Source organism: Dipodomys merriami, unplaced genomic scaffold, assembly GCF_024711535.1.
Source record: "Dipodomys merriami isolate MVZ:Mamm:240054 unplaced genomic scaffold, mDipMer1.0.p SCAF_32, whole genome shotgun sequence".
Classification (NCBI taxonomy): domain Eukaryota; kingdom Metazoa; phylum Chordata; class Mammalia; order Rodentia; family Heteromyidae; genus Dipodomys; species Dipodomys merriami.
Window position 1 is genome coordinate 2,238,693 of NW_027204715.1, and position 70,160 is coordinate 2,308,852.

The 70,160-nt window shown below is 52.3% G+C and overlaps 1 protein-coding gene and 2 long non-coding RNA genes across 4 annotated transcripts; 1 reads left to right on the forward strand and 2 right to left on the reverse strand.

Moving 5' to 3' along the window:
* Positions 1-12,914: 12,914 nt before the first annotated feature.
* Positions 12,915-16,266, reverse strand: LOC138841407 (uncharacterized). The gene is made up of 4 exons (XR_011376415.1): positions 16,218-16,266; positions 15,002-15,107; positions 14,182-14,244; positions 12,915-13,110 (listed from the first exon to the last, which is right to left on the reverse strand). It is a non-coding gene; the product is annotated as an uncharacterized lncRNA (long non-coding RNA).
* Positions 16,267-25,381: 9,115 nt separating this feature from the next.
* LOC138841465 (uncharacterized) lies at positions 25,382-37,056 on the reverse strand. Of its 2 annotated transcripts, none has more exons than XR_011376436.1 (3): positions 36,840-37,056; positions 36,498-36,594; positions 25,382-25,722 (listed from the first exon to the last, which is right to left on the reverse strand). It is a non-coding gene; the product is annotated as an uncharacterized lncRNA (long non-coding RNA). The 2 variants fall into 2 exon arrangements; XR_011376437.1 differs by lacking the exon at positions 25,382-25,722 and adding an exon at positions 36,247-36,331.
* A 955-nt stretch (positions 37,057-38,011) lies between these two features.
* Irx1 (iroquois homeobox 1) lies at positions 38,012-42,833 on the forward strand. The gene is made up of 4 exons (XM_070042149.1): positions 38,012-38,408; positions 41,164-42,205; positions 42,445-42,517; positions 42,720-42,833. Exons 1-4 carry the CDS (start codon positions 38,133-38,135, stop codon positions 42,775-42,777), a joined length of 1,449 nt encoding a protein of 482 aa, XP_069898250.1. The 5' UTR covers positions 38,012-38,132; the 3' UTR covers positions 42,778-42,833.
* Positions 42,834-70,160: the final 27,327 nt, after the last annotated feature.

Sequence of the window (70,160 nt, forward strand, 5' to 3'; positions counted from 1 at the left end):
CTGTCACCCCCCTCAGGAAGGGAGATGCGATTGGTGAGGACCCCTGAGGAGCTCCACGAGCTGGGGAAGGTTGGGGTCTCTGGGCCATCCCCTTCCCTGTGGCTCTTCAGCGGGGCTCTGGCTCCTCAGCCTGAGGAAAGGCCTGGAGGATGGGAAAACTGGCACTGCTGCCTTCTGAGAAATACACACCCAGCCTGAGTTGGATGTCTCCACACAGACTAATTCATTTGGCAGTGTAGTTCTTCCACAATGCTGAGGCGTAAGGTAGAGAAGATGTGACCACACGTCGTAAGCACATATCATTCACAGACCTCTTCTAGCCTCCATGCAAGATTTTAGTTGTCTGGGCTTCTGGAAAGAGCATCCCACATACCAGCTTCGGGCTTCCTGCTGATCCAGAGAGAGACACCAGCCCTTGGGGTCAGGCACCCAGCCGCGCCTGACTCTATCCTGCTCACCAATTCTCAGTGAGAAGCTCCTTGGTACTCTCTGCGAAGCCAGCTGTGAGGGCTGACTGGCAGCCTGGGCCCGGCTCCTGTGTCAGACTTGAGTCCTTGAGCTCTAGTGCTGGGCCGTGGAGTGAAGCAGGCCACTGCCGTCCACTCCATCCATGCCGCTTGCTGCATACAACAGCACACAGAGCTCCGAGCAGCGCCCCAAAGACAGGCTCCAGCAGTCCAGGATGGAGACGGTTGTAAAGCAGGTGGGAAGAAGGGTGAGGGCCCTGACCCTCTCAGGAGGAGGGGGGCAGGAGGCTCCCGTGTGTGCCGCCCTGCACGGGCGTCCGGCTCTAGCCCAGCATCGCCCCCAATGGCAGTGGGGCCAACACCCTCATCTCTGTTCCTGTCACTCTGTCTTCTCGCCAAGAACGCTCCCTGAAAGGTGACCATCTCCATGCGGTGGGTGTAGATGGAAAAGTATGACAAGTGCTTTGAAGATCTATACAGACATCTTCTGGAATGAAAGAACACTCCAACTCATCCTTTCCATGTGCTTGGCCTGATCTTTGGAAAAGAAATTCATCCCATGTGCAGAAAAGGAGAAAGAAACCCTGGTATGCATGAAATGAAACCTCTTACCTGTGCACACATCTGCACACATGCATACCATACAAACTCACGCAGCTGTGCAAACATATAGACACTCATATAGACATGGATATGCATAGACAGGCTCCCACACATTCCATGTATACTCACACACACTCACACACACACACACACACAATGCATAGACACACATTTGCTCCACTGACCTCTCTACACCACATTGGCTTCCGAATAGCATGAGAATGTTCTAGATAGGACAACTTATCCTAGCCTGCTTGTATGAGAATAACATGTTGTGCCCGTCAAAGTTTGTTACAGGAAGGGAAAAATGTCCAACACAGAAAAATTAATGAGACCTATTTCTTCATAGCTGGGAGGATAAAAACCCTATGAAATAGTGGCAAACCTACATATCCTTCAATTTGTAATTATTTTTACTAGGTGTTTTAATTGTGCATCATTATGGGGTGCAGTGTGAAGATTGCATGCACGTAGGCAGTGTGTAATTATCAAATCAGGGTAGCTAGAATTTACATCTCAAACTTTAAAAAGTGATTAACACAAAATAATTGTACATAATTATGAGTACGGTTTGAAAATGCAATACATTATATATGAGGTATGATGTTCTTACCAAATCAAAGTAATTAGCATTTCCATTTCCTTATCTCTACAATGGAACTTATTCCTCCTGTCCATCTGTGGGGTGTGTGCACACTAGCTCTTGGCTTGAATTCAGGTCCGTACACTCTCAACTTGGCTTTCTCACATAAGGCTGATGCTCTATCACTTCTACTTCTGGCTTTTTGTGATTATTGTGTGATATTCTGAGATCATTTCCAGCTTTTTGGTGATAAAAGTCTCAAGGACATTTTGCCTGAGCTGGCTCTGAACCAAGATCTTCAGATCTCAGCCTCCTGAGTAGCTAGAATAAAAAATATGAGCCACCAGCATCTGGCATCTAACTGATTTTACTTCTATTATCCAACCACCCCCAATCCCTTCCCTCCATCCTCTCAGCCCCTGGTAATCACTATTCTGTATCAAGTTGACATTTTCTAACATCCATGAAAACACATGACATATTTTTCTCACTGTAACTAGCATGTTCCATCCCTTTTGTGGAAATGACAGCGTTTCACTCTTCATGTTGGCTGAAGAATATTCCACTTTGCATACACACATTTTCTTTATCCTTTTACTTAATGACAGAAACCTATGTTGATTCTATATCTTAGTTACTGTGAACAGAATTTCAATAAATATGGGCAGACAGGTATCTCTCTAGTATGTTGATTTTATTTCTTTTCGACATAATCAGAAGGGAAAGAGCTAGTGGATCTATTTTTAGTTTTTAAATTACTTCAACTTTTATTTGCATGCATTAATTATAGCTATAAATGGAATTGATGTATTTCTAGGCATGTGTAAAGGAATGTACTACTCAAATCCAACCCCCATGTTCCAAAACCCCACATCCTTTCCAATCTCTAGTGATCACCAGTCTACTCCAGGATGGCATCTGTTAATTTTTCTGTGTGAGAGAAAGGGAAATACTTCTCTTTCTGTGTCTGGCTGATTTCACTTCAGCTCCATTCATCTTGCTGCAGGTGACCAGACTTAATTCTTCTTGATGCCTGAATAATACTCCATTGCATGCAGACACATATACATTTTTTATCATCTTTTATAGGCTGGTTTTGTCTTAGTTATTGTGAACAGCACCACAAAAAGCATGCATTCTTTGGCCAGTGTGCCTATGGTGTGCTAAGCTCACTTTCTTCAGATATATGGCCAGTAATGGATGGCTGGATCCTACAATATATCTGATTTTAGGCTTAGGCCCCTCCCTCCTGACCTCCATAGTGGAAGCCCTCCTTTGCATTCCCACCGGCAGTACCCAGCGCTCTCGGCATGGACAGCTGGCTGGCTCCCTTCCTCTACATTCTTCTGAGAACTATTATTTTCATTTTTTAAATAATTACCATTCCAACCGGAGTGAAATGATATGGAATTGCGGTTTTGATTTGCATTTCCCTTAGATCTCATGAAGCTCGGTGCATTTTCATAAATCTATTGGCCATTTGAACTTTTGCTTTTGAGAAACTTCTCTTCATACCGTTTCTCATTTTTAAATTGGATTGTAATTTTTTTTAATTTTTGTTTTTGAGCCTTTTGAATTTCTGATATGCTCTGGATGTTAGCTTTCTGTCAGAAGAGCAGTTGGCAAAAGTTGTCTCCCATTCTGCATGCGGCCTCTCCTCCTCTTGGATGCGTCCTCTGCTGGGCAGAGCTTGTTAGTCTGATGGAACCATTTGCCAGTTCTTGCCTTCCGATCCTGTGCTTCGGGAATCTCCCTGAGAAGATCCTTGCCTGCACCAGTGTCTGGAAGTGTTCCCCTGTGTTTTCTTTCAGAACTTTCATCCTCTGGAAGTGTTCCCTTGTGTTTTCTTCCAGAACTTTCATCCTCTGGAAGTGTTCCCCTGTGTTTTCTTTCACAACTTTCATCCTCTGAGGTCTCACAGATGACGCCTTGGTCTGATTTGGACTGACTTTTTGTGTAGAGTTAGGGACAGAGGTCAGGTGTCAGTCTGGCCTATGTTGGCATTCAGTTTTCCCAGCTCCACTGACTGAAGGAATGGTCTTTTCCCTGACACGCGGTTAAATAATCATGGCTCTTAGTGCTTTTGTTTAGCTGCATATTCTTGAGGGTTTTAAGATAAGGAATTTTGACGCTCTATGTCTACATACCCATGCCTGTGTCGATGTATGTACTTACATGTGTATATCATCACATGAAGGCACACAAACACACATGTGTGCATTGGTGCACAGTGTGGCAAGGTCACTCAGAGAGGCTGTCTGGTGACTGCTACAGAGGAGGGGATTGTAAAAGGGGCCCTAGCAAGGCTGGGCAGGTGTTCACCCTGCCGCCCACAGGACCTAGTGTCTGCAAAGGGATTTTCCTCAGCCCCATGCAGTTGGGTGTTTATGCATTTCTATGTGCAGTTGAATGCAGAATTGCAGGCGTGTGACACTTAGCTTTGACCTGCTTTCATGTCTTAAACAGTTATTTCCATCCTTGGACAAAAAGCAAATAAATGTGTATATATATATATATATTTTCAATGCACTAAAGAGGCTGGCATGGTGGCTCACATCTCCAATCTTAGCTAGTTGGGAATTAGAGATGGGAAAGATTATGGTTCAAGGCCAGCCTGGGCAAAAAGTGAGTTAGTTTCTTATCTCAACAAGGAAACTGGATCTAGTCATCCCAGCCACAAGGAAGAGTGAGTAGGAGGTTTATAGTTGGAGGCTGGCCTGGAAAAAATAAACCTCAAGACCCTCCTGGAAAAATAGCTAAAGCATAAAAGGTCTTTGCTTGTGATTCAGGTGGTAAAGCACCTCCCTAGCAAGCAGGAGGCTCTGTGCTCAAACCACATAAAATAAAAATTAACCAGTGCTTGCAGGGTGCTCCATGGAGTTTCCTGGAATACTTCTATCTGGTGGCTAAACCAAGGCCTCTGCAGGTGAGCACCACACCCCTTCTCGTGGCCAGGGGCCCGGAGGTCAGCCTCCCTCGGGCACTGGCTTGCCCGTGGTTGAAGAGGCGTGAGAAGGCTCAGGCTGTGGGCTGAACTACAGGACCTGGGTAGGTGGCTGGGAGAAGGCGCTCCATCCCTGGGATCATCTTTCAAGGAAGGAAGGGGAATTTGAAAAGACGAGGATCTCCTCTAGTTTGAGTCTGAGTCCGTAGGAGCTGTGTAAACCTCGCTCTGTGTGAACAGCCTGAAGGTACAGGCCGGCTGATCCCCAGGCCTCAGTTAGAGGCCTGTGTTCTCCTGTGGTTTTAGATGGCTTTCCTTTGGTTTGCAAACCACACTGAAAATTGGGGCTGGCTTCCCTGGATGCAGACTAACCTCCGATCAAACTTAATTAAAGAAAGACAAGTCATATTTATCTTCCGTGTTCTCCCGGGCAATGTTTTTCTTCTAATTGGGGCTTGAGGGCGTCCCACAGCCAGGTTGCCTTGGGCTACAGTGCAGTGGCCGCTGACGGCAGCCTGACAGGCAGCTGGGCTCTCGGGAGGCTCTGGCCCGGCCGTGCACTCAGAGGGACCCACCACCTCCAGCCCGGCCGTGGGCCCCGCCATGCACTCAGAGGGACCCACCAAACCACCTCCAGCCCGGCCGTGGGCCGGGAGGGTGGGTTCTCTATGGGAGGCTCTGACATTCCTGAACAGCACCAAAAGCCAGAGCTGGGGACTGTGTGCATGTGCATGTCTGCAAAGCCCAGCATCCCACCACCAGGGTCTGGCTTCTCCTGTCTCTAAGAAGCAGTGGTCATCTGCCCTTCCTCCCTCCCTCCCTCCCTTCTCCTGCCTCCCTTCCTCCCTCCCAGCAAACCCCACACCTGTGGGATAAGAAAGATGTGCATATGCCAATGAGAAGCCCCACCATTGCTCTCTGATCCTAGCAAGGAGAAGAGCCTGGCAATGAAAAATTCATTGCCCCAACAAAACCATTCAGATTATGAGTCCCCCTCGGCCAGCAGTTCCAGCCACCAGGGCCCCTGTGCTAGATATCTAGGGAGGTATCAAGGCCACAGGAGGTACTGATTGTGCAGCAGGTGGCATCCTGGCACTGGGGCCCCCATTTCTCTGGTTTGCAATGTCCAAGAATATTGGGTCTGAGACTGGTCCCTTAGCCGGCGCTGCACCCCGCTCCAGTGGCTCCATTGGAGTGGGAGAGAGACGTGACTTTCAGTGCTCTAGCAAGTTGCATGGGTCTGCAACCTGCCCAGATGCAGGCCAGTCAGTGTGGCCCAGAATTCCTGCTTGACTTTCTGAGATAAATGGCCTCCCACTGCCCACAGCAATTTCTGCATCCCCAGCTGTTTTCATTTTACTTTGTGTCTGGGATTTCACCAATGCCATGTAATGTTCACGTTTCCCTAAATTGAGCTGTTGTATTTCTTGCTGCTTCTCAACTGTAACATCAGAGTTACCAAGAAAGGGGCAGCACTTGGAAGGTTCGACAGACAGATTTTCTCAGAAAGGAGTTCTGTAACTCATTTTCAGGTGCTTGTGCATGTGGGATTTTCAGACACGCTCTTCATCATTAAAATGTAGCATTTTCCATGTGACTAGAGGATGAATGGGCTTCATAAATCCCATTATTCTCAAGAACAATAAAGTAACAGGCTGGTGACACCAGAGCAGTGATAAATAACATTTTTTATTTGGTCCTGTCGTTATTATCTCTTTTCTCTTCCTGGTTGCTGATAGACTGTCTCTCCTTCAGCCCAGCCTACAGCCCCAAGCACGCACAGAGCAAGACATGCGGTGAGTCTGCTTTCACGAACACGATCATGTAGAGCCTGAGTGTTGTCTAATCGCAGACTCCCCACAAAGTGCTCCCATCCAGGCAGCCTGAACACCTCAGTTTCAAAGCCATCTCTAGTCAGTCCTTTTCCTCCTTTGTGGGGTAAAGTGGACCTGGGAACTGCTATATTCTCTTTTCATTTACTTATTATTGGAGGCTTAAGCCTTAAAACAAGGAGTCGGTCAAACTTGGGTTAAAATGAAGGATGCAGGGGAAACCTTGTAGACTTGGAGACTCTCAAAGGAATCCCGAGGAGCACCTTCAATGGCAGCTTGTTAATCTTAGCCAACAGTAAATGAGTTGCATGACATAAAACCTACCTATAAAACTCCCTAGCTTGTATTTATCTGCTTGAGAGGAAAGAATTGTTTCTGAAGCAGAACAAAAGGACCCAGCTAAAGAGAGGAGTCAGGAAAATGCTGCCTGGGTGATCCTGTCGGCATCTATTCCCCTGTGAACTTGGAGCCAGAACTTGCTGAACAGAAATTCCCCCTGCGGTGGGCCTGGACGCTCACACCGGCCACGGGCAGTGTGTCTGCAGGGCTTCACACAGTGCACTTTCCTTCCTCTGAGAGCCTCCGTCTTCAAGCTGTGGCTGAATTGACGCTTGCTCTTGCCCTCCGTCTTTCAGAGTCACCCCCTCTGCCCCTGGCATGCCCGCTTTGGCAGGTCTTTCTTAGACGAGGTCTTTCCTTTGCTCTGGTGTCGGAATCACTTTCCGAGTTGCCTGCCAGACCTGCCAATGCTTGCATCTCCACTGCACATCCCTGCTGCCTGCTCCATCCTGGTGGCCCGATGGCATTGCTGGGGGTGTGCCCGTATACGCACCAGGGCCGTTGGTAGGCTCGTTTCACAGAGGAGAGCGTGGAGCCCTGCAGAGGAAACACAGCTGTGAGGGCAGCCAGGGCGCGCTGTGTCCGGAGGCCGCGTTTCCCCAACCTCAGGCAGAGCAGCCTCTGTACTGGCTGAGAGGAGGCGCAGACGGAAGGGGAGGACGGGCAGGTTCTGGTCTTGACCTTGGATGGCTTCATGATGCTGGGAAAGTCGGAAGCTCGCTGGGCCCAAGGCTGCCAAAAGTAAAGGCTCAAGCTGTTCAGATGCAGCACAAAGTGGAGGACCAGCCGCAGTCGGGCTGCCGCTCACAGCTCTGCCAGGCCCCTCCATTCAGCTTCCTGCTGGTGACATGCATCGGCAGCCCTGCCTCCGGCCCAGGCCGGCCCTGCGGCCTCCTGTACTCCCGGAAGGTTCCTTTGCCCAGCAGAACCAAGCCTAAAGCATGGGTGCGGCTTGTGGTTTCTTGGCACAGGGTTTAGGGTAGTAACCCCATCCTGGCAATAAGGTGACGTCTAGGCAAATTGAAGATCCAACAACTCTTCTTAGATTGCTCAGAGAGTTGAGATCACAGAGCCCACTTCTGCCTCAGAACAGAAGAGACAAGAGTGGGCCCAGAGATTGACACTTGACTGAAGAGGGACTTGAGGGCCAGCAGCGCCCCAGAAGCCAGCACTCGGCAGCAGGGCCTGAGGATGATGAGGGAGACTGAGAGCTTGGTGGGGGCCGGTGTGGAAAGCAGGAGATGGAGGGAGGCCGCCGCCTGTGCCCCTCCCCCCGCCCCCTCCCCCATTCAAGGAAACCCACCTCCAACAGCCAGACCTGGCCCCATGGTAAGGGCCAGGGGAAATCCCCAATGATTCCATTGAAATGCTAGAACATTCCATTCTTCCTAACAAGGCCCTACCTTGGGAGAAAGGGTCACCCAGAGCCTGACCAACAGGGAGGTTATCAGAGCCTGACTTACCTTGGGGGATGGGGAATGGCCAATCCAGCTCCTGCCCTCCTCATGGGGCAAGGGAAGCCTTGAAGTCCACCCACCCGGGCAGGCCTGCCTCACCTGGAAGCCAGAGACACCAAGAGCCACCTGTCGCGCCCACTCCCAGCAGGGCTGATCTGCTTCTGTGGCCAAACACACCTGCCACCCCAGGGTGACCACACCCCACTGGAGGCCTCGTTGCAGCAGTTCCTTGTAGACACAGCACCACACCCAGGAAGACAGAGGCGAACCACAACACAAGACACAAGCAGGCATCCAGGCCTGACTCAGAGATGGAGGGGGTGTGGGGAATAGCACCCAGAGCAACATGCCAAGAATTGTAATGGCTTATCAGATAGCATGCTAGAAGAGAGGATGATATATGCAGAGAGGTGGACATCACAAGGAAGGATTTTCAAATGCTAGAAATCAAAACTATGGTGGCAGTATTGAAGAACGCCTTCACGGGGCTCATTAGTCAACTGGACATGACAGAGACTGGAGGAGAATCAATAGACACAAGGAAACTGTGAAGCAAAGAGAAAAGGACAGGAGAAAAATCAGTGAGCAATGCCTGCAAGAGAGTTACCCAAGTGTAGTGGAAATTCCATGAAGGGAGAGATGGGGGCGAAAGAAATATTTAAAATGACAAGAGCTGAGAAATCACTTCATAGGAATATCAGATGGCAAACCAGGAATCCAATGGCTCAGAGAACATCATCATCATCGTCATCATCATCATCATCATCATCATCATCATCATCATCGTCATCATCATCATCATCATCATCATCATCATCATTTCTCTCTCTCTCTCTCTCTCTCTCTCTCTCTCTCTCTCTCTCTCTCTCTCTCTCTCTCTCTCCTTATAAAATTGAATAAATATTTAAGAATGATTCAAAACAAACCAAGAGACTCAAGTGAATTTCTGGGTGAACTAAGGAAGTTATCATACAGTCTTCCTCACACTCCTCTATAATACAGAAGCAGAGGGAATACTTCTGAACTCATCCTATAAAGAAGTTATTACAAAATACCAAAAGTAGACAAAGACATTATGAGAAAAGAAAACTATGGCAAACATATCATACACAGAGTGGGAAAAATACTCAAAAATATTAGCAACTGGAATTTAACATTACATTAAAAAGAATTATATACCGTGATTAAGTAAGATTGATTTATTTCAGATTGGCAGAGTCAATGCAACATTGAGCATTAAATTGATATAATATATTCTATCAGAAGATTAATGAAGAAAATCACATGATCAATCAATAAACATAGAAGAGGCATTTGACAAATCCAACACCTGGACATACCAGAAAAAAACCCATAAATTAGTATGGTATGTTCATGAAGCCTACATTGAACATCATACTTAGTTATGAAAACTCTATCTGCTCCTGGATCTTGGCAAGGCTGAGCATGTGCAAAGTCCCTGCATCCTGGAGGTGTATCTGCTTCCCAGCAAGTCCTCTCCAGGATTCACCCGTGTGTATAGACCTGGAACCTCAGCCGACGCCGTCTTCATTCCTAATGTGCCTCCCCCTCACTGACCCCACACAGACGCACACTGCACCCTGAGCCAGGAGTCTTCCTTTTATGACTTGAAGAGCCTGCAATGTCCGGGGAGAAACGCACCTCCCAGTCCGGTTTCAAATGGGATCCACACAAGTGTACACCACTTGGAACCCCTTACCCTTGTCTAGAAGAGACGCTCTGGAAGCTACCGTAAAGAAGCATCGAGGGGCACTTCTGGCTTGTACATAAAGAATGAATGTGGTCTGGTGCTAGGCACGTGCTTAGGGATGCAAAGTTGAGTCCCTAAAACTGCGGTCCTTCCAGGGTGATTGCTCTGTGAGACCCAGGCCTCCGCCCCTGAGTTTCCACAAAAGTCACCCAGAGCAAAAGCGCGGGGACAGCCTCAGCCTGGCGTGCTTTGGTGTGGGCCGAGGCTCACGCATTAGAGGAGGAGACCGCGTGGACACACAGGCGCAGGCCTGGGAGGACATCGTGCTCCCCAAGGGAGCCTCCTGCTCAGAGAGGAGGGACTCTTCACCATTCCTCTTATGGCCTGATCTCCGAGGGCTCAGCTCCATCCACAGAGGCTCTGGGGAACTTCCATCTAGACTGTGTGCACTGAAGACCATGATGCAGAAACCAGACCTTGTGTGGTCCAGGCACTTCCTCCACCTAGCAGAGATCAGAGCCACCACGAAGGATGCTTCGCTCCGGCCCTCACCAGCCGCTGGCGTGGAGCTGGTCCAGGGAGCAGTGGGAAGGCCTGGGCCTCTCCAGGCGGCTTTCCACATGTCCACCCTCAGAGGGCAGGGTCAGCCCGGCCTCCACACAGAGATGACGGGCAGCCTGTGGGGCTGGCCACCCCATCTCTGGAGAGGACGAGGTCAGTGGGTCTTGCAGCCGCTTTGTGCTTTCTCCTGGTTGATCATCAGCCTGTCTGGAAAAAACCCAGCCCAGGGCTCATGAGAGCCCTAAGAAAATGCCCCATTCTTCCAGACCTGGAAGAGAAGCCAATGTATAACTTACTATTCAGGTGGGGTACAGCGGTTCCAGTCCAGGAAGTGACTGGGAGGAGCCAGAGTGTCCCCCACCTGTCAGTCAGAGTGCCCTGCCCCTGCTGGCGGTCACGGCACAGTCACCACGCTGGATTCCGTAGACTCCGGAGCATTCATTGTGCACAACAAAGAAAACGTGCAGTTCAAAAGGAAAGACTCAAGCTAAGAAGAAGACATTTAACCCAGAGAATAATTTAAATTAAAAAAGAAAACAGGTTGGAGGCTCCATGGAAATAGCATTGTCTGAGACCCGGGAAGGTCAACATGCAAAGCTGAAAAGACAGGAGAGAGCAGGTACCTGCTGGGGTGTGAGCCAGGCTGGGGTGAGAGCCAGGCTGGGGTGTGAGCCAGGCTGGGGTGTGATTCAGGCTGGGGTGTGATTCAGGCTGGGGTGTGAGCCAGGCTGGGGTGTGAGCCAGGCTGGGGTGTGATTCAGGCTGGGGTGTGAGCCAGGCTGGGGTGTGATTCAGGCTGGGGTGTGAGTCAGGCTGGGGTGTGAGTCAGGCTGGGGTGTGATTCAGGCTGGGGTGTGAGTCAGGCTGGGGTGTGAGCCATGCTTGGGTGTGAGCCAGGCTTGGGTGTGAGCCAGGCTGGGGTGTGATTCAGGCTGGGGTGTGATTCAGGCTCGGGTGTGAGCCAGGCTCGGGTGTGAGCCAGGCTCGGGTGTGAGCAGGCCTTCAGCTGCTCCTGCCTGACAAGCTCTCACTATTATCTTCGCATGAGCATGAACACTGGCAGTGATGACCTCAGAGACAGAAAGAATAATCCAGACACAGATCTGCCCACTCCATGTGAAGCAGGGGTGTCCCGCTGTCTGGGAGGAGCTACCAGCCCCATAGATGGCGTGGGGCACTGACTCACCTTCTGCACCCAAGTGGTCCAGACCTGGGCAAAGAGGGCGACCGTTGCCTGCCCCGCTCCTTGGGGAATGTCTGTAGACAGGAGGAGAGGGAGGAGGGGGAGGAGGAGGAAGAGGAAAAGGGGGAGGAGAACGGGGAGGAGGGGAAGAGGAGGAGGAGGAAGAGGAGGAGGGGGAGGGGGAGAAACACCCTGATAGCCTTGGAGACCCAAAGCCTGACCACAGGTGAGTCAGGCAGGTGGGCTGAGAAGTCGAGTCTAAACCACGGCGGCTGCGGGCTGCGCAGGACCTTGGTGAGCTGTGGGGGTGTGGGATGGGCCAACCTCGCTGAAATCTGAGGAAATCTAAGTAAAGAAGCAGCGGCAGCAGGGGACCGCACTGTGCGCGCCGTCTACAACGTGCTCCTGGCTCAGGGACAGCCGCACAGCCGCCCCGCCGCCGCCCGCACAGGCTGGCCGTCTGCCTGGGGGAGACTGCTGCGTGGTGTGAGCACGCTGGACCTCGCGGTCAAGTCTTGAGCCAGTGCAGCAGGGATTTACTGAGCACCAGCGCAGTCTTGGGAGACGGCAGACCACTCACGATCCGGGCTGAGAAGTGCACGGTCCTGTGTGGGAGGCACTCTGAAGAGGCCCCGCTCGCTGACCATGGGTGCCCCTCCTCCCGCTGACCACGGGTGTCCCCCCGCTGACCGTGGATGCCCCCCGCTGACCATGGGTGCCCCCCACTGACCGTGGGTGCCCTCCCTCCTCCCACAGACCACGGGTGCCCCCCGCTGACCATGGATGACCCCCACTGACCATAGGTGCCCCTCCCGCTGACTGTGGGTGCCCCCTGCTGACCATGGATGCCCCCCACTGACCATGGGTGCCCCCTCCCGCTGACCGTGGATGTCCCCCTCCCGCTGACCGTGGGTGCCCCCCACTGACCGTGGGTGTTCCCCCTGCTGACCGTGGGTGCCCCCGCGCTGACCGTGGGTGCCCTCCCCCCCCTCCCGCTGACCACGGGTGCCCCCCACTGACCATGGGTGCCCCCCCGCTGACCGTGGGTGCCCCCCCACTGACTGTGGGTGCTCCCCCGCTGACCGTGGATGTCCCCCCACTGACCATGGATCCCCCCCGCTGACCGTGGGTGCCCCCCCTGCTGACCGTGGATGCCCCCCGCTGACCATGGGTGCCCCCTCCCGCTGACCATGGGTACCCCCCTCCCGCTGACCATGGGTGCCCCCCACCCTGCCTCTGCCTCCTGAGCTGGCTTGGCTCCAAGTCTCCATCCCGTCCGCACTGAGTTGGACGGCGGCGTTTTTCTGGTGGCAAATCGGGGAGGTGATGGACTCCTTCTGTGGGACGTCATGGCCAAGGCCGGAGGCAGGGAGTCTCCAGGCTGCTTCTCACACTGTGACTGGCACAGCAAGGCTCGCGTCTTTCCTTGCCTGGTGGCCATTCACGTAAGTCACGTGACAGTCACTTGCTTCTCGTAAGTCACGTGACAGTCACTTGCTACCTTGCATGAGAAAACCGGTCTTTGTAAAAGATGGCATTGGGAAGTGTTTGCACACCGTGACCAGCGAACACAAGGGACACTGCGTGATCCACTGTCGCCCAGGGCGGTGTGGTGCAGAGGGCTGCACCAGGATGGGTCTGATGGAGGAAACCCACTCCTTGTCTCCTCCACACCTCCTCCAGGGGCCTGAAGTGAGACCCCGCTGGGAGCCTTTGCGTGGTACACTCAGACTGCCTGTGGCCACTGTCTTGGGCCACTGCTGTGGATGAGTCCCTTAAGATGGCTGTTCTCAGGCCACCTAAGATGAGGAAGAAGCAGAGGACGGGGCCAGCGGCCTTGCCCTGTGCCTGGGATCCTGCGAGAGACCTCCCTGGATTGGATGTGGCTGGAAGGTCAGGTCCGGGACTGGCGGTGACTGACTATGGCTTGGCATCCTCTGCCTTCCAAATGGACACTTGTGCCCTAGCAGTTCCTATACTGCCCCGGGCATGTCGCCTGGTGGCTAGGTTAGAATCTTGTTGGTGAATCTTGGCTGTGCAGATTTGGAAGCAAACTTGCCCGGGCTTGTTTGCATTCTTCTCTGTTTAGATAACAGCCCCCCCCCCCAAGAAGGAGAAATGCCATGCTACAGAGAGGCACCCCACAGGAAGGCCACTGCGAGCAACCTCGCCTTTATCAGATGCATAAACTGGATTAATAGCGCTCTCCCTGCTAGCACAGGCAAGGACTAATCGCAGACAGTCTGCCTCCGTGACTGCACCTGCTTGGACCCTCCAAGAGAAAACCTGAAACCCAGCAAATCCCCCCGCACAACGGCTTTCAGCGCCCCAGCCTGAGAACTAAAGGCCGGCATTGTTTGGAAGGATTATTTCTTTGCCTTTACCAGCTTCAAAGAAATGCGAATCTTCACTCACTTTTCTATTGATCTGGGTTGATCAGATTAACTTTGTTTTGGATTCCTATTGAAACAAAGGCAAACAGATACATTTTAAGCACTTACTTTCATGTATAACTTTGTTTCAGTTCAGAATTCTTAGAGCTTCTATTTCCTCCTTATAAAGATCTGTAGGCAGTTGGGGGAAAAATAAGGGAATTACCATAAATTCTACTCACTAAATACCAACACTTTCAGGCAAATTATCTCAATTGTAAAATACTTTGGCATTCCGAGTAATTATATACAATTAAAACCCCACTGTTGGTTTGCTTTCCCTTGTTAATTTATAATAGAATTACCTGTACTCAGGAAAACTAAAAGATTAGCAAGCGCTAGAAATCAAAGACATCTCTCAACACCACAAAAATAAAGTCAAACATTTATTCTACTCACTGGGTACTTCAGATTTCAGATAAAATGGCTTAATACTCTCCTACTCTTTAATGAAGCATGAAGAATCTGAAGAGTATTTCCTTGGAGACAGAATGTTCTCCGGCTCTGTGTCAACAGGCTGAGGTGGTTTTCTAGACACATCCCCCTCTCCGGGCCTGGGACCAGGGCAGTGCCCTCGGGCCTCACTGGCTCCCTTCTGTGCCCCTCCCCCCCCCCACTGCCCTATCTGCTCTTAAGACCCAGGCTTGAAGGCAGCTGCCCCTCCCCCAGAGCCACATGGGATGGTGGATGTGGAGATCTTTGGCTCTGGTTCAGGCTGAGGGAATCCCACACCAGCAGGGATGCTGGAGGCGGGGTGACCTCCTCCTGACAGTGCACCCCAAGCCAGGATTAGGAATCTAAGTGTCATCAACGTGTTGGCAAAGGTGTGGAACTACTCAGGGTTAGCAGCCAACCAAACAAAACCAGAATGATTGAAAATACAGCTCACCTGCATGAGTCCTGGAGGAGACCCGCCATCTCAGTTCTCTGGGCATGGAGAGGCTCCTGGATTCTCCAACTAGCAGTGTGAACCAGCGGGTGTTACAAATCAGGAGCTTCCAATGCGGCAAGGAGAGAGGATCCCGCGGATGGCACCGCCGTACTGCGGCACCTGGGCGCCAGGGCCTGGCCCACCATCTATCCAGTCTGGCTGTCCCCACCCCAATTATCCCCCATGAAGTCATGTGCTCGTCTTCTATGAAAGGCACAAAGGCCCCAGAAACCTTGTGAAGCTTAACAATTCTCTGATCCAACATAACAGTAAAAACACGAAGTTCTCTGAGCCCAGTGTGATAAATATGCATATATCTGAAATATCTGAGTGAAATCTCAGTGCAATTAATCCTCACTGAAACCCCAAACAAAAAGACAGGAGAGCAGGATGGGGTCTGTTTGGGGTGTGGTGCGTTATCAAAGCTGTGAGTGAAGGTGAACACGGTCAGGATCCCTCCCCCACGTACATGCAGATCGAACAGTGGGACCTGTTGGAATTGTGTTAGTTTGGGGGAGTGAAGGGAGGGAGTTGGACTGGGCTATTTGCACACGTGTGCGGAAATGCCGCAACGAAAGCCCTCTTACACAACTGTGGATGGTGAAAATTGATAAAGTAAAAACAATTCAAAATCCCTTTGCTCTTTATCATGCTATGGCTGTGTCAGCAGCAACCCCCCCTCTCTCCTTCCCCCCCTCCCCCCCCCCCCCCCCCCCCCCGTCTCTGGACCTATGCAGATGTTCCTCCCCTCCAGCCCCAGGCTCTTAGTCTCTCCTCAAAGATTAACACAGGGGAGAGGGGCTGCCCTTCTCTCCTGACGTAGCCAAGAACTGAGTGACTGGGGCGGGGAAGCGTAAGCATCACCCCAGGGGCCAAGGGTTAACATGCCACTGAAAACTGGAAGATGTGTATATTTCTGTCCATGGCTACACTGAAATTTGAGGCCATCCGATCTCTAAAAGCTTAAGGAAAGTCTATTCTCCTTAGAAGACAGATCTGAAGAGTTTTTTGAGAGCTTTTTCACATGTGAAGTTCTCAAAATTAAGTTGTAATGAAAAATTAAAAGCAAAATGCTAAACAACCCGATAGGAGCCTCACCCCAGCCTCTGTTCTCTGCAGGTCGGTAGGATAATGAGACAGCTTGGAAGGGGAGTCTACGTCCTCCAGTGCCTACCTGTCACCACGCAAAACCCTTCCAGTTAGTGAGAGGCAGCCTTCTGAACCACACACCTCAAGAAGAGTACATACGCCACTAATAATAATCTCACCATAGCCACACCCAGTAGCTCTCCCCACCGAATTCTTTTTGCCGTCACTCAATGGCTAGAAAACATGGGCTCACTAGACCTGTTTTCAATGAAACTAAGTAACAGCACCCCTCAAGAGTGTGTTGGTATCTTAAATACCTGTCACCTTACCACCACCTGAGTTTTCATTGTCAGAGGAGACTGCAAGTCTGTTTCTTAGAGTTACCATAATACAGGGCAATCTTGTGCAGATAGCTAAATCCCAAATGGAAGCTGTCCTCAGAGGAGCTGCTAGCTTCTTTATATGGAGAATCTTGAAGTCCTCCCATTAAAGAAGGAAGGATTTGAGACACTGGGGGAATTGGAACATGGCCAAGCAAGTGCTCTGGGTTACTGCGAGCAGTAAGAGACCCAGCCTTGGGCCAGTGTCATGGTCTGGGGATCCTGGTGTGTCCTCCAGCCCAGCCCCACATCCCATCTTAGACACTGTCCAGTAGAACTCTGAGTTCAGGAAGGCTCCCGACCTGTGCTAACTCAAGCCACAGCTTCATGGGACTATTGGAGACTTGATATGTGCTCAGAGACACTGGAAAGGACAGTGAAGTGTTCTCTTTTCTTGCTTTTCTACTCCTGTCCTATAGTCCTATGTAGCAGAGGCTGCCATCTTGGTCCACACACTACCAGTATTTCAAATAACTTGTTGACACAAAGGTAAGAAAACAATACTTTAATAAATTGCTAATGACAAATTTTATCTAGCATTTACATATGCAATATTTATCTTGATATTTGTCCAGTAAAATAATATTAGTGATCACAGGAAGAGATGAAATCCTCACAGAAACAAGTGGAACATGTATTTATTGACATAACTGGGGGAAAAGTTGATACTATTTATTCAAAGGCTTTTTAAAAGAGCATTGCACATTTTCTTCCAAGAATTTTATTTCTAGAGAGTTCTTTAAAGAATTAACTGGAGGAACAATCAGAGAATGTGGTTGATACAGGGTGTGCATGTATGTAGATAGCTGACTGGAACCCCTTTGTAAAACTAATGCATGCTAATACAGAGAAAGAATCGGATAGAAAATGTGGTTCTAGAGTACAGCACCAGCTAGGAGTTCAAGTCCCATTACTCCTCTCTCTCTCTCTCTCTCTCTCTCTCTCTCTCTCTCTCTCTCTCTCTCTCTCTCTCTCTCTCTCTCTCTCTCACACACACACACACACACACACACACACACACACACACACAGACATGCATTCACAGACACTCACACATGAGAATCCACTCAAAGATTAAGATACATAGTTATCAATAGCATCATTGATTAGAATTATAGAATTTCTCAAATCTACTCAATTTCTAAGAATAAAAAAGAGTGGTTAAATAGATTTAGGGTATCTGATAAGATGGCTTATTTTAAGAATATTGAATAACCTAAGGAAACATTTGTGAGTATTTTTGTTGCAAAGTCTAGATACAAAGAATATGTTACTAATTTTTATGTTCATGTCTGCCTGTCAACCAAAAAGACGGAAGGTTCTTGCCTAAGATCTTGTCTGACTAGATGGAAATTTCTCTTGTATGATCTTTTGCATTTCCTTAAATGCACCTAAATTATTTTCAACCAAAAAACTTCAGTAAGCATATCTTTCTTCACGCACCAGTATGTCTTTCAGAAACAGCCCTGGGTGAGGAGTGGTGGCAGGAAGTCCAGTGGACAGGTGGTATCACTCTCAGTCCTGCTGGCCACTGGGCTCCACTTCCACGCAGCCTTAGCTGTGTTTACCTCTTAGTTTACCTGTTAGTTCTGGCTCCTACATTAACTCTTTGATTGCTGGAGAGGATGAAGACCTCCACACTGGGACTCTTCTGCAATCATAATAGCTGGGGGAAAAAACATCCCAAACATCAATACCCGTCATGAGAGTTGATGGAGTAAGAAATGGTGACCTTCTGTCTTGCAGCAAGGTACACATTTGGAGAACAGAGGGACTCCTCTCCTGGCCCCGCACCTCTTCTCTGACACCTAACCCCCAAATTGTCAGCCACAGCCAAAAATGGGCCCCTAGGTCACGGGATGGGCCTCCCTCCCTGCCACCTGAAGCACATAGCTCCTCCCCGTTCCCCCTCCCACCCCCCACCCCCCACCCCCCCACGCCGCAAGACCAGGCAAGGGCTCTGAAATTGAAGACTATGCAAAACTTGTGATGACTAACATAAATTTTAAACTTTATTTTATTTTTTACCAGCTGCTGGGGAATGGAAGCAGAGGGGATGCCCAGTTGACCCTGTCCCAGGTGTCGGGCGGGCTTGGCACACCCAGGCGGAGGGTGGCACCCTTCTGCCCTGCCACATCTCCCCAGCCCTCACGGGCTGTCATGCCCCACTCAGGTCGGATCCATCAGCCTCCACGCCAGCAGAATATGGACATCCTCCAGGCACATGGTGGGGAGAGGTGAGCTCTGAAAGTAGGGACCCCAGATTTCACCCCAAGGCTCTTGCCTTGACACAGTCTCCAAAACCGTTACTCAATGTTTTTTTTTTTTTTACCAAACAAGCAAAGTCTCAATTAACAGCAAAGCATAAATCACAGACTCTACTTTTCCACAGTAACTCTTTGAGGAGGTAGGTGTCCATTTTTAGATAAATAAGCAACAGATGAGTCACCCGGGACATCCCACCGGTGGGAAACTTCCCTCTGTCCATCAGGAGGTGTGTCTGGGCGCGGGGCCCAGAGGTGGCCTCTGCTGGCCACCTCCACCGCAGGCTCAGCCCTGCCCAGTCCACCCTGGGAAGCAGGTCCATGTCAGAATTCACCAAAAACTTCACCATGACGCAGCTCGGCTTGAGAACACTAATATCCAAAACCCACATTTATACAGGATTCTGCAAGACCGGTCCTTGGGCTGGACTACGCAAAACAGAACAAGGCAAAACAAAGACACAAAAATAGAATATAAAGAATCACATAAAAGGAAAGTGGCAGAATTGGCTTACAGGGCGGTTTCTCAATGTTTTCTCTTCTGTTCTAACCTCAAGAAGGTACTGTCATACATCAAGAAAGGCTGCAGACTCTGCAGGAAGGCCCCGGGACGGGGCAGCTGCTGCAGTGGAGGGTGCTCCCGTGTGACCTGCTGGTTGTGGAGGTCGGAAGCTGGCATCTTGGGCACTGTTAGCTTCCGCTGGAGGCACTAGGTCTGCTCGACATGGCCGTTGGAACAATGTTTTAGAAGCAATTGTTTATTTTTCAAATATAATCATATCATATTCATTTAACTATGAAACCTTCCAAATATGTTTTAAACTATTTTACTTATATTACATATACTTCATTTCTCTCTGCTTTCTCTGTCTCTGTCTCATACATACACACACGTTGACTCACCCACACTCACACAAAACAAACACATTTTCTTTTCAAATTGAAATGTGTATTCCACAGAGCCAAATACATCAATGAAAGGTTATGATATGAGGATGGAGTAGGATTGGGAAGTCTAGAAAGAAAACTCTCCATCTCAGTGAAAAAGGGATGCCATTCTTCTGTATTCTCATGTAAAATGAGACATCAGTTAGTCCTGGCTCCCTTCCAGATTTATGTATTCTACTTGTTAATAATCATTCTTTATGTCCTGAAAATGTGGCTGGTCTTCAGAAAAACTAAACTTGCCAAGTGCCAGGGGCTCACACTTGTAATCCTAGCTATTCAGAAGGTTGAGACCTAAGGATCACAGCTTGAATCCAGCCTGGCCAAACAAATCCAAGAGTCTCAACTTTAATTAACTAGCAAAAAGCCAGAAGTGGAGTTATCACTCAAGTGGTAGGGTGCCAACCTTGAGTGAAAAGCTAATGAAGAGGGTGAGGACATCAGTTTAAGCCCCAGTACCAGTGTGTTCAAGGTTTGCTTGGGTATGTGCGTGCACACACACAAACACACAGACACACAGACACACAGACACACAGACACACAGACACACACACACACACACACACACACACACACACACACACACACACACACACTAGGAGGACTAGGAGAAGAGATTGAAAGAGAAAAGAAAAAAAATTCCAACCTTAGATAAAACTTAATATTGGCCAGGTATGAGTGGCTTACACCTGTAATCCTAGCTGCTCAGAAGACTGATAGCTGAGGATTGCAATCAAAGTCATCCATAAGAAGGTTAATGAATCACCAAACGGCCAGAAGTGGAGCTATGGCTCAAATGGTAAAGCACCAGCCCTGAGTGTAAAAGCTAAGGTACAGCACATGGGCCTTGAGTTTAAGCCTTGATCTCATTACACACACACACACACACACACACACACACACACACACACACACACACACACACATACACACACACATACACACACACACACACACACACAATTTGAAAAATCCTAACAACTAGACATCACTTGCAAAAGAATGAAATTAGACCCATATAACCAACTAACAAACTATATACAAAAATCAACTCCAAGTGGAAGGGAGATTTCTGCATGCACACTGAGGTGGGCACTACTGGCTGTAGCCCATGTGGTACCCTCACCGTGGTACCGCAGGGGCTTGAGCTTGGACGCGTGTTATCTTGGGAGGATGCCAGCACATGAGCAAAGGTGAGAGAGCACGGTGCCTGGTTACAGCGTGATGAGAAGAGGAGGTGTCTGGAGGGGACAGGAAGGATGATTTACACTGTCTTTGTCACTCCTTCCCTGACCCCTGACAAAACCATGGAGAAAGAACTGTTCACCTGAGGGGGGGGAAAGGTGAAGCCTGGAATTTTGACTGGGAAGACAGTATCGGGTCTGCTGGCGAACATTGGTGCTGAATAGACCTCTGTGCCTGGTCTCTAGGACCGCCCTGTGGACAGAGTCTTGAGACCCATCCCAGGATTGGGTGGGAACCTGCAGCCATGGTGAGAGTTCCGGTTTGCATGATGGTCAGCTGCAGTGATACAGACTTCCTAGCCCAGCAGAGAGCCAGCCATAGAATACCTGCCTGTCTCCAGATAAAGCCAGATGGCAAAGCGGGAGTACACACCCACATCTTACTAGGCAGATGTCAGTGCCCAGCCACGGAGATGCAGAAGGACCCGGGAGGCTTACCCTCCCCGAACACCCAATGGGGTGCTACCAACCGGGCCAGCAGAGGTGGATGGGGATGTGTAAATTGTCTGACAATGCGTCCAAGTGAGCTGTTTGAAGAAAGCTCAGCAAAGTTCAGGTAAAGACACAGGAACAATTTAGAAATTTAGAAAAATGGACATTAGATCAACAGAAGTCATGGAGCTAAAACATACAACAGACAAATAGAAAAGGAACAATTTGGGGAATTAAAGGGAAGTTGATGAAGCAGAGGAATCTGTGAACTTAAAAGCAAGTTTCATGAAAAATAGAGTCAGAAAAAGAAAAAAATGAAAAAATGAAAGCTTATAAGAGATATAGGACAGCAATAAAAGAAGGAAGGGCATGAGCCATGGATGTTCAAGACAGGGTAGAGAAAATTAATTGAGTACAAAAGTTACTTTGAAAATTTAGTAACAGAAAACTTTGCAAACCTAGAGAAGAATATAAATACCAGGTATAGGTAAAAGGTCTCCAATCAAGTACAATTCAAATAGTACTACTCCATTCTATATTAGAATGAAACTGCCAAAGATCAATACAAAGAAGATTCTGGAAACAGCCTGAGGACAGAAGCAAATCACACATGAAGGAGGCCAAGCACACTGAGCAGCTGAGTTCTCAGTAGAAATCATAAGGCCAGGGGGAGGTGGAATTGTATTCAGAATGCTAATGGAAAAAAAACTGCCAAACAAATAGCTAGCAGACACATGAAGAGATGCTCAACATCTCTGGCCACAGAAGAAATGCTACAGTACTGAGATGCCCTCCACCCCTGTTAGAATGGCCATCATCAAGAATACAAACAACAACGGACTGATCTTAGTGTGGAATGGGGGTCAGGGAACCCTCATCCACGTTTGCTGGGAGTGTAAAGTGCTGCAACCACCCTGGAAAACAGAGCGGTTCCTCAGAAAGCTAAACTTAGAACCACCCTGTGACCCAGCCATGCCACTCCTAGGCATTCATTCATTCAAAAGAACACAAACCAGGATAGAGTGCAAACACCTGCGCACTTTACTGCCGCACTGGTCACCATAGCCAATGCCCTCCAATGGACCAATGGGTCAAGAAAATGTGGTATATACATGCAGTGGAATTCTACTCACGATTAGAAAAAACGATATTTCATCATTTGCAGAGAAATGAAAAGACTTGGAAAGAAACATGTTAAATGAAGACTGGGACACACGTCCTCTCTCGTATGTGAGCAGTAGATACAATTTATAAATATACAAGTAAACATACAATATGGATGCAAGTGTACAAACCAAAATATGGTATTTGCAGGGGAGAATTCAGGGGTGTGTCTCCCTAGTAAAACTAACTTGCTGTCCAACAAAATGAATACTAGGAAGCTGATACCTGAGGTGAAAGATGGGGAGGTCAAGGGGAAGGGACTAGCGGTAGGAGAGAAGGACGGCAGTGAACACAGTCATGATAATCAATGCACACCCTATCACACTAAGAGAGGATGACAAAGCTGCTATCAATCAAGATGCATAACACTTACAGACCAACACGCCGAACGGTAAACCTGGTACAAAAGAGGTTAAAGATAATTTTTAAAAATCAAGAGAGCATTAAAAAAGAGAAAAACTGCCAAACAAAAAATGCTACCCACCCCAAAAACACTACTTCACCATCCTGAACCAAGGAGAAAAAGACCCCAGACAACACAACTGAAGGCCTTGATTGTACCCACACTGATCCTGCTAGAAATGCAGTCCTTCCAGCTGAAAGCAAAGCCTGTCCCATGGTAGCAACAGGAAGACTCCTGTCAGAGCGCCGCCAGCGGCCGAGCAGTCACACACGCAATGCTCCAATAATGCAAGGTGCTGTTGGATCGCTTACACCCCCAGAAATGGGATTAAAAGCACTCTGTTACAATAATAACTAGATATGATAACTATATATAATTACTATGCATAACTATATATAATAACTATATATGATAACTATAAGAATAACTTGTTGAAGGAATCACATGATTAAAAGAGATAGATTGTGACAGCAAAAATTCAAAATGTGGGAGAAATAGTATGAAATAATGTTGTGTTCTGTTTTTCCAAAAGCCAAAGTTAAAGCCAAGAACCATTACTCACACCCATAATTCTCACTTCTGGGGGGAGGGAAGGCCTGAGCTCTCAAGAGAAGTGTGAGAGACTTCTTCTACAAAATAATTAGTAAAAAGCCACACTACAGGAACACTACCAATGAAGCCCCAGAACTGGGGTGGCAGGGGGGAATCAAAGTTAAATTACCGGGAGCTCTTAAAGTGGCTGAAATAACCTGTTACACATTAAGTGTCTGGACTTTCCGGTTGAGTCAGCCAGTACCCTCACTGTGCCCGCCACACACCTCAGTTTGACTTTCGGCCATGCAGAGGCCCTGACTCCTGCCCCCCCCCTCGAGATTCTCCCTCCCCTCCACTCACACACCGACAGCACCTTGAACAAACGCACCTCTGAATTCCCAGACGGAAGTCACTCCGAACACTCAGAGCGTAATTAACTGTGGAAAATTTGAGAATTTCATAGTGGGCCACAGCCATTGAAGTCATTTCAAAAGGACTCCGCTTTCCTCTGGTGACCGTAATGAGGGCAGTTTTAATTAAACCCCACCGACGCTGGCAGCCTCTCTCACTCTCATTTGATCAATTGTGACGCAGACAGCACAGAATCACTGCCGAACCAAGACACGTCAGAATGAGATTTCCATTCACACGTCTGACCGCTGACGTTGCATGATCTGCAAAGATGAAAACCGTGATTCTGCGGTGTGAGAAAGAAAGGCAGAGAGGCCTGGACTGCCCCAGGACATGACAGGTCAGGAAAGGGTTCAGAGGAAGCCTTCCTCGAGTCATCACCATGATCTGGAGATGTGAAGTGGTGGTAAGTAGGTGCTCATCTCTGGGACAAGCGATGAGTTTACACACATGCAGTCAAAGATGGGAAACAGCCTGCTTGGGCTGGGGGCTGCGCACGCAGAGTTCTCCTCTGGAAACGCACCCCCCAACTCCCCTGCGCCCCCCCAACTACACCCCCACCCTGCACTTGGTGAACAGGTCATTCTGAACTCACGTTCAGCCCACAATCACGTTCACGCCTCAGCCAGCTCTTGCTCACGGTGGTTGGTCGCCAGGGCTCATCTCACTGAACAACCAGGGTCAAAAGTCCAAGGGGTGCATGTGTGAGATCTCAAGTTTTCAACACACAGGGAAGCGAGTTCCCATTGTTTCAAGAGCTCTGTGAGGGTCCTGGGTCGCTTGGGGGGATGGTAACACCCAGCTGGGGCACACTGCCGTGGGTCCTGCCGGCCAATCCTGCTCCCTTGACCCTGCCAAGGTACAGGCAGACGCCGGCGAAGCCATGGAGCAGACCTCACGTAGCCCTCACACGCCAAACTCCTCCATCTCCATGTGCGCCAGCACCCATTCCTTCCTCCTCGATGTGGTGAAGCTAGCTTAGCTCCCAGAAACATGGCTGGCTTCGTTCCAGCCCCAGGCTGCCAGGAGTCTTGGTGTTGGGCGCAGAGAATAGGCCTTGTGCTTTCCGACCACAGCATCCTTCCCCCACCCCAGGTAAAACTCACACCTCCGTGTGGCGGCTTGAATAGGAACTGTTTCCCACAAACTCATGGGTTAAACAAACTCCTGGGCTCCCCAGCCGGGAGTTCTATTTTTGGAGAGCCTCCGGACAGGACCTGGCTGATGGAGACAGGCGCACAGGAAGCGCCTTTGAAGGTTGTAGCCAGACTGCAGCCTGCTCTCCTCTGCTTCCTGTCCAAGAATTGAGGGATGCTTGACCCACAGGCTCAGCACCGCAGGAGGGTGGATGGAATCCCAGGAGATCAGGAGCCCAAATCTATCTTTCCTCCCGTAAGTTGTCTATGACAGGTACTCAGCCTCAGCAAAGCAAAAGAAACTAATGTTGAAGGAAGATCGCAATCTTTGCTGTGACTCCTTGTGGCTATGTGGTTCTCTGGATTTGGTTTTTGTAGGAAGGATTTGTAGGAGAAGGCCTGGAATATTGCGGGCAGAGCATGAGCGGTGATTGTGCCAGAGCTCGGGCAATGTGGACTGCCCAGCCTGGGCTTGCGAGGTCTCGGGGGAAATGTGGACAACACTGGGAATTGTACTTGAAAGCATTTGTGTCGCGTTCTACCAAAGCATTTGTCTACATTTTGTCTTGAAACTTTGTGGAAGGCTGACTTTAAAAGTGCTAGACTGAGTCTAGCACTGCATTCAGACGGTGACGTGGTGATTGCTGGCTGTCTTAATCCAGGTTGATAGTAAGACTCTGGAGAAAAAGACAGAGCAAGAGAATTAAGAAAGCCCTCTGTCTGCCCAGAACCAGAGCAAGCCAAAGTTGTTTAAAGACAAGACAAGCACTTGGGACCTGGACCATGAGAAAGGCGTCTGGCGGCCTCGGGAACCAGCTGGACCTCACCCTGCCCGGATCTGCATGACTTTCCCATCAAAGGGGCCTATGCCCCTTGGGCGGCCCAGAGAGTGTCTTCTCAAGCCTGCAGCCCTGCCTCTCAAAGCCAGGCTGCAGCCCCAGTCCCAGGGTGCTGACTTCTGCTCAAGCTGGAAGCGAGCTTTGGTGTCACCAAACGACTTGACACTGGTTTGGCAAGCAGGCCAAATGCAGGGGTTACTGGGTCTTAGAGGTGGCCCCTGACATTGCTAAAGACAGTGTGTGTGTGGGGGTAGCCGTGAGTGTCAGATTCTCCGCAGGTGGACCCTGCAAGGGTAAAGCAAGACACTGAGAGGCCAAAGCCTAAACTGCCTCAGCAGAGACCCCAGGATGTTGGAGTGCTAGGAGCAGGGAATGTCTTCTGAGGAAAGATGCAGGAGCCAGTGGGGCCGGATGAAGAGGCCGCCTGGTGAGTTCAGAACTCAGGGCCACAGGGGCGGGGCTGGCACACCCATGAGTCCCAAGAGCTTGGGAAACCAGGCATGCCGCTGTGGGCTGAGCGTTTCCCCTAAGAGGTTCCAGACTCTTTCTGGCTTCACCCCTCCTTTCTAGGCTGCTCCTGTTCCTCCCTTTTGGAAGGGAAATATTTCTTCAGTGCCATTATATCTTGGGCATAGGCATGAGTCTCGTGGCTGTTTGCCTTGAATGTCAGAGGAGACTTTGGATTTAGACCTCAAACAAGGTTGGAGTTGGAAGACTGCACGGACTCTTGGAGAAGGACTGAATGCATCTCTTGTCACGAGAGGACCGGGAGCCTTTGGGTCCAGGAATGCTATGGTTTGAGTATGGAATGTCTCCCTAGCTCATGTGCTTAACATTTGGTCTCCAGATGGTGGCATGAATTTGGAATGTTCTGGGTAATTTAGGAGGCAGGGTCTAACTGAAGAAGGAAGTCACTGGGAGGTATGCCTTTGAAAGTTAAGCAAGGTCCCAAATCTATACTTCCTTCCTTTACATTCTCTTCCTCCCAAGAGGAAGGCCCCCACACGCTTTCTTTCCTTTCTTTCTCTTCCTTCCTTCCTTCCTTCCTTCCTTCCTTTCTTTCTTTCTCTCCTCCTCTTTCCCTCCTTCCTTTGTTTTTCCTTCCTTCTTTCTTCATTCCTTTTTTTACTGTCCTTTATTTCCTTCTTTTTTCCTTCTTCCCTCCTTCATTTCTTCCCTTCCTTCTCACCTTGTCTTTCTCCTTTTCTTCCTTCCTCCTTCCTTTCTTCCTTCCATCTTTCCTTTCTTCCTTCCTTCCTTCCTTCTTTCCTCTCCTCCTTTCTTCCTTTCTTCCTCTCTCTTTTATTTTTTGTTTTCATTTCTAGGGTTGAAACCAAGGCATCATCCATGCCAGCCAAACACTACCATTTAAGCAAGGCCCCTAACCCTGTTGTTTTGATTTGAAGATAAGGCCTCACTGCCATTTTTCTAGGAGCCAGGCTTGAACTCAGCACCGCTCCCCACGTAGCTGGCACTATAGGCTTGGGCCACACTAATAGCCGTCTAGTCTGCTCCTTTGTGTCTCCTTTGCATCTGCCACGGGCTGGAGAAGAGTCCCCACCCTCCACTCCCACCCATGACGCTCTCCCAACAGCACTGGCTAAACAAGCAGGGTCAGATTCACAGGAACTCGGGTCCAAACCATTTGCTTGGTCCCATGGTGCAAAAGTACCCAGTGCGCTTGGTCTGTGAAGCATCATAGCCCAAATATTTTGCTCCAAGACGTAGCTTGCAAGTATATTACCTTCCTCAATAGCAATCATGATAACAGTTGTAACTTCCTTTGATTGTACTGTTTCCCTAGTCCTCTTAGACATTCCAGACTTCTGCTTAACCTTTCATATGTCATATTAAAGCTTCTAGAATACGTTATGGATATAGAGACCGAGAGAAGAGCCTTCAAGTCTGATCCCAGACAAGAGACGTGTTACCATGCCATCGGTCCCCGTGAGAAATCTGCACATCATTGCTCATCTAATCCCAATCGCTAGGAATGTGATTTTTTTTCAGATTTGTATTAAGGTACAAAAATCTTTTGTCCAACCAAAATCCTATCTGACATTCAACCTGTAAAGTGAGAAGAGTGGAGTTGTTCTGTCCAAAGATAAGGACCAGAAATCCCACATGCTTCCTCTGACAGGTAAGCACCCCCTCCCCTCCCTTTGCCGACCACCAGGAGCTATGGACAGCCAGAGCCTGTGTCTACCCTGCCACTAGCCAGCCATGCCCAGGGCCTGACCCCCCCCCCGCCCCCTGCCCCTGCCACAGGCCCACCAGCCTCCGTCCTGTCCTGCTCCTAGTGCTCAAACCCCAGGCCCAGGGAACTCTTCGTTCATGTTCTCAGCCCAGCCCACTCCCTTGTCCAAGCCTGAGCTCCTTCCTGGCTCTCCCCACCCAACAGACTCACCTCAGCAGCATGTGTCACCGAGGCAGAAGCTGCGCCATTTACCTGGATGGAGGCAATGCGTGTGAAGAAGTGTTCATTTATTAGCTCAGATTAGCTATGCGTGAGGGGCCATCATGCCTCCAATGCAAAGAAGCCTGAACCAGATCTTGTGGGTGGGACTGTGTGCTCCGGGAATGTACGCAGGCAAGCTTCGTTCTGCGTCTCTTACCTATGACCCAGTTTGAAAACAGCCACCTTGGGTGTGACCGGCCATGCACTCTGAGCTGGACAGCTGGGAGCCGGTGGGGATGGCATCCTTGAAGAATGGTGAGTTTCCCCTGATGTACTAGCACACGCCTGCCATCCAAGCACCCATGAAGTTGAGGCAGGAGATCCACAGGTTCGAGGCCAGCGTAGACTATATAGAGGCCACCAGCTAACACCAGGACTACAGACGATTCTCCCCATGGCAGTGGGGGAGGCCGCCCAGCCCGAGGACACAGAGGCCCTGCACGTCCAGCCTCCGGACAGCAGACGCTAACACTCTGACCTCCCGGGCAGTGGGGTGCCCGCTTGATTGGGGCACACGGAGTGATGGGGCAAGCGGAGAGATCCCTGGGAAAGGCACGGCAGGGTCCTCCCCGCTGGCGGAGGCAGAGCCCCACCCAGGGCTCAGAGACCCTAGCGTCACACAGGACAAAAGTTAGACGAGGGTAACTTAAAAACTGGGACAACAGCACGCTAGCTGGTATCTGTCCCAGCCCCTCTTCCTGCCCTGAAGAACAATGAATCATTATAAATAATAATTACAAATGATTAGTGTTGCGCTTTGGAGACACTTGGACAACTGTCTAGTTCATTTTCACTTCCCCCACAGCACAAGGTAAGGCGGGCTTCTTACAACGGCCCTTCACAGAAGCTTAAGTGAATAAATGAAGCAGGGGAAGGACAGGGTGGGAGGCTGCGGCTGTGTGCTCTGCGCTGTGCTGGGCCCTGGGCGGGGAGCAGCTGGTCTCCCGTGGGCAGAGGGCAGGAACGGCGGTGAGGTCTAGGAGGGATCAACAAGCCTGGCCCAACATGCAGCCTGCTGAACAGGGTGCCGAGGTTCTAATCCTGGATTTATTACACACTTGCTCAGCGACCTTAGACAAACCACTTAACTCAACCCTAGAGATAATGTCACCAAGTCTTCAGCTTGTAAAATGATCGCTGATTCTTTCCTTCCTGTCACCGCCATCGTGATAATGTATTTGTCGGCAGTGAGGCTCAGTCGCTGATCAGAGGCAGCGGTAGACTCAGATTTTTTTATTTTAATTTCAAGTGGCAATTCTTTTTTGGACAAGCCTAATGTCCACCCAGTTTCCCTGATGCTGGGGGCCCAAGAGAACTCTCCTATATAAAGATTCGTTTGCAAATCCCAGTGAGTGGGAACTTAAATGATAAGCTGGGAATTTTCACGCCAGAAATGACATCAGGAGAGTGTAATTGACAGATTTCTATGCTTCCCCAGGGGCACATAGGCATCCCACCTGCTTGTTGGTAATCGGGGGTCATCGGGCAGAAGTAGACTTAGTGGGGGAATGAATTGATTTCCTCAAATGTGCTTAATTCAAATGAGCTATAAACCTTAGAAATGCAACGGATTCTTTTCTACTCAGATAGACAGTATCTGGATGGCAAATTTAGCCTTTAATAACAATCAGTATTAAAATTATTTTAAGGTAAAAAATATAATCCTCCTAAACATAATGTTTTGTTTAACACTGACAAAAAAGAATCCCAAAACTCCAGAGCTGCTTGTCAGGCCCAAACTAACAGATAGATCTATTACTGCTGAGGGCTCAGATGCGGAACAGTGCTGTCTGGGATGGAGATGCGCTGGTGTTAGGGGTTGAGGTCCACACCACACCCACCCCCCATCAATGCAGAAGCTCTTACATCCAAAGCATTAGAATTTGACTGCATTTGGAAATAAGGCTTCCAAAACAATGACTGGGTTCAAAACAGACCCTTGAAGGGTCCTGATCCCATCTGACTGGCATTTTATGAGAGGAGGAAATTTGGATACACAGCGGGGGGGGTGTGCATGCACAGAGGTACAGCCCAGGGCTTGGAGAGAGCCCTCGAAGAAGCCAGGCCTCTCAAGCCCTGGAGCCTGAGCCCCATGCTCCCAGGACTGAGAGATGACCACTCCTGTCCCTGAGGCTGGAGAGGGTGCAGGTGACAGATTCAAAGCCCACCTCTGGAATGACCAGGGCTGCAGAAAGCCTCCTCCCTCAAAGAGAATGGGGACAGAGTCCTTCAATTCCCTCTCCACACAGAACTGGGGCCCCTCATTAAACCCAGCGGTTGACCTCATCCAGCCTCTGCCAGTGAACAAACATCCTAGGTGAAAAGAGAAGTTATGATTGGCCTGACGGTTGTTCAGTTCTTCCAAGAGAGTGACCCCAGTCATGGGGTTTCCATGTTGAAAGACAGCAGCTGGGTGGCCAGAGGCAGGAGGCCTGTGCTGGCAGGCTGTGAGCCCTGTCAGGCTAGAGCCGCGGGGAGGCGGTACAAACACTAAGAAGTGTAGGGCCACAGGTGAGGTCTCCCCTGGACCTTCTGCCCGGATTAGCTTCCTGTTTGGTCACAGGCATGTCACGTTTGTGTGCATCAGCTTGGTCTTGCAAGTATGGCTGTCAGAAAACAACATTCCCCTATCTCTGCTCCCCCATGCTCTTCCCACCTTCCCTAGCATGCATGCACCCTCGAACACACCACACACACACACACACACACACACACACACACACACACACACACACACACTCAGCCCCCAGAGCTGGAATCATCCTGGGAGGCTGGAGGTCTGACACCCCACTTTGCATTCCCTCCAGCACTAGGGACAGGATGGAGCTGATGGGACCCCATCCCAGAGCTCCACACTGAGCAGCTGCGCTCCAGATAGGGTGACAGGCAGTCACCAGACAGACCAAGGAGCCCTGGGCAGGGATGTTTTGTTTTGCTTTAACTTTTTTCCCCCTAGATCCACTTTCTACCCTCACACTTTTTCTGTAAGAATGGGCTGGGGAAATGCTGATAGACACTAGAGGTTTTCCTGAATTTCCATCATTCCTGCTGAATGCAGGAACTGTCAGTAGAAACTTTTAGTTGATTTCTAAGGTCTAAGGGATTGCAATCTATGACCCTCTTGGGGTTGGTCTTTTACATCCCTAATCCTCTCTGCTCAGGGGTTTGAGACCTGAGGATCATAGTTTGAAGTCAAGACTAGACAAGAATGACTGTGAGAATGTTATCTCTAATTAACAACCAAAAAAGCCAAAAAAAATGGAGCTGTGATTCAATTGGTAGAGCACTAGCCTTGAGGAGAAAACGCTGAGGCACAGCACCCAAGCCCTGGGTTCAAGCCCCAGCACACACACATGTGCTCGTATCTGTGCACAGGTGAACAAAGACACAGAGGACACCAAGAATACATTATACTTTCTGCTTACGCTCTCTTTTGGGGGCACACATTTGTCAGTAGATGTTTTAAATGGATTTCTAGTAAGCTGGCTTGCTTTTGTCATTAGTAATAAAAATGGCTGAGAACTGATAGGAAGTCAAATCACTGCTTGGTCTAGATTTCAAACACTTTTGGAAGTGTCAAACACAAATCTGCTGTTTGGTGTTTTCCTGTTCCTCTTTCCCACGAGGATCATTTCCTCTGAGGGTTTTACTGGGAAATCGTCTTTGGGTTTTTGTCAGATCTGAGAAATCTCCACTATCATCTCAGCTCTCTGCACGTTATTATCAGTTATTTGGAAGAATATTCTAAGTAAATTCATAAATAAGCTTTTAAAATGTGTTCACGCAGATTGAGCTCATGGGGAGAGGGTGTTGCTGTAACTATAATTAAATGTGATCAACTTTATATTACAGCTTAATCACATGGGTTGTCAGAGCAACAAGTTTAGAATAGACTATACAGCTACAATTAAAATCAGGAATTCCAAAAAGAAACAAAATTTAATCATTCTTATCAAGGTTGTATTCTTATAAGCCCATTCCTGCTTGGCTGCACGGGCTTTTTATTTTAGTATGTGACACTGTGCCCACACCTGCAATTAAAGCATTTGATTAATGAGGCATCAATGAAAATGACAGTGAAATCCAGCTAAGTGGATCCTAGGGCTTCCTATTTCTTCCCCTCTTTTATTTTCAGTAAGAGGGGAGAGTGTGCTCTGCCCACTGGGCCCCCTGTGGCTTATCCCAGCAGCTCTTCTCCCGCTAAGGCCCAGAGAGGCCCCGCACCAAAGACCACCGGAGCGGGATCTCCTGCCCAGCTCCATGGCTGCCCTTCCCTTCCCCGAGGTGGGAAGTGTGGGCGTCCTTGGGACCAGTTAGCTTCAGAACCTCCCCCAGAGGGTGACGTGGCTGGGTTTGATTTGTTCTTGCTGTTGGAAGCAGGTGGAAATGAGGCTGTACCAGTCTAGGATCTCAGGGTGAAGGTCAAGGCCTGTCCTTCGGCAGCTCCCATCCCCCCACCTGGACTCCTGGCTGCCAGTGTGGAGCCCCACAGACCCTGGGTTGGGAGAGGACCTGGGTACGCAGGTGAAGGTGCCAGAAAGATGCACCTTTTCAAGATCAGTCTTGACCACAGAACCAATCCAGGAGCAGACAAGGGTTCTTACTAACACTAGGAGGAAAAAACACCCACCCTCAAAATGAAATGAAATAAAACAGAGTGGGAAAAAAAACCCTGGAAGAAGCGACATCTGCATCACAAACAGTCAGAGGACTTTAATTTGCAAAGGGACCTGTGTGCATAACAAGAGAGCCTCGGCCCGCTGTGAAAAACACCACGCCCACCTCTGCTGGTCCACCCCTCCCGGCCCACCTCACAGTCCCCCAGACCCTAGGTTTTGTTTGCAGTACAGGAACTGTTACAGACTGTACAGGAGAGTTAACCAAGCATAAACCTCAAACCTGCATTCACAGTGCAGTGTCCTCACAACACGCGTCTTATCAGAGGTCTGCCTAGCACTTGGCAAACAAGACGTTCTACCTTTTAAACAAATAATTCATTAGGTAATTAAATTCAAGTGAGATTACTCTAATTAAATATACACTGCCGTTGAATCATAATTTCTATGTGCCCTAGTTAAAGATGCACAATCTTCTACTCCTCAAAAAAAAAAAAGAAAGAAAGAAAAGAAAAAGAAAAGAAAAGAAAAGAAAGCTTTTAAAGAATCCCCTGTGGCTGCAGGGATGGGATGGATTTACAGGCTTTACACTTTCCGCAGAGGTCATTTCAAGAAGGAAGAGACATGAAACACGGTGTGTGTGTGTGTGTGTGTGTGTGTGTGTGTGTGTGTGTGTCTGTGTCTGTGTGTGTGTGTGTGTGTGTGTGTCTGTGTCTGTGTGTGTGTGTGTGTGTGTGTGTGTGTCTGTGTCTGTGTGTGTGTAGTAGGTGTTGGTTTCCCGTGTAAAGATTTCAGAGTAAGTTCCCGGCTCGGCTCTCTGGTTAGCTGTAGGGATCTGGGCAGTCTCAGCATCTTTCTCTGGAAGCATCCAGCAGCATCCCACACTTCTCCAAGGGAGCAGTTTGGGGTCCCCTAGACCCCAGATGTGAAGTGACCCTGCATCAGTACCAGCCTAAAGACCACGAGGCTTGAGGAAATTAAGAATCACTTTGTCCTCGGTGCCTTTGCCCAGCTCCTCTACTGGCACTGGGAGCTGCTTTCAGGGAGAGGTCCCCACTGGCTTTGATCCGAGACTCTGGGCTCTGGGAGCTGACAGCCCGGCTTTCATTTGTCTGACACGCGTTTGCCAGTGTGCAGGAGCAAGCAGCGACACCTGTACTGCCACGGTTTACATCGCCCTGCTCCAGGACGGCGTTGATTTGGGACGGGTGAAATACAAACACAAACTAATTAAAAACTGCACAATAGGCCCTGCAGGAACACGGTGGGGGAAAACAAATAAGACAAGTGCAGCTGGCAGGGAGAATGTGCCTCTGTCCCAAGCAACCGTCTGTGACATCGAATTAGAAACCCTGAAAAACCTTCCTCCCGTCGCTGGCGATCGCATTTGAAGCTGAATGGAGATGGCCGGTTGAGGGGAAATTTATAAAATATTTGCATGCGCGTGCACACGCTTCCCTTCCTCGTGTGCTTCCCTTCCTCGTGTGCTTCCCTTCCTCCTGCACTTCCCTTCCTCCTGCACTTCCCTTCCTCCTGCACTTCCCTTCCTCCTGCACTTCCCTTCCTCCTGCACTTCCCTTTCTCCTGCACTTCCTCCTGCACTTCCCTTCCTCCTGCACTTCCCTTCCTCCTGCACTTCCCTTCCTCCTGCACTTCCCTTCCTCCTGCACTTCCCTTTCTCCTGCACTTCCTCCTGCACTTCCCTTTCTCCTGCACTTCCTCCTGCACTTCTTCCTGTGCTTCCCTTCCTCCTGCACTTCCTCCTGCACTTCCCTTCCTCCTGCACTGCCCTTCCTCCTGCGCTTCCCTTCCTTGTGGTGGTATGGTGGCACCCCAGGCAGAGCACGGAGCACCCAGGTCAGCCTTTGACCCTGTTTCCTCAGCTTCCCAGCTTAGACTCAGCTGCTGTCTGGGCTCTTGTGTGGTGTGGAAGATTTTTCGCCGGGCATCTGATGACGCTTCGTCCATTCCTTCTGGATGCTTCTATCCGAGGTTACCTTGCAGTGTGCTCTGCCTGTACCCGCATCCCGCAGCCCTGGGCAGTCTACTCCACCATGGGTGGAGTGGGGTGGCACCAGGCCCGGCGGGGAAAGCGTGAAATCCTACATGACCGGAGCACATATTGGGGTGGAGGGCTGCAGCCCACCCAGCGCAGGCCAGAACATCCTTAGAGCAAAGAACAGCCATGAAAGGCAGAGGAGAGGGGCAGTGCAGTCCAGGATGCCAGGTAGGAGCCAAGGCGCCCCTACCAGCGCCTTCCACTGAGGAGTGCCCCACTCCCAAGCCTGGAAGTCGGTAGAGACAGGTTTCGGAGGAAGTAAAATCAAATAAAATGGCGCCATGGCTGGTGTTGGGTTGTCAAGTCTCCTAGCAGAGAGGCAGACTCTGAAACCTACAGGGCTCTCCCTCTTGGGAAATGGTCCCCATTCCACCAGCAGACTCTCCAGCAAACCTGAAAACCGGCTTAAAACTCAACTTGGTCCAAAAGGCACTGGTCACCAAAAGAGGCCTCGCTGCCTCTTCACCCCCTCCCGAGGCGCTCACAGCAAGCCACTGCGGGGGGGGGGGGGGGGGGAGGCTCCGCGCCACTGCCCGGGGGGCTCCACGCCACTGCGGGGGTGGGGGGCTCCGCCCGCCCCTGCCCGCCCCTGCGCGGGCCGGGCTTCCTGCGGGGCGTCTGAACCAAGGCTCTGGGGTTTCCAGGATGGCCCGGCAGGCCCATCAGGTGCAGCTCTGACCACAGCGACCCCTGGGTCTGACAGGGCACAGCCTGGGCCGCAGGCCGGGCCTGGGCAGTCTTGTGGAGGGGAGGGGCCGGCCTGCAAAGGCACCCCGCCCAAGTGAGGGGCTGCCGCGTGTGTGCGCGCGGGCCATGAGAAGTGTCTCTAGTGGCTTGTGGACCCAACTGTCGCACGACTGGGTGCGTTGCTTCTCCGCGGCCCCAGCAGGTGGAGCCCCACAACCTGGAGCCCTGAAAGGCTATGGAGGCCCCAACCCCCAGTCTTCTCCTCTCCGGGGTCACCAGGATGACCCTCCCTGGTCCCTGGCGGCGCTGGTAAGGAAGCGTTTGATGGAAGCCCAAGGCTTCCAGACACCCAGCTCCTCTCCCGTGGAACCCTCCGCCCACTCACGTTCCCCCTCGCTTTCCGCCTCTCCTATCACTAGGTTCGAACTTTGGGACCAGGGGCTGAAGAGGAAGACTCTGAAGACCTCCCAGAACTGGTTCTCAAGATGGGGGGAGGGGTCATCTCCCTTGGTCTTTGGCAGAGGAGCCACAGTCCCGGCTTTGCACATTCTAGGCCTGGCGTCCGGTCTTCTTACCACAGCACGTAGGGCCTAGCAGGCCCTCCCCACTTCCCTGGCCTGAGCTGACCTGCAGGTGTGGGGGAAGGGCTATGGAGGGGGCAGCGGGTGGGTGGGCCATCCGCGTGGCTGCCCAGGCGGCTGGCCAGTGTCCCTGCCTGCCCCTCCCCTCGTGCCCCCCCCCCCCCGCGGGGCAGTCTCACTCAGACCTTGCCTTGAAGCAGTTGGCTACGCACCTTGGTACCTTGGTGTGGTCGGCCTAGTTCTCGCTTGCAGCGCTGGGTTATGGGCTGTAAGGAGGAGAGCAGCGGTGGCGGCTGCTGGCGGACTGATCTGGGGGTTGAAGGTGAAGAGGTGGGGTGGGAACCCACTTAGGATTCCTGTGACTGGAGCTCTTGGTGTCTCCCCTCCCCGCTCCCGCGTTTATCAAAGCAAGAAAAAAGCCCCAGCGTTCCCATCGGGGGTTCTGAAGTGTGCAGGGACAGGTTCGGGGTGGGGCATGGACAAAAGACTTAACTCAGAGGCAGAACCCCGTGACTGCGGAGCTGGTGATGGGTAATTACTGTTAGGGTCCTTACTGTGGCTAATTATAGGCCGCGGTTCAATGTCTTGTCCTCTGGCCCGGAAACCCGAATCTTCCGGATGATGGGGGGTGCGGGGCCTGCAGACTCCGCACATCTCCAGGGTCAGGGAGTGGGGGTGCTGGGGTCTCCCGCTCCCCATGGCGCAGGGTCTTCGGCCGGCCCTCATCCCGGAGCCTTCCGAAGGGCTTGGGCCCGCGTCTGGGGCTCACGGCCTGGCGGGCACCCCGAGGAGGCACGGCGGGGACTCGGAGCGGCGGCCTGGCTGCCTCTGTCCTCCGAGGGCCAGCGGATCCCGGCGGGCAGGGCGCCCGGGACGGCCGTCCCGCGCACGCAGGGGCCAGGTCTGGCGGAGGGGCCGACCCTGGCGTCGGCTGGACGAGCAGCGCCGCCGGGGAGTCTGAGGATGGAGCGGGGCAGCTCGGAGGCGGAGGGGCGCGAGCGGGGCCGAGGCCAGGCCGCGCCGTCCCCCGAGCTGGACAGGCATCTCCTCCGCGGGTCCCAGAGCTGCCCATCCGAGGACAAGCCAGCGGCCTCTCTCTCGGCCCGTCTCCACGCCCCGGGCCGCCGGGAGGGCCTCGGATCACCGGCCCCGGTCCAAGTGTTCACGGGTGGACGAGCACGCAGGGCCCGGACCCTTCCCGCTTCCCCGGGGCCCCGACCCGCCACCCGTCGGAGGGGTCGCCGAGACGGAATGTGGGCGCAGAAAAAGGGCGCCGGGTGTCCTTCCTGTCGGTGTCCGGGCAGGGCTCGGCCCCGAAGAGAGGCCTCCGTCTGTGCCCAGCCCCGGGGTGCGCGGACGCCTGGTGCATTTTGTTTTTTAAAAAAGGGGGGACGGCCCCCGGACGCCCCGCCGGGCGTCGGACCGCGGGGCGCCGGGGCGCGCGGCGGGGCCGGCGGGGAACGGTGCGCGGCCGCGCGCCCGCCGCGGGAGGAGGCGGCCGGGACGGCGCGGGGCACCACGTGCTCGGCGGCAGGGGCGGGCGCGGCCGCGAGGGCGGGCGGAGCGGGGGGCGGCGGGGGGCGGGCGGGGCGGGGCCTGCGCTCGAGGGGATGCCAATCAAAGCGTCCGCTTCAAATTGTGTCCGAGAGCCCCGCCGCCGAGCGGAGCGCGGCCGCCGCAGTCGGCGCGCGAACGCGGAGCCGGGCGCAGCCGGGAAGCCGGGGCGCCAGCGAGCTCCGGGCCGAGGAGCAGCGCCCGCCCCCCGCCCCCGGGCCGGCTGAGCGCGCCCGGTGCGCCCCGCGCGGCGAACCCGCCGCTCCCCCGCCGTCGCCGCCGCGTCCGCGGCCATGTCCTTCCCGCAGCTCGGCTACCCGCAGTACCTGAGCGCCGCCGGGCCCGGCGCCTACGGCGGCGAGCGCCCCGGGGTGCTGGCCGCGGCGGCCGCCGCGGCGGCCGCCGCCTCGTCGGGCCGGCCCGGGGCGGCGGAGCTGGGCGCGGGCGCGGGCGCGGCCGCCGTCAGCTCGGTGCTGGGCATGTACGCCGCGGCCGGGCCGTACGCGGGCGCGCCCGGCTACAGCGCTTTCCTGCCCTACGCCGCCGATCTCAGCCTCTTCTCGCAGATGGTGAGTGCGCGGGGCCGCCCCGGAGCTGGCGGGTCCCGCGGGGCGCGCTAGGCCGCGGCTGCCGGGGCGAGAGGGGGGCTCCGAGGGCGGGAGGGGGCGGGGGTCCGCCAGGCCGGCCGTCTCGGCCCCGGGAGGGACGCGATCGGCCCCGGGCCGGGGCTCTTGGGCGAGGGCGGCCCGGGGCGCGCGGGCCCGGGCGCCCCGCGCATTAGAGCAGGGCTCCCCCCTCCCCTTTCCGGCGCGCGGGCCCCGCTCGCTCGGCCTCGGCGGCTTTTTTTTTTTTTTTTTTTTTTTTTTTGGTAAAAAAAACAGCCACCACACAAACCCCAAAGCGGAGCCTGGAAGAGTCGGTTTTCTGTCTTTGGCAGAATCGGGATAGTTGCGTCGGAGTGTGCCGGAGGGGATTCTTTAAAGCCTGGAAGGATCCGTGCAAGTAGCCCCGGCCGTGGACGCCCGGCGGAGCGGAGGGGCTCTCCACGGTGTGTGTGACGGTCTGGGGTTCAGAACGTCCCGTGGCGCTGACACCGGCGTCGGGGACGCGGCGCAACTGCACTTTTGTAACTTACCCAAGTTTTCGTTCGCGGTGACCCCGAGAGAGAAGCGCTTCTCTGCCCAGATGGCATCATGGTGGATTCGGGGAAACCTGCGTCCCCGGGCTGCACACTCCCGCCGTCCGGTGCCGGCCTCGGCCGCTGTCAGAGGGAGGGACGGGGGCTGCAGACTTCCTTCTCCGCGCGGGCCCCGGCCTGTCCGCCGGTCCAAACCATCCATTTTCCGCGCGCCGACTGCCATGTCGGGGTGTGAACTTCGGGCTGTTGGGGAATTGCGGGGGGAGGGGGGCGCCGGGACGGGGTGCAGCCAGCTCCCCCCTAAACCCCGGGCGCCCGGCTGGAGCGCGCGATTCCGGGGCTTCCGAATGCTCGCGGCCCGGGAAGAGGCCGGGCCTCTCCCCGACGCTTCTCAGACTGCGCCGCCGGAGGAGAGAGGCAGGCCGGTCCCCGACACTTTTTTTTCTTCTAGTTTTGCCAGAAAGCCAGTTTCTCTGGAACCCCGCCTCAGCTAACTTGCAGGGCACTGACTACCCAGAAAGATCGGTTCCCATTTTGTTCTGGCCCCGGAATGCCCGAGAGGAGAGACTGATAAGGAGTCCCTTCCAAAGGAATTCCCCGCAGACACAAAGCTGGAATGTCTTCTTTACAGTCGCAACAACAAAACAATCTTAATAATAATTTGAAAAGCGCCGAGTACGTTTTGCAAGGAGAAGTAAAAACGAATTCTGGTCACGGGGACTTCTGTGCGGCCTCCCTCACCCGACTAAGCCGTCGGGGACGTGGGGGACTTACAACTTTCCCAGAGTCCCGAGCCCCCACTGCGAACACAACAACACAATTCTTGTTAAGTGGAGGACGGGTTTTTCACAGAAATTTTGAATGCAGATGTTAGCCATTTGGGAACGCCGAATTTGTGTTTGTGGGGGAGGGAGGGAGATCAGCACACGATGAGGTGGGGAAGGTGATCTTTAAAAAAATATTCTAAGGCTATATTTAAAAATATTTTTAACTGAAGGGAAAATGTAAAAACTTTTTTCCCTAAGCTGTTTGTGCCCTCCCCCCCAGGTCTCCTGCCAATTCTTGGAAAGTAAAACTAAATTCAAAACTCCATTCTAGGCCTAGGTTTCCAAGCCTTGATGACTGGGTATTTGGAAGTCAAAAGATAAAATTGTAAGCGAGCGTCTGTCTGGGCAATTTATGGTAATAATGAGGCCTAATGAGGTTGTTAGAAAGATAAAATGTTATTTACCAAAAAACCTGATGGGATAATTTGACTTGCTGTGTTTTACTACTGATGATAAAAAGAATATTGATTGCAAATAAATCATCCCCTCTAAATGCCTGCAAACAGTTTGTGTTTGCTCTCTCCAGATCAAAGTCAAACTTAAAGAGATAAGGAGAAGAGAGAGGCCCAGGAAACTGAACCAGTTTCCCTCCTTGCAGCCAGCTGCTTGGAGGCCTGGTGTTAATATTTTACCAGATAAGCCCTTTTGTATTTTAAAAAAACAAACGGTGTTTTTGTTGTTGGTGGTGGTGATGGCCAGGATTAAAATTTTAAATTACCTGTCACCATTACAGACCTTGGAGTGCGGGCAAACCATTCTTTGCAGATTGATTTGGAAGAATTCGTTCTTTTAAATTGCTGGTGGAATTAGATCCCCAGAAAGCGGGCTGGTTTATTTTGGTTGACCCCCTTCTGGGCGGAAGGGGTGGAGTGCCTGCGTTTGGGTTCTGCTTGTTTGGAAAACTGTGTCTTCAGCCCCGTTCAGAGATTTTCCCCTCTAGCTATCCTGATACAAACGTGGAAATCCGCTGGTGTGAGCTCTAGCGGTGGGGTCGGTGGGGTCGCAGGGGCTTAGGGAGATGGCGTGGGAGTGGAGAAGCACAGATTCTGTGCCTTTTTGCAAAAGGCCTGCTTCTAGAAGTTTCTCTACAGTGAACCGAACTGATTTCCGCAATGGGTGGAAGCCGGTCCCGGGCTCACTTTGGCTCTGACAGCCCCTCTCCCTGTACTAGGGGGTCCTTTGGGTTGGGGTCATCTCGGCCCAGCAGAAGCCTGGGGGTGTCCGGTGAGCGGGTACCAGGGAGGTTCTGGAGCCTGCGGGAGCATCTGCCCCCTCCCCCCTCTCCAAGTTTGCGGAACTCACTCTCGCTCTCTTTCTCTCTGCTTCCTCCCCCTTCCCTCGCGCTCCGCGGCCTCTCAGGGCTCGCAATATGAACTGAAGGATAACCCCGGGGCGCACCCGGCCACCTTCGCGGCCCACACGGCGCCGGCCTATTACCCATACGGCCAGTTCCAATATGGGGACCCTGGGCGACCCAAGAACGCCACGCGCGAGAGCACCAGCACACTGAAGGCCTGGCTGAACGAGCACCGCAAGAACCCCTACCCCACCAAGGGCGAGAAGATCATGCTGGCCATCATCACCAAGATGACCCTCACGCAGGTCTCCACCTGGTTCGCCAACGCACGCAGGCGCCTCAAGAAGGAGAACAAGGTGACCTGGGGTGCGCGCAGCAAGGACCCGGAGGACGGCGCCCTCTTCGGCAGCGACACGGAAGGCGACCCCGAAAAGGCCGAGGACGACGAGGAGATCGACCTGGAGAGCATCGACATCGACAAGATCGACGAGCACGACGGCGACCAGAGCAACGAGGACGAGGAGGACAAGACGGAAGCGCCGCCGCGAGCGCCCGCCGCCCCCGCCGCGCCTGCCCGGGACCGCGGCTCCCCCCTGGCCGCCGCCGACCTGCTCGCGCCCGAAGACTCGCCCCTGGGCTTGGCCAAGGAGACCCCGGACCCGGGCAGCACTCGCCTGCTGAGCCCCAGCGGCGCCGCGACCGGCGGCCTGCAGGGTGCACCGAACAGCAAACCGAAGATCTGGTCGCTGGCCGAGACCGCCACGAGCCCCGATGGCGCGCCCAAGGCGTCCCCGCCGCCGCCCGCAGGCCATCCCGGCACGCACGGGCCCGCCGCGGGCGCCCCGCTGCAGCACCCCGCCTTCCTGCCCAGCCACGGACTGTACACCTGCCACATCGGCAAATTCTCCAACTGGACCAGCGGCGCCTTCCTGGCGCAGGGGTCGCTGCTGAACATGCGCTCCTTCCTGGGCGTCGGCGCGCCCCACGCCGCGCCCCACGGGCCACACCTGTCCGCGCCACCGCCCGCACAGCCGCCGGTCGCCGTGGCCGCAGGGGCGCTGCACGTGGACAAGGCCTCAGCCCGAGGCAGCCCCGCGCTTCCAGGTACCGCGCCAACTCGCTGGGAGTGGAGCCCGGGGACCGTGGCCGGGGTGGCGGGATGTGCCCAGCCGGGCTGAAGCCCTGGGGCCTGGAGAGCTGCGCTCCGCCCGCGGGCCTGTCTTGCGGGGAAGCCTGGCTCTGGCTGGCATACTTGAGCGACTGGGGGGGGAGCGGGTGGGCAGCGGGCACGATCCTTCCCAACAGCCCCTCCCTAACCCTCTGCTTTGTCCACTCCCTAGCAGAGCGAGACCTCGTCCCCACGCCAGACTCGCCGGCCCAGCAGCTAAAATCGCCCTTCCAGCCGGTACGCGACAAGTGAGTGTCGGAGGCTTTCCGGGGGGTCAGGGGTGGAGGTCGGGGGCGCCCCGGCCGGGCCTCAGGCTGAGTGAGACCCGGAGGAGTGAATTTCTCCGGAGCCGGGAGCCCCGCGGGCCGCGCCCCGGGCGCGGCGGGGCAGCAGGGTCCCAGCGCCCGTCGGCCGTCTGACCCCTCTCCCGCCTCCCTGTCTCCCCCGCAGCTCGCTGGCTCCACAGGAGGGAACGCCGCGGATCCTAGCCGCCCTCCCGTCCGCCTGATGCAGGGTCTCCGTTTGCTTTTGCGAGGGGTGGGGGGAGGCGTTGGGGAGGGAGGGGTGCGGGAGGAATGGAGACAGGTATTTCAGACTGGTGTACAGGACAAGGACGACGACGACGACAACGACGACGGCGTGAACGACTCATCATCGCTTTCTGCAGACGGGCTCCTCACCCGGCCGGCGCGCGCGGCCCGGGCCCGGCCTCTGCCCGCGGCTCCGGCCCGCGGCGGGCTCCACGCTCCGGTAAATGCCCTCACGTGCTTGTGTCTTCTTCTCCTTTTTTCTTTTTCCTTTCTGTATATAGTGATTTCAGATTGTAAATAGCGCGTCAGCGAACTTGTCTAAATCATATATTTTTGTCTAATAAACTAAATGAAATGCCCAGTGCTCCTCTGCTGCTGTGCATGCTGAACTCGGACCCTGGAAACCCGGGCCGGGGGCTGGAGGGAGGGAGGGGGTAAGAGGGGGTAGGGGAAGGTAAAGAGAGAGAGGGGAGGAGAGGAAGAGAGAAGAGAGGGAGGGAGGGGGTAGGGGGAGGGAGGAGAGGGAGAGGGAGGGGGGAGAGGGGGAGCAGCCCTGGCCAGCCTTCTCCCGCGGTCCTTGCGGGGAGTGTTCCCACCCAGGGAGCCGAAGTCTTTTGGTTGTGATTGTTTTTGTTGAATTTGTTACATTGTTCCCGTGCCATTTATTATTGACAGCCGAATTCTTTCTAACTGCGCACTTAAGTTATTTATCTGGAGCAGGCTTTTCTTTGAGGAGTAAATGAATCTAGTTTTAGGCAGTTTACAAAAAGATGCTTTAAAGTGGATAAAAATGGGGGTTGGGGAGAATTTGCAACCAAGCTCCCAAGGGAGAACTTGTGAAGCCGGTTCCTCACTCCGGGCCCGAGCGGGGCATTTCGGCCTAGGGTTGACTTCGTGGAAATAATGCAGTATGGACTACTGCTTTAGGTGTATTTTTTAGTCACTTAAGAACTTGGGAGGAACTAGAACTCCCTTTAGCTTCTCACGAGAGGGGAAGCGGGGCCCTGGGAAGTTTTCTGCGCGCTCAGCGAGGGGGCAGTGTCTGCCACGGGCGGTGAGACAGGGGAGAATCGGCTTTGGGGTGCCTAAGACCCCGGTGCGTCCTCTGCTGTGGGGCTTGGGGAGCACACGGAGCGGGCCACAATCAATCACCCGAAGGGCGAAGCCGGGCGAGGGCCGAGGCATCGGGAGGCGTTGGGAAGCGCTGGGCGGCGCGGTGGGGCGGCAGGGGCGGCTGGAGGCGGCGGGCTGGTCGCGCCGGGGTGCACGCGGGGCAGGGCGCCCTGTCGCCGGGAGCGGGTGCGCACGGTGCCCGAGGAGCCCGGGCTCCGGGGACACGGACGATCGTGGAATTCGTAGCAACTACGAAAGCAGACATGAAAAAACTGCTCTTGAGTATTCGGGCTGAAAAATCCCGCGTCCTGGGAAGGCACACTTCCGAGTCTCCCTCCCGGAGCTCGCCCGGTCCCTGCCGCGCCCAGGCTGTCTTCCGCCTTCCCGGCGGGTTGAGACCCAAATGCTCCCGTGATTGCATCCGCCGCGCGGCTGCTGGGTCTTTGGAAAGTCGTGGCCCCGGTGCCTTTGCCAGCCGAGAAAGAAGAGAAGCGGGGACGGGGGGGGGGGGGGTGGAGGGAAGGGGGAGGAAATACCCCGCTAGAGCCGCCCTGCCCCTCGCGCGCCCCCTCCTCGAGGCTGGGTCCTCTGCCTGTCTGCGGGGTGGAGGAAGAGCGGCGGAGTGCGCGCGGAGGGGCGCGCGGAGGGGCGCGGTCGGTAAGTGGGGTGCATGGGGCCGCGAGGGACCGGGCCGCGCGGACCGAGTGGGCCGCAGGCTCGGCCGGCTCGCGGCGAACCAGTTTCTCGGTCGGAATGGACGTGCTCGAGGCGCCCTCTATGGTCCGAAAGCAGAATGGGGTCTGATCCGTCCTGCGTGGCTTCCGTGGCGCGGGCCAAGTCCGGGAGTGTGTCGCCTCGTGATTCCGCGGGTCGGAGCCTGGGCTGGCGGTTGCGGGGCCAGCTTGGTGCTCAGGGGTAGCCCGCTTAGTCCGTCTGTTTGGGCGGGGACGGGGTGCTGGTGGGGGGCGAGGCTAGTCTTCTGGGGCTTGGGGGAAGAGAGTGTGTCCAGAACCCTGCGGTGGTGCGTTGTTAGAAGGTCGGCGGGATCGCTGTCTGTCCTCAGCCGCAAGCCCTCCGGTGTGGCCACAACTCCACCTCTCCGTTTTGGAGGTCCCGAGTGTGGCCTCTGCCCACCTTACCTACACGGGGCAAATGGGCCTAGCACTCCGGTCCGGGTTGCACCTAGAAAATGCCTTGATCAGCCACATCCTCTCCTAAAATGAATGAAGCTTGGCGTCTCCAGCGGCATAGGCTGCTCAGGAAGCCCTTCTGAGCAGCTGCGGGGAGCAGTGGGTATGTAGGTTACTTAAAAAATCAGTTTCTCTGCTGTAATTGGATGGTCCCAGATGGTGTCTGCTGCCTGCACCCCTAAACTTCCATTCTGGTGTGTGTGTGTGTGTGTGTGTGTGTGTGTGTGTGTGTGTGTGTGTGTGTGTGTGTGTGTGTGGTGTACAAGCCCATCATAGGGTTTGAACTCCGGGCCTGAGCTTCTTTTCCCTTCAAGGCCAGCACTCTACTACCACTTGAATCCCAGCTCCATTTCTGGCTTATTTGTTGTCCAACTTGGTTTCAAACCAGGATCCTCAAATCTCAGCCTCCTGAGTAGTTAGGATTACAGCTGAACCAATGGGTGCCTGGCATATTTTCGTATTTATCTTTAATTTTTTTCTACAGATGAAAGTGGAGGGCCTTGCGACAGTGGCTAGGCCATCACCCAGACAGGAGCTCAGGCCCAGGGATTGGTGGGCTAGGCATGGTGATCCGATGGTGATGTTCAGATCAGATGTTCACTGTACACAGTTAGAGCACAAGCCTCTTGATTATGTTTCTCCCATGAAAAGACAGAAATGAATTTTTAGTCAAGGTTTAAAAACAGTGTTTGCAGCACTTGGTTGCAGCTTTGGCTGTCGATGTCAGTGTCTGGAGACTGGGCTGTGCACCCGTTGCATCTCTCCACAGATGCCTCCAACACCAAAGCAATTGGTCCTGGGGAAGACTTGAGCTGTTAGAATGAAGCGCTACACCCACCCCTCCACACCCGGCTTGGGGGTGCTGCAGCCAGCCGACCCCTAGCTGGGTCTCTGCTCCCATCTTGGCCAGGCCTGAGGGTGACTGCCTGGAGACTCCCCCCTCCCGGCCTCCCTCCTTCCCTAGATCAATTATATTCACCAGCACATTTATCTCTCCCACAATATGGAGAATTCATATTCATATCTCGGTTTTCGTGGTCTGACACTGATTAATGTAATATGCGCCTTGGCTCGGAGGGGCGCGAGGCGCACCTCCAGATGAATCATGCCGGGCGAACTTGGAGTCGTCCTTCAGAGAGCGGGGAGCTGAGGGAGGGAAGAAGGAAGGGAGGGGCCATCCAGGCCCCTGCGGCACCCCGGGGTGCTCAGGGCCGTTCCGGAATGTCGGGGAGCAGCCCCACTCCCCGGCTCTGTTTCCACACTGGGCTGCGCAGTTCAGTTCCGGGCTCGGCCCTTCCTCCCTCCCCGTTCCGGCTGCCCGCTGTTCCCCAGGCTCCGGAGCAGAAACTGCGTTTTGTGGGAACCGACTCGGACCCACAAAATCTGCTTCTGAAACCGACAGGATCGGAGAAGATCCGAAAGTGGGGGACAAGCCCGAAGGGGATCCCGACTTTGAGGAGCCAGGGGGTGGCCCCATGGCAGCCCGGGCGGGCGAGCCCCTGTGCCGAGGGGCTCTCTGGGCGGGCTGGGGTGTGTTCTGGAGCCTCTCTGACCCCAGAGCGGAGGCTGAACCGAGGCCTGGGCCGGCCCGCCAGGCAGCAGCCTCCAAGCCCCCCGCACCCCCGCGCTCCCCCTCGCCCCCCCCCCCCCGCGCTCCCCCGCGCCCCGCGGAGCAGGCGCTCTCATTATGGCTCCAAAGACCATCCAGCTGCCGGGCGGCCTTGGCACTCCGCTGCCGCTGGACGGGGCAAGGCCTCAGGCCAGGGGCAGGCAGCGCCAGGAGCTCTGAGCTCGGGCCACACTCTTTCCCGAGCCTATGAAAATGTTTTAATCCATTTGCCAGTTGGACACAGAGGGGTTTCTTTCTTTTTTTTAACCGAACAGATCGTATTATACACCAAGAGATTCTCCTTCGTGTCTAAACTACCCTGGAATGTCGTTTTAATATTGACTTTCGGTGGAGGAGCAGTCCTGGAGGAAAGGATCTGAAGCTCGGGAGCTGACCTGGGGTCTCCCCTGGGAGGAGGCCCCGTGGAAAGCCCGAAACCCCAGCATTGCCCAAGAAGAGGGGTGGCCAAAGAGAGTCCCCCAGGGGGGTGAGGGAGGCTAGCCGCAAGCTCAGGGCTTCACTTTTTCCCAGTTTCCTGCCCCTGGCCCTCGGAAGCCATATCTACCCCAGGGTAGTGTTTTTGACCAATGGACAGCGGCTCAGCAGTCACTTGGTGGCCCAAGTGGTAGCCCTTTCTGCCAACGGTGTGGATTCTGAGGATGCTTAAGGTGTCTGACCTTAATCATTTTGTCTGGCTTCCTGGGCATGATGGCTGGGGGGGGGGGGGGGCGTGGCTGGGGGGCGGACCCTGTGGCTGGGCTGCAGCTAGGGGCAGGGCAGGGCAGAGCAGGGAAGATCTGCCTGGCCCTGGCACGCGAACCCTTGGGCCCACCGGCAGAAAGTCCTGAAGGCCTTTTGTTATTATACAAATTATCATTTTGATCCTCTGCAGAGGAGAAGAAGGCATCTTGATTTCTCCCATCGGATCTGTAAGAGGTGGTTGTTCCAGAAGGTAAAGAGTCACTGAACTCCTCCTGCCTTTCGGTCTCCAGGTCTCCCCTGGGTCGCCTGTTTGTTTGTTTGTGCTACTTTCGCTTGCTTTGCTTGTTATCGAAATTTAAACGTATGCTTAATTGCTAGTGCCTTGGATAGCTGCAGCAATGTCTGAAAATATTAAATACATCTGCGAGACGGTGAGCAAGAGAAATTAAAAAGGTGCTCGCTGCCCTGAATGTTAAAAAGATCTCACAATGAAGTGATTAACATTTTTATGAATAAAATTAATCACGCATTAGCTCTGCTGCACTGTACATCTGAAACCCCAATGTGGCGGCCTCCTTCTTGCTCACCCCCAAGAGCTGTGGGAGGCCAAGCTCCCCCGGGGCAGGTGCTCAGCCCCCAGGCCTTCAGAATCTTCATGATTGTTACGTCAATAATAAGTATGCAGGACTGAAAGAGAAGAGGTAAACACTCGAAATACCACCATCACCACCGACATGTGGGCATGTAACACACACACCCCTCACAACAATGAGATGCAGTTCTTGTTTTGGGGTTTTCCCTTAACATACTCAACAAGAACCCTATCGATTCTCAGCCATTGAGATTAGAACCTCAGGCAGACCTAAATTGGGAGGCTGTTAGAAGGTGCAGGGCGGGAGGAGGAGGAGGGGGAAAGACTGAATTCAGCCCAGCTGTGGTGCCACAGCCAGGAACGGTTCTGGGCCCACGCACGCCCCTGGGAAGGCAGGTTTGATGGGAAAGCACAGCCCCCCCCCCCAGTTATTAAAATCTCTACTCTCCTAGATATGGAAGTGAGATCTGTCCTCTCCAGGCTCGGGTCCTCCTGCTTTCTAATCTGTGGCCACGGTGGTTTGGGGGTTACTCCAGCAGGCTGTACAAAGGGAGGGAGCCATCTGAAGTGTCAGGCCAGCTGCAGCAGGGCCCTGGCTTCCCCTTCTGTGGCTGCTTTCCTGCTCATGTGCGCAGCAGAAGGTGAAATCAAAGCGGCCATCCTCCTCGGTTCTGCGCGTTATCATGCACCGCTGTGGCGAATCTCTCCCAGCTCCGGGAACCAATAAAACAACGGTGCCTGTTTGAGTTGATATATTAATATTTACTGTGGATTTGCAAGGTCGGGGCTAAATGTCAGCGGATTGCTGGGGCAGTCCTGTGGGGAATAATTAAACAGATCTCATAGCAGCTCAGCGTTCTAACATCTTTATTAATCTTTTCCCCCCTACCTTCCTGAAAGAGTACGTAGAAATATTGCTTCTAGAACGCGAAGACTCAGAATAAGTTTAATAATGAAATGCGATGCTGGCAAGGTTTGTTCCTGATAGTTTCTGGGACCCATCTTCCATGGACAGCTGTGCTGTGTGAATGATTCTCCCCTCCCCACTCCCCGCCAGAGTTATCCTTATCAATTTGCCAAACACAATAATATTGTTCCTGTGTTAGGATCCTCATGCTGGCCACCCCGCGTGCCAGGCCAGGCTGCCAGTCCCCAGGCCCCCTTCCTTCACGGGGTTACAATGTGCACTTTACTACAAGGTCCACAGTTCTCTTTAATAGGCTTGATAATTAGTGTTGGGACGCCTCATTACAAGTCATAGCCTGTAGCAGTTCTGAGCCAAAAAGCCCTGTACAATCTGATTTATTTATTTTTTATCAGGCAGCAGTTGCTTTCTGGAGTTTGTGTTTATATAATGGGGACCCACACTAGGCCCCCAGTGTAAAAATATCACCAGGAAATTAATTGCTTCTGTGTGCAGTTACCACAGATGGGTCTTGTTGATCAGAATGATGCATTTTCCCCCCAACTTTGCCATCCTGTGGTGACTTGTAAAAAAAAACAAAACAAAAAAACTAAAATGAAAGCCAGCAAGGCAAATGCGTATTAACATCTGTATAGGTCCAGTAATGTCGTAATACATGGGGCGTGAAAAAGGTGGCGCCCAGCAACTTTGAATCTGGGGAAGCTAGCCCTCCTTCCCTTGACTGCTATCCATGTGTGCTTTCACCCGCTCCTTCTGAGTGGCATCTCCACCTGAGCAAGGGCTGGAATTGCAGATGGCTCCCGGCTGAACGACCCACTATCAACTAGAAGGCCGGGGATCTCAGCTCCCCAGGCTGACTCCAAAGGCTTTATGACCCTCCCCAGAGGATGGTCTGTCCCCAGTGGCCTCCATGCAGGGAGGACAGGGGGACACGGGGTGGCCAGACTGGTGGACTCGGTTGTTGGTGGTGTATGTTTCACAGGTTGCAGGTCTTGAGGACCAGGACATGCATGCTCTGATTTGTTCCCTGGGAAGCATGAACCCCGGAGACCCTTCCTTTCTTCCTTCCTTCCTTCCGTTCCCCTCCCTCCCTTCCTTCCTTCCTTCCTCCCTCCCTCCCTCCCTCCCTTCCTTCCTTCCTTCCTTCCTTCCTTCCTTCCTTCCTTTCTTCCTTCCTTCCTTCTCCTTGCTGTGTCAGAAGATGAACCCGAAATCCTGACCAGCTTGTAGGCTACTCCGGATTCAGACCATTTCATCGTATTCCCAATCTCTTAGTCTTTGAAGTCACATTTGCCCTGTCCTTGTTCTGTTCTGGCATGGGGCGTTTCTGCTGGTGACTGTCCGGTACCTGGTGCTATTCCCTCCGGGATCAGCACTGCTATTTTCCTAGTGTCTCTCCCCATCCCCCCCCACCCCCCCCCCAGTACCAGGAACTTATCTTCCACTCCAGGCTCCTGGTCAGCACACTGGCTCCTGGCTCAGCAGTGCTGGGTAGGATTTGCAAATGCAACCTCAGGTAACTCAGTGGAGAGCAATTTGTGTATGAAAGCAAGAAAGAGAAAATAAAACCAGCCCAGATTGCCTAGCCAGGGTGGATCCCAAGAGCCTGAGCTCAGAAACCTGCCTTTGGGGAGCCCTGTGGGCCTAGGCCAGGCCATTTCCTGTGGAACTGGCTGCCTTCACCCAGGCTTCAGGTTAATTAGCATTTGAACTGGAAATGAGAGGTTTTATGACATTCCAAGAAAATTAATCCTGAATGTTGAGAATAACTTGTGCTAGCCACAGGACAACTTTCTGGGTGCACTGTATCCTGCTGCACCCCACAAATCCCTCAGCCCTGAAGATGAGGCTGGTCCCAGCTACGCAGAGCCACAGACCCATACCCTCGTGTCCGTGGCAGCAAAGCCTTCCTTCAGCTCCCAGCAGGAAGAAGGAAGGTAGCGATGCTCTGAAAACAAGAACAAAAACAAAAGACTTCAGTAAGGAAACCTCAAAAAGTTCCTGGACACTAAATACTTGTCAAAGCAACAAGAAAACATTTTGATAAGCTAAGTACGAATGAATCAGAGACATATGGCTTTGGTTTTCCCTGAAAAGCTTGCATTTTGAACCCCAAATATTTTCAGAAAGTTTGAGGTATTCAAAGACTCTGTAGTTGGGTACACCCATACAAATTTTGAGGGGCTGGGCCCAATACACGTGTTTCTGGTAGATTTCCCGCGATCAGAGGCCCACCGCTCTTTTGGATGGCTTTGGTGTGCAGCATCTGCCCCTCCCCAAGGGCTTCCAACCCATTCTCCAGCCTCCCCTCCCACTTGGCAAGGCACATCCCAGCTCAAGCTCATGGTCCCCACACCGATCGATCTTGTGCTTCCAAGTCTTTAACTCTGAAACTTGCAAGAGTGTTAAACATGTAAAACTGCCATTCCCATGTTGGGGGCTTGCCACTCACGGACCCCTGGCAGATGGCTGTCACGTACATCTACCCTCTGAATTAAGGGATGGTGAGAATCAGTGGTTTCCATGCCTGGGCTTTGCTTTCTGACATGTTGGAAACTACTAATGGAGGGAATTGCCTGGACATTTGATTTTGGTGAGCTTACAGTCAGGGTGTGTCTGTGTGGCTCAGGGAGTGGGGGCAGGGAAGGAGGTGTGGGGGGTGGAAGTTCAGGTGTGAACAGGCTAGGCCCACCTCACAGGACAATCAACCATTTGCCAGTCAACCAGTGACACAGTCAACCACACAATCAACCAGTGACACAATTGATGTCAGTCAACCATACAACCAATGACACAATCAGTGTCATAGTCAACCACACAACCAGTGACATAATTGGTGTCAGACAACCAATGACACAATTGGAGACACAACCAGACAACCAACCAGTGACACAACTGGTGTCACAATCAACCGATCATCAACCACTGACACAATCGATGCCACACCCTCCTTGCACACACATGCACCATTTGTCCCGTTCTCTGTCAGTGTCTACATCATCTTTGAGTACAATGACTATTAAGTTGACTTTCTCTAATTCCCTGTGTCCAATCCAGAGACCCATTGTGTTTTAGTTCTGAGACTTACTTTTGCTCAGAGCTTCTGTGTAGACAGGAGTGATGTTGGGTCCTATCCCAAAATCCTTTTGATGGCTGGTTAGGAATACTGTACATCAGCAGTGAGAAGAGGCTGACATGACCTAATTGCACTCAGAGTGCTGACTCATGAGGAGTGGCTGAGTCTCCCTGTACTGAGAGGCTGGAGCTCGTACTGCTGCAGATGGAAATGAAGGCTGAACTCAGTCTTGTAAGGAGAAGCATTCTAACAAGAGCCATCCAGCGGGACAAGTCTCAGGCACTTCCAGAAACGACCCATGAGAATCATTCAAGGAGAAGACAGGAAATCTCTTCTATGGGACAGAGGAAGAAGGCATTGCTGTGTTGGGGAATTAAAACATTAGGCATTTTATTGTTTTGTTTAATCACAAGAGGTTACGATTGGGGCTAGCAGTAGATTTTTGGAATTGTTTTGGTCTCCAGTATATCCATTGTTGTGTGTGTGTGTGTGTATGTGTGTGTGCATGCACATGCATGTGTGTATTTCTGTTTATCCAGGTGAGTTTCAGTACTGTTTGTGATCTACTCCTGGTACCCTAACTTGCTAATTCAAGTCTCTAGCCCGAGGACGGGATCTGACCCCACCAAGGGGACTCCGCAGACCTGACTTGAGATGCAGCCTTACTGGAACCCTGCCGAGCCCTGGGCTGGCTGGCAGAGGCCCCGGAGATGTCACAGGGGATGGTTGATGCCAAAGAGGAAACGAAGATAAGAAAAGGTAGATTTTTGCATCCTTCCTCTGTTGTGATTTTTGTGTCCATTCTGTTTCTCTAGGTCCCTGGTCCCCAGGCTTTGTGAGAGCAAGTGAACTGCGCAAGGGCTGGGGTAGCTGGGGGGAGGTGTGAGCTGTGGACAGCTCTCGAAGTGGTGCCACCGACCAGCAAGGCTGCACCTCCTCCTGGTTCTGGTACAGTGTTGGTCTAGTGATTATTTAAAGTGGCAACTGGTGTGTGTGTGTGTGTGTGTGTGTGTGTGTGTGTGTGTGTGTGTGTGTGTGTGTGTGTGTGTATGTGTGTGTGTGTGTGTGTGTGTGTGTGTGTGTGTTGATGGATGGTCTAGAAAGGACAGAAGGAGAGATAAGAATGTACTTGGTGGGACTGGGAAGGTGGCTCAGTGGTAGAGTGCTTGCCTTGCATGCATGAGGCCCTGGGCTCGATTCCTTAGCACCCCAGCAGCAGAAAAGCTGGAAGTGGTGTTGTGGCTCAAGTGGTAGAGGGCTAGTCTTGAGGTGAAGAGCTGAGGGACAGCACCTAGGCCCAGAGTTCAGGCCCCATGACCGACAAAAGGAAGAAAAAGAAAGAAAGAAAGAAAGAAAGAAAGAAAGAAAGAAAGAAAGAAAGAAAGAAAGAAACAGAAAGAAACAGAAAGAAACAGAAAGAAACACAGAAAGAAAAAAAAAGAATGCATTTGGCTGTTTTGGTCCATCACCCGATAATTTAGTCATGAAGCCCTGAAAAATTGCTTTTCTCTCACTGATCACTGGGCCCAGCTGCACGTACCAGGAGAAGAGGCCCTATACCAAAGTCCTCTTGCCACCTTATAGAGCCCTCAAAACCTTATCTTAGGCTGGGATGCAGCTTAGTAGCAAAGCACTTGCCTAGCAAGTGCAACATTCTGGGTTCGGTCCCCAGTACCAAAAGAGAAGACAAAATAAAAACAAACCTCATGCTGATACCAGTGGCTCACACCTGTCAACCTAGCTACTCAGGAGGCTGAGATCTGAGGATTGTGGTTCAAAGCCAGCCCAGGCAGGAAAGTCCATGAGACTCTTATCTCCTACAAACCACCAGAAAACTGGAAGTGGCGCTGTAGCTCAAGTGGTAGAGTGCTTGCCTTGAGCTGAAGAGCACAGGGACAGTGTTCAGGCCCAAAGTTGAAGCCCCACAACTGACAAAATAAATAAATGAATGAATACACCTTATCTTACGAGTGAGGAAATGGATTCCATAAGGGAGCAGAAGCTTCCTAAGGCCCCATGGTCTCTGGGTAGACACAGAGAGAGGAAGGAGCTTCATAAGGTCTCTAGCAGGGGCCAGAGGGCCAGGGGTGGTGACCTCGGTCGTCTGCTTCTCAGGGCTGGATGCACACCCGTCACAATCGGACGACCAGCTCCCTACGTCAGGCCCAGCCTGGGAGGGCTCTGGCATACCCAGGGGGCTTCACTGACCTTGGAACTGGGCGCGTACATCCCTCGTGAGGGGTGTCAGGATGCTCACGGTGCCATCTCCCCTCACTACCGTCTGAATCCTGGCAAGGTCATCCTGTGCCTTTAATGAAGTGATGGCCGAAGTTAAATACCTGATTTGTGGAAGCGTAGGTGGTGGTAAGGCCGAGACACTAAGTTACAGATGGCCGGCTCAGCCCCACCCTGAGTGGGGCCAGACTCCCAGGCTGTGCTGATGGTGGACTTGGTGGAGAGTTCCCTCATGTGGATCCCCTTGTGTATTGCCTACCTCCTGACCACCCCTCCCCGACCAAGCATGGCCGCCGGTACCTGGTACATGCCTCCTGGCAATTCTCTTCCTCCTCTGGTGTTCTGTGGCACAAGTGTTCAACCAGAAGTTGAGGTGGGCCGAGGTTATTGTCGAGACTGAATTCTTCATTTTTCAGCAGATATGGCTCTTTCTATGGGAAAGAACCACTGGCCTTTTCCTACTGGTAGAGAAACAGATTAGACACCACTAGCCCTTTGCCTTTGCTGTTTGACACTTCCTGAGAGCATCGGTCAGCTCCGTGACTCCTCCCCCAGGGCTCAAGGGAGGGGGGGCACCCAGGGAGCCGGGGGCTGCAGCTCACTCCCTGTGTACTGCAGATGAAACACCTAAACATAAGAACGAGGAGCTATGTTCTTCCAAGTTTGGTTTCTAGTCTCTCCCCATTCCAGCCCTGCTAATGCCATTGGTGGAAACAATTAAGGCCTCTATATTTTAGTAGACAGGCAGGTCCTTGTAGGACTCTTATTTAATTATGTGCTATATTAATGTTATATTGATTATGTTATTGCCTGTAAATCCAGTTGCTTAATAATGCTGCAGTCATTTTGCAATAAAGTTGCATTTGCAGTCAATTAATGGGTGTCTGGGGGTGGGTGGGTTGCTATATGAGGGGGTATTGGCGCAAAGAGGAAAGGTGGTCGGGCTGAGAATCATGGGAGCCAACAGAGAGAACCAGCTATTTATGTGTACGTAGGAATGCGTGTATGGGTGCATAGATGCTGGGCGAAGGAGAAAGGAGAAGCATAGATCCACACACTTATTTTTAGCTTGTGGGTCTGGAGATTTATGAAGGGTGGTTGTATGTTCGGCTGCATCACATGGGGCAGGGTAAAGTCTGTCTTAAAAATATAAGTAAGCGATAACTGCCAATATTGAGACCATGTGAAGGCAGGGAACAAAGCATACTTTCCTTGCTAATCATGTTCACATCCAAGTTGGAGGAAATGCCAGCGTCCCTCTGACAATCGCATCTGCCAGGAAGACTGTGCGGCATGCGGTCCGCCTTTTATCTCTCCACTGAAATCCCACGTCATGATTCTCACAGCTGATGCTACATTCAGGTCACTATAAAATACTTACAACCATTTGTTTCTGTCTCATCTTTTCGGGATGAGTCCAAGATGTGTGTTCTAATAACAGGACATAAAATAAATACTAACACTTTAGGAGTATATATTTTTTCTTTTTCTTTTTCTTTTTTTTGTCGGTTGTGGGGCTTGAACTCTGGGCTTGGGTGTTGTCCCTCAGCATTTCAGCTCAAGGCAAGTGCTCTACCACTTGAGCCACAGCACCACTTCTGGTTTTCTAGTGGTTAATTGGAGATAAGAGTCTCACGGACTTTTCTGCCCAGCCTGGCTCTGAACTGTGATCCTCAGGTCTCAGCCTCCTCAGTAGCTAGGATTACAGGCATGAGCCACCAGCGCCTGGCAGGAGTATATTTTTAAACCATACACCATAAAAAAAAAGAACATTAGGTGATGCCCATAGTCCATCAATCTTTCCCTCTAAAAGAAAGCAAACCACATAGCTATGCTCTGTGAAGCAGACAGTTCTTTTCCTTGACTTTCCCAGGTACCTGTGCATTAGCCATCAGGGTGACCTCTCAGAGCTCACGATCTCATGGCTATGAGGCGGCTGGTCACAGCGAGGAGCAGTCACCGGCCGGTGTTGTAGCTGTCAGGGGAGGTAGGGAAATGGCCATATTTGGGGCCTGCCTTTGGCTCCCTGATTTCAGCTGCAGCTCTTTTCAGTGACAGAAAAGTTTCAATCATCAAGTGACATCTCCCTCCTACCCCCACCTCCGAAGCACCCAGCAGACTTTCTGAGGATGCATCTTGCTGTCTGTGTTGATTGTCAGGTTGATGGGGGCGAGGGGTGTCTACAGATGAGGAGAATACCTTGGATGGTTTTCCAGGCCGATTGAATCATGAGGACTTAGACCTAACCAATGTCCAATCCACTGGAGGAACACAGCTGGGAGGGGGTAGAAACCACAGGGTGGGGGGCCTGGAAGGAAGGTACAGAGCACTGAGGGTTGTGCCTACTCTACTGCATGGTCCTGGGAGCAAGGGATTGCAGCCTCTGCCAACAGGAGCCAAAATAAAGCCTGTGCCTTCGGGCAGGGTCTCGCACCCATCAGTCTGGGGGATTCACCGGCGGCTCACCTCGCTGTGAGGGCTGGCGCTGGCTTTCTGTCAGCTTGGCCCAGGGCAGCCATTGCCTGCATGTGGACAGGGACCGTACCAGAACTCCTGATTTGAAAGCATCTGCAATGGAGAACTCTCAGGAGAATTCTCATCATGGTCTGTCTTTCAGGTATCCATTCACTCCGAGTTCAACAGTTTCTACAGGAGACTGAGTCCCCAGCGGTAAACAAAACTTCATCTCCCTTAGGCTCTGATGAGCAGGTCACCCCTGGTCAGCTGCTGGGCAGGGGGAGGGTGTGGCCGCCACGCCAGGCTGTCCCCCTCTGTTCCTCACTTTAAGCTGCAGCCCGCAGAAACTAGGAGTGTGAGGAGACTTGAAGTTTCGCTTGCTGAGAACAAATGTCCTTAAATTTTGTGTGAACTCTAATTGCTGTGTCCCATGACTATTTCTCTCACCCTGAATTATTATAAAAAGTGAGGCTCCTCCTCTTCAGACATCTGAGGTGTGAGGCCAAAAGAAACACTCCAAAGATAGCATGACCCTGACATCACAGTTTCTAGACCAGGGAGAAGGACGTTGGTGGATCTGGAGAAGTAGAAGCCAGGGCATATGCGGAGTCCCACAGTCCTGCGTGTGTCCAGAGGTTCTCCTTTCCACATACTGATGACCATGGTTCCAACGACATTTGCAAGGGAAGGGAGAGAGGAAGGCTCAGGCTCCAATCACTTGTGCGTGTGTGATCCGTTCTTAGCTTCTTGGAAGCAGGGAACTGTCCTCAAAGGAAGGCTGTTAAATCCTGGCTTCCAGGGCCTGACACCCTACTCAGTCTAGGCAAGAGAACCAGATAGCACCCGCCACCATTACCAACGGGCAGCATGGCCTCCCGTCCAAACCTGTGCTCCTGTGTGCTCTCGTGAGCCAGCTGACCGGTCCAGCACTGACGGTCCTACTGCCGACTCCAGGCCAGGCTTTGTGGGGCAAGCCGAAGCCACTGTACATTCTGTTGCAAAACGAACTTACTTTCCCAGTGTCTGCTTTTCCTTTTCCAGGTGTATTGGAATAATTGTTTCTCTTTTGTGTTCTTTTTTAAAGTTGCTTTGCAAGATTATCTGTAAGTAGTTTTACAAAGGAATTCCAGTTCGTGTCAGTTCATGCGGATGATGCGTTTTCTCTCCCTCATCCCTTGTAACCTGTCCCATTTTCTCACATGAACTCAAGCACTCTGACTGTACTCACTCACCCGTCCCCTCCCGTGTTTTCTTAATTATTTTTATTATTACCTTTAAGTAACTGTACAGAGGGGTTGTCAATTAGCAAAACAGTTTATGAATGCAGTGCATCTTGATCAGTGTGATTTCCTTCAATATTTCTACCCCTTTTTCACTCACACCTTTCCTTACTATTCTGAATTTGATGGTATATACAATGAATTCTTGACTGCTTTTCAATCTAATTCTGATCTCATTCATCATCGGATGCAAATGTTAGAGAATTCTGTATGGCAGAGACCACTTGGTGTTGAAGGGCCGCTGACATAAGCACACTTCGCCCTGGACACATGCATCCTGAGCCCAACACTTGAAACTGTAGGACAGATGCATCGAGGGGCTGTGGACTTCTGTCTGCTTGTGACAGAAACAGTGTCAGGGCCAGGTTCTTGCTGTCATCTAGCCCCGGAGTCCTGAGACCTTGTGTCTCAGAGAGATGATGGTGATTCGGCTCAACAAATTAATATCTTGGTTATGAAATGTTTTTATAAAGAGCTTTAACTACAGATAAGAGTCTCCATTTTCTATAAATTCCTCCGGTCATTGCTAACGTAGTAGGTTTCTGTTCACTTCATGCCAGTCATGAAGTCAAGTAAAGACAGAGGTCCTGGGCTGTGCGAATTCACGGGGTCAACTCCACATCATTGTTAGTTATTTTAAGAGATCATGTTTGAGAATACATTAGTCATAATCCATTGTGAGCGTTTCGTGGATCCATTGCCTTTGTGCCTGGACCCTCGCGGAGCCCCGCATGGTGCGGGGAAAGGTGCGTGCACAGAGCCTGTCAGGAAAGGTGGTGTCCGTGTGGCTCCGTCCTCCAAGGGGTGGGCCCTGCGGTGCTCACCTCGCTCCTCACAGTCTTGATTGAAACCAAACATTTAGCAAGGTGACTGGAAACATATTTATCTTTCCAGTGGTACAAAACACAGACTAAGGACTACACACGTGGCTCAAGTGTGCAGCTCTGAGTTCAAATCCCCGTACACAAAAAACAAATGATTAAAGGAGGACCAGAGGAAAAAACAACCCAGAGCACACAATAACCCATGACGCAAAAACGAAAATCCACCCAGCGGACACTCTCAGGACACTCACAAGCACACAACTGTGTGGCGAAAACCCCGACTCTGCCCCACCTAGCTTCGGGTGCTGATTGTGAACAGCCTGTTTATGCCACGACCTGCGTGCGGCCCTGGGGTGCCTGGGACAGGGAGCGAGCCGCAGGAGGTGACGGCTCAGACAGCTCTCACTGCTGGCTCTGGAGGTGCTGCTGTCTCGTGGTCCTCTCTGCTCCCGGGCTCGCTCTTCCCCATCCCTGCCCCCGGGCTCCCTCTTCCCCATCCTCACACTCTGCAGGACTCACCGGTCACCTCCTCAGTGCTCTTCATCTCTCTGGGTGAGCTCTCCCACTCAGATCCCTGTAGAAGGCACAAATGGCAGATGACTCCAGAAACAGCCCCCAAAGCCTGCTCTCTGCCCATTGCCTGTGTGGCCTACTCAGTATTTCCAGCGCTTTTTCAACCTGAGTCCCCGAGGGGAGTTGCAGATTTCTTTTCCTTTCACCTGCTTCTCTCCTTAGGAATGAATAGAAAAATCTCCATCTGGAGATGGATGCTTAACAGACATCTCGAATTCCTTTCCTAATTTTTTCCCAGAGCCTAGCAGCAAGGCCTCGTGGCATGACTTCCTGGATGTCCAAAACGACCACGGCTAACCACTTCCTCAGATACACCTGGTCCAGTCAACCACTGCACTCACCTGGATTACTGGAAAGGCCATTTAACTCCTCCTGCTTCACTGCCATCTGTAAAGACAGCCAGGGAGGGCTTCATGAAGTGACAATCCTGGGAGTATGAACCCCCAGTGGTGGCTTCTTGTGAAATAATGCATACATGGGTGCAAGTGCAAAGAATCTACTCCTCACACGGGAAGATCGGTCTTCTGCTCAAGCCACAACACAATCAAGCACACAGCAGCGATGAATGATTGCTCCCAATGTTTGGGTCCCCCAGCTCCTCTGTTGAATCATACATGTGTAGACATCAACAGCTGTGACCCAGGGGAGCGGATGTGTCGCACAGGAAGAGCCTGCATGGCAGGCTTACGTCTCTGTGAGAGATCCTAGAGGTTCTCTGGTCCTCTCTGCCACGTGACCAGACAGCCAGATGACAGCCGTCCATAAACCAGAGCTCAGGCCCTCACCAGACTGCCAGTCCGTGGGCTGCGGGCTCTGGCCCTCCCCAGACTGCCAGTACGTGACTGAGGGCTCTGGCTTCCAGGACTGCCAGAGAACTGCCGTTTACACCACTGAGATTACAACCCTTTTGTGGACAGAGCTGGAGAGCCTGAGAGTCTAACTTACTTTGGACAGTTTGATTCCTGTGTGGCAGAGCTAGAAGCATGTGGCACGCACCACACCATCCCAGGAGCCTCATGAAGTGGGTTCCACATGACTCATGCTCGGGAAGTGGGTGCCTCAGGACTCACATTTTACAGCTGAGGAGGCTGAGGGCAGAGGCACTAAGTGGCTTGGGTTACAGATGGTAGGTTACATTTGAACACCTTGTGTGGTAGCTTCCCAGGAAGGCTAAAGCAGAGGGGATATTATTGGGTCAGGACTGGGGATGGGCAGAGGAGGCCGAGAAGCCCTTACAGGGGTGCGGTAGATGTGGACTTGGTGGTTTTTTGAGGTGTGGTGGACATGGGCTTTGTGGCTCTGGTGTGATGGACGTGGACTTTGTGGCCCTTGGTGTGGTGGATGTGGACTTTGTGGCCCTTGGTGTGATGGATGTGGACTTTGTGGCTCTGGTGTGATGGATGTGGACTTTGTGGCTCTGGTGTGGTGGATGTGGACTTTGTGGCCCTTGGTGTGATGGATGTGGACTTTGTGGCCCTTGGTGTGATGGACGTGGACTTTGTGGCCCTGGTGTGGTGGACGTGGACTTTGTGGCCCTTGGTGTGGTGGATGTGGACTTTGTGGCCCTTGGTGTGATGGACGTGGACTTTGTGGCCCTGGTGTGGTGGACATGGGCTTTGTGGCCCTGGTGTGGTGGATGTGGACTTTGTGGCCCTTGGTGTGGTGGACATGGGCTTTGTGGCCCTGGTGTGATGGATGTGGACTTTGTGGCCCTGGTGTGATGGACGTGGACTTTGTGGCCCTTGGTGTGATGGACGTGGACTTTGTGGCCTTGGTGTGATGGACGTGGACTTTGTGGCCCTTGGTGTGGTGGACATGGACTTTGTGACCTTGGTGTGGTGGACATGGACTTTGTGGCCCTTGGTGTGGTGGACATGGACTTTGTGGCCCTGGTGTGGTGGACATGGACTTTGTGGCCCTTGGTGTGGTGGACGTGGACTTTGTGGCCCTGGTGTGGTGGATGTGGACTTTGTGGCCCTTGGTGTGGTGGACGTGGACTTTGTGGCTCTGGTGTGGTGGACGTGGACTTTGTGGCCCTGGGCACAGTGCTCTAATGGCCAGGCAGGTCTTGGTGAGGCTCAGGCTGTGGCTGGCTGGAGGTGTCCGTATGTCTACCTTGGATCTCAAGCTGTTGGGATAGGTGCCTTCAGCCTCAGCCCTTTTTTTTTGTCGGTCATGGAGTTTGAACTCTGGGCCTGGGCGCTGTCCCTCAGCTCTTCAGCTCAAGGTGAGCGCTCTATCACTTGAGCTACAGCACCACTTCCGGTTTTCTGGTGGTTTATTGGAGATAGGAGTCTCACCGTCTCTCCTGCCCAGGCTGGCTCTGAACGGCGATCCTCAGATCTCAGCCTCCTGAGTAGCTAGGATTACAGGCGTGAGCCACCAGCGCCCAGCAGCCTCAGCCTTTTTTAGACTCCTTTTCGGCCTCTGGCTAAATCAAGAAAAGCCTGGATCGTTCACAATCACGTGCAGCCCAGGGGCCATGCTGTGAGCGCTGTGTGCCGCAGAACCCACGCCTCAGCATGCATCCAGGCTGGCCCTGCGTCTGGCTAATAGAGCTGTAGCCCTTTCTTTCACAGCAGCCTGTAGCTCTTATGTCTTTGTGCATTATTAGCACCCACAACTTGACTTTATTTTTACCCTGGGAATGGTAAGCGTTAATAAGGAGAATTGAAAGGCGCTACTGGGGCTGAGCAGCCTGAGCTGGAGGGAAATGAGTCCTTCTATGACTAGATGCTTTGAGTTTCCTGTGGACATGCTCCAGGCCGTCTCTGTCCGGCTTTCATGGTGAGTTATGTTATCTGGACTCAGGCAACGGAGGAAGATGGCACGAGAGGTTAAAAGGAGCGAAGGGGAAAAATTGATTTTTCAATCGAAAATGTCATTGCTGCATTGATAACAGAAGGCTTTCAGATTATAAAGCTCCCTTCATCGGTGTCCAGTACAGTCGGCTAGAATTGCTTTAGCTTTATTTCCCCCTTCTTCCTAATGAGAAGATCAGGATTAATAGTGGGCTAAACAAATTTTTATGAAATTGGCTTCTCTGTAGCTACAAATGGATAATTATTGCCGTTTATCATTATGGTCTGGGCATAAACAACATATAAATAAAACAAAAAGCTATCTGTCCAAAGCAGCTTTGAATGCAAAGCAGACAGTAGCTCAATCAGCCCAAGGGGCCTGGGCCAGGAGCCCCGGCCATGCCCCAGCCCTCAGGAGGGCCTTCCACCTGCCCCAGGTCTGAATACCTTCCCTCTTTGGTGGAGGTGGAGCGGCCGGTCTCTGATGGTTCTGGATAACAAGGAGTGAGCAGCATTCTGGGATCTGTGTGCTGTGACTCAGGGTGGGCTTACAGGGAGAGAATCAAGTTCAAGGAAGAGTTGGGCCCTGTCTCGGTAGTCATTGTCTCATTTTAATATTCTTAATTTTCAGGAAGATGACAGCCAATTAAAGGGCTTCCTTACCCTGCTCCTGGAGAAGGAGGTCTCCACATTGGAGTTCATTTATCAACTTGGTTCAGTAGGGGGGGGGCGGAGGGGGCTCCTTACTCCTGATCTCTGCACAGGGAGACTCAGGGTGTGTAGTTCAGATGCCAGGGAGCGTGGTGAGCCTTCACAGACTGCATTCCCCTCTCCTCTCCTGCCCTCCCTCTTCCTCTTCCCTTCCCTTCCCTTCCCTTCCCTTCCCTTCCCTTCCCTTCCCTTCCCTTCCCTTCCCTTCCCTTCCCTTCCCTTCCCTTCCCTTCCCTTCCCTTCCCTTCCCTTTCTTTCTCCTCTTTCCTTCCTCCCTTCTTGTTAGCATCAACCACTTGCACAATGTGGTCTTATTGTGATATTTGCATGTGTGCACATCCTGTGCTCTGACTGAATTCACCCCCTCTGCACTTTTTCTTAGCTGCCTTCCCTGCTTCCACCCCTTGTTCAGCAGCTGCTGGTGTCTTATCCTGCTCTTCTCACACACGCACACTGTGTGCTTGATCACATTCATTTTCTCCAAGCATGCTCTCTTTCTCCTCCTCACTCTGCTGGTTCCCCTCCGTCATTCACCCTTGTACCATCATGTCATTTTATTCATTATTAATACTTTGATTTCTAGGTTCTGCATGTCTATGGAAACATGAGACTTTTTTATCTTTTGCACTTGGCTTATCCCCCTCAAGATGATAATCTCCAGTGCCATCCATTTTCAGTCTCCATTATTGCTGAATAATACTCCATTGTGTGTATGTGCCCCGTCGCCTTTCTTTAGTCTTGAGATGACAGGCAGCTAGGTGGGCTTCCCGGCCTGGCTACTGTGCACAGTGTTGCTCTAGCGATAGGCATGCAGGTCTCTCGACTATATCCTCGTGTGTGGGACGGGTGGGACACACAGCGGGATCGTGCGGGGCTCTGGTTTGGCTGTGGTGGGGGCGGCCAAGGCTGATTTCCTTGCAGCAGAGTTGTTTCTCTCTCCACCAGCAGGGTGGGGGAGGGGGTGCCTTCCTCCCGCATCCTCACCCCCAGTGCTGTTGTTTCCTTGGTGCTGGCCGTGGCTCTGCCCTAATCTCACACCCGTGTGCAGGGACCGTGGTTGGGTCAGGAGCTGCTCCCTGGGCTTCCTGTGCCGGCACTAGTCTTCGCTTGAGAATTTTCTAAGAAAGTGTCATAAAAAGCTTTTATTTCCTTCTTATCCTGGCAAACACCTGACTTTCTTTCCTTTGTGCGTTAACATAGTCAAAACTGGCCCCGAGTTATTCCTGACAGAGTACTTCGGGGACACTTTTCCTCTGACTCTGCCAGTCCATATGAATGCAGTTACCGTAATCGGCTCTACATCTTACATCTTTAACCCTTGTCCAGGAACCTGAGACCTGTTCTCCTGGCCACGGGCAGTGGTTTTGATCCGGTATCCAGGGCCTTCCGGCTCTGTTCTTCCCTCACAGAGGGTCTGCCCAGGGCGGTCAGGAAGCCTCTGCATAAGAGGACAAATCATTCCCAGCCTGTTGCAGGAAGAAGAGTCTTCTGGAAATCTCTGCAACATGTGTCAAGTGGAAGGCAATCAAAAAGGCCATAGGTCAGAGTTAAAAATAAGGACCTGAACTGAGCTTCTCCATGGGTGCAGTACAGCAGGTGTGCATCCACTCCTTACCATCTATTCCTAGAAGGGACCCAGGGTTGTTTACAGTACAGGCACATGTACCAAATGATGAGTACATCATGTGTATAAAGTCAAGAACAGGAGGAAGTGGAGCTGTGGCTCAAAGTGTGAGAGTGCCAGCAGAAAAGCTCAGGAACCGCACCCAGACTCTCAGTTCAATTCCCACGACTGACCAAAACAAAAAACAAAACCCCAAAAACTCTTTTGGGCTGGGAAGGTAGCTCAGTGGTAGAGCACTTGCCTTGCATACATGAGGCCCTGGGTTTGATTCCTCAGCACCCCATAAGCAGAAAGTTGGATGTGGCGCTGTGGCTCAAGTGGTAGAGTGCTCTCCTTGAGCTGAAGAGCTGAGGGACAGCGCCCAGGCCCAGAGTTCAGGCCCCACAACCGAAAAAATAAAAAAAAAAAGGAAAAGAAAAAGAACAGGAGAATCAAAAGCAAGTGTTCACTCTAGATAGAGCAGCAGACACCAGAACAGGCAAAATCAGAATTTCCTCGGGCTGTGTGGGAACTGCCCTCAGGACAGGGGCTCTGCACCCTTCCTGGAGGCCTCCGCCGGGGGGGGGGGGGGGGGGCTGAGGCTGCTGAGAGGCTCAGGCGAGACCCTCCCATGTTCAGGACCCCTCCTGGAACTTCACCCTTACCCAGAGCACAAAGGCTAAAGGGACCTCAGGACCTTAGCATGTGACTGCCCTTGCAGGCCTTTAAGGGGTAGCTAAGTTAAAACGTGGTCCTTGGGGTGGCCAGGACAGGTACTGAATCCTTGTCAGGAAAGGAGAGTAAGGCAGGGCACATAGGAGGACGTGGGGAGATGTGTCCACAGGCCACAGCCATGGAAGAGGCCTCAAGAACAGCAGGTCCTGCACCCCTCCATCCTGGGCGTCCGGATACCAGAGCAGGAGACAGTAGATTTCTGTTGCGCATGAGCTTTAGGTCTGAAGCAGGCTCAGACAGCAGGTGCGGCCGTGCGTCCTGAGTCTCAAGGCCAGGTCTGAGCTCCTAGCGGGGCAGGCTCCTGTGTAACCGCACCAGGAGGTCCCTTGGGACGATGCACACACCTGGAATCCATGCCAGTTTGGGGCATGGCTGAGGCCCAAATCAAAATGTCTCCCAAAGACAGATGATCCCTTAAATCTGGGGGTAAAGTAAAGACACTAGGATGCATCTCCATAGATGGAGGGGTATGTGTGGCTTTTATTTCCCTAACATTTTAGATCCAGAGTTCCTAATCCCAGTAGGCATGGAAACACCTCATAACCCAGTGTGCTATCTGAGGGTGAGTGTTAGTGTTTGCTGATCCATGCCAACCCACGGTGGAGAGTCATTCTGCCCTGTCTGCAGTGACCTCTGTCCCCTCCGCATCACTGCTTGAATCGCAAGCGCCAAGTGTTGGCATTGGGCGGTAGAGCTTCAAGAAGCGATTAGGTCATGGTGAAATCCTCCTTATAAGGGGCTCTTAGCTCTTTTGCTCAGAGGACACAGAACAAAGTTCCATCTCTGAGCACAGAGAGGACAGCCTCGTCCTGACTTGGAAGACCCAACCTGAGGGCCAGTCTGCAGCCAAAGCTGATGATGGGTGGGAACTCAGGGCAAAGAGAAGGGAGGGCCGCAGTAGACCCCACTGAGAAGGCTGCTTTCTTTCTTCTGAGTGTCCGTGCACTCGAGGGTGACCCGGTCAGCTCTCTGCATGGCTGGGTTGGGGATTAGGTGCCCAACCTGCAAATCCGGGGATCCTTCCACACCACAGCAGGCCCTTCACTAGACACCAGGTTGGTTTGTCACTTAACCCTATACTCAAGACCTCCAGAACAGAGAGAAGGAAAGCTTCCCCGCGGATGGATGAAGAAGTGCTATGGAATCCTGAGTGGGATAAGGCAGTAGCTAAGACCTGTGGCATGATTTACATAATTAATTTAAAAAGCTGTTTTGTAAATTATGGTCTCTTGTCAACAAGGAAGATGGCGCCCTGAAGGGGCAGGCTGTGAGTGGCCAGTGCTACACAATACGTACAGGAGCTCTGCTTTCTGCTGAGCCCGCAGCCACTGCAAAATGAAGTTTACTGAAGTGCAAACAATGCCAGCAATCCCAAGGGAAGGGCTCCCCTCCCCGGGAGGCCCTGGTCCTCGCTGGGGCCCCTCTGCCACCTTCCAGCGTGGCTGTCAGCCAGGGAACTTCAGATCTTCCCATCACGTGTCAAAACAAAAGCAGCCTCCTGGTCATGGACGTCTTCATCCTCCGTGCTGCCGCGGACTTCACAGCACCCTCACCTCCGCCTCCACCAGAAGAAAGGAGGCTGTGATCTCTGTATTGCACACTTTTATTTACCTTATCTGTAATATAATTAATAGATGACTGCTCGGAGATCAAGGTGCTTTCAAAGGGAATGAGGCAGCTTCATATGAAACTTGCTCTTTTGAATCAGTTCAGGGCTCTATCAAAGCCTGTGTGATAATTTCATGTAAATCCTGGCGTTCTGAATCAGTATCTTTTAACCTGCACGCACCATTCTGAACATACTACATTTCAAAGACATCGAAGGCTGCTCTAATTTGTATTACAGAATTACATTATAATCGGCCAGCAGCACATCATACCGATTTCTTAAAATTAATATGGGAGCTCATTACAAAGCCATTCTCCAAGGTCTCATGCAGTTTCTCTACAGGACTGTTATGCAAAAGCGTACTCTCCATGAGAACACTCTGGGTAGGGCCTGCCTTGGGTATTCTGGTTTTGCATGGGTAGGGCCTGCCTTGGGTATTCTGGTTTTGCATGGGTAGGGCCTGCCTTGGGTATTCTGGTTTTGCATGGGTAGGGCCTGCCTTGGGTATGGTTTTGCATGGGTAGGGCCTGCCTTGGGTATGGTTTTGCATGGGTAGGGCCTGCCTTGGGTATTCTGGTTTTGTGTGGGTAGGGCCTACCTTGGGTATTCTGGTTTTGTGCGGATAGAGCCTGACTTGGGTATGGTTTTGCATGGGTAGGGCCTGCCTTGGGTATTCTGGTTTTGCATGGGTAGGGCCTGCCTTGGGTATTCTGGTTTTGTGCAGATAGAGCCTGCCTTGGGTATTCTGGTTTTGTGCGGATAGAGCCTGACTTGGGTATGGTTTTGCATGGGTAGGGCCTGCCTTGGGTATGGTTTTGCATGGGTAGGGCCTGCCTTGGGTATTCTGGTTTTGCATGGGTAGGGCCTGCCTTGGGTATTCTGGTTTTGCATGGGTAGGGCCTGCTTTGGGTATTCTGGTTTTGCATGGGTAGGGCCTGCCTTGGGTATTCTGGTTTTGTGCAGGTAGGGCCTGCCTTGGGTATGGTTTTGCATGGGTAGGGCCTGCCTTGGGTATTCTGGTTTTGCATGGGTAGTGCCTTGGGTATTCTGGTTTTGCGTGGGTAGGGCCTGCCTTGGGTATTCTGGTTTTGCATGGGTAGGGCCTGCCTTGGGTATTCTGGTTTTGCATGGGTAGGGCCTGCCTTGGGTATTCTGGTTTTGCATGGGTAGTGCCTTGGGTATTCTGGTTTTGCGTGGGTAGGGCCTGCCTTGGGTATTCTGGTTTTGCATGGGTAGGGCCTGCCTTGGGTATGGTTTTGCATGGGTAGGGCCTGCCTTGGGTATGGTTTTGCATGGGTAGGGCCTGCCTTGGGTATTCTGGTTTTGTGTGGGCAGGGCCTGCCTTGGGTATGGTTTTGTCTGGGAAGAGCCTGCCCTGGATATTTGGACTCTGCCCCGGCTGGGACATCACCCTCCTCCTCTGCACACCACTTAGACCCACAGTGTATCTTTGAACACACTTCCCTTTTATTTTCCAAACTTTGATTTCTTAAATGGCACAGTTCCTTGTGGGCTCTGCTAGCCAACCACCCCATAGTACAGCTGTGTTTGTTACCAAAACAATGAGCCCAGTGGGCCGTGCTCCTCCACTGACTGCTTCACCCAGAAATGGATCTCTGGTGCTGCTTAGAGGAACACAGCCTTGAGGAGACACAGAGGTCCGTTGCTGTGTGATTAACTAGCACGTGACCTTAAGGAATATACGCTGAGAACCCACTGTGGGACTGGCCCTGGGGTCTCCTTTGTTCTCTTGGGCTACATTTCTGCCCAGTGATGGAGTCAGGGATGTGAGTCTGCTTCTTGCAGGAACAGCTGGGGCTCCCATGGGTCCTCCTGGCCCCTCTCTCCCCAGTGCACAGAGCTCCTGCATCCAGCATTGGTGTCTCACCTGACATCCCAGCTGTCCTCGTCCTCCTCATCCTCGTCCTCCTCCTCCTCTTTCATGTGACCAGCTCTACAAAAGTGGACAAGACCACTGGATGGAAAGTCTTTATCTAATGTCCTAACAGCAGGGAGGCAGCACAGGAGGAAATTACCAGCTGCCCACAAAGTGAACCAAACAGCCTGCTCATATAGCCAGGTAGTGGAGGAATAACTGGGTTCCGGCTGCAATTCCAGAAAACTTCCTTATGCAAATGAAGGACTGTGTTTGCACCAATCATGGCACAGCTCTATTATGCAAATGAAAGGCTATGTTTATACCAATCAGAGACTTCTGCTGGGCCTGGTAGAATGGACACAGGGTCATCTAGAGAGTGCCAAGATTTATAGTGGCAAAGAGTCCTGTGTAAGCTGTTTGCAAGGAGAGTGCGCTTTTGTGTGTAGCCTCCTCAAGGTGTCTGAGAAGTGTTGAAACAGCTGGTGTTGGCACGAGGACAGGCAGATGGCTAGTAGTCCCTCACCCAGGGCAGCCGGGATCTAATTGCAGTGAATTAGTAGTCAAATTGTCCCAGCCCCAAACATCTCAGTACCTTAAAGTAAAAATAAATATTAGAGGGAGTGCTTAAAATAACAGCTTCAAATGAACATTATGAGCACTCTTCTAGCACTTTGTTGTTCTCTGACAATGCCTAACTCTTGTCCCAGGGCCCCAGGGAGAGGTGGGTGTCTGACACGTCTCTTAAGGAGGTGGTAGGGGTGCGCCCTTCTTGGGAGTCCGTGAGGGGGAGGATGCTCTCGGGAGGCTGTGTTGGGAAGGAAACAGTCTCCTCCCCTCTACTTCCCTCCAGACTGAAGTCAAGCTGCCAAGCTTACGCTGTGGAAAGCTCTTGGCGGGGTGGCCAGTGGCATCTGTGTGTCTTTCATGAGAGGGATTAAAATGATGATGAAGGGATTTAGTCAAATTGCTCTTCAAAGTGTTGCCTCTAAGTGGTAACATCTTGGCAAACTCTCAGGCTACCGCAGTCTGGGTGGGGGCCTCTGGCTGCTCTCCTCCCTCCAGGGCTGAAGTTGGACACAGCTCTTCATCCTGGAGGACCACCTGACCCCGCCCTGTCCCTCATCCTGAGGTTGATGGTGGAGGGGTCTCCATCCTACCACAGGACTCAGGAGACTGGAGCGCCAGGACGGAGTAGACAGAGTGGAAGCAAAGTTGCTAATCATATTTCCATCTTTATGATGGCAGAAAGACCTCCAGGTCCTTGATGGTCAAGCACAGGTCATTTCTGCTTCTCCATGCACAGGGGCCGTTTGCCAAGGGCGTTTGAATGTCTTCACCTTGTCTCCAAGGACGTTGTCTGGACAGGAGCTGAAGGCCTCGGATCCCTGATGCTCGTGCTGTAAAGGAGATGACCGGCATGAAACAGGAGGAAGCTCCTTGCCGAGAG

What these genes read in the sequence shown, in the direction of transcription:
- Irx1 (XM_070042149.1), top strand. Translation starts at nt 38,133, where the DNA reads ATGTCCTTCCCGCAGCTCGGCTACCCGCAGTACCTGAGCGCCGCCGGG. An exon ending in TCAGCCTCTTCTCGCAGATG is followed by an intron (nt 38,409 to 41,163) that starts GTGAGTGCGCGG and finishes GCGGCCTCTCAG; the next exon opens with GGCTCGCAATATGAACTGAA. An exon ending in TTCCAGCCGGTACGCGACAA is followed by an intron (nt 42,518 to 42,719) that starts GTGAGTGTCGGA and finishes TCTCCCCCGCAG; the next exon opens with CTCGCTGGCTCCACAGGAGG.